Here is a 71,644-nt window from a genome sequence, read left to right as displayed (position 1 = left end):
GTGACTAGTCTGTGGCTACAAAATCTTGTCTGCTTTGGGTTGTGTGTTAAGGATCTGTGTGACTTTTTCTTCCCTTAAATGTCTGTAGGCCAGGACACAGGTATGCGAGTCTGAGAAGTCAGACCTGTCCCTCTCTGCTCTCTAAGCCAAAGAAAGTTCCAGGTAAGGCTGCGGGTACTTGAGCACTCTGAAAATCCCATTCTGTGCCCAAGTCAATCACACAGCATTCAGTCCATGGTGAGGCACCTACTCACTCATCCTTTTTGCCAGCAGACAAACACAGACATTTCAGTCTGGGCTGCAACTTCCCTGATGTCATGTTAGTCTGAGATGCAGATGAATAGGACTCTGTTTCAGACACCAAGTTACCTTCCAGCACCTGAAGATGTACGTCCATCTTCAGGAGTGGAGCTGCTCAGGGGTTAGGAGTAATGTGGGGTGTCCCCTTATGCATTTTTGCTGGCTATACTGGCAATAGTGGAGGATAAAGGTAAGCAAATAGAGTCCTGCCACCACAGTGACTGCTTTCCTGAGTTTGCAAGCCAGGTAAGTGATAGAGTTATCCTGCACCATAACTGATATGATAGTGGTGAATGGCAGATAGCTCCTGTGCTATCTTGTCATATATCACAGCTACCTTTGTTTAGTCTTCCCTCCTTTGGCACATGACAATAAACCCAGATTGCAGTAAACTGTAATTATGTACACAAGAAAGCAGCACAGAGCATTGCAGATGATTTGTGGTCATTAAGCAGCTGAACTTAGGTCTTCTCATAAGGCTAAAGAAAGAAACTGCACTTGCAATAGTGGTTTCAGACTCTCTGTCATCTATTCATCTACAGATACTTTCCCCCTACTGCGATATTCACAACTCTATCAACTCCTATAACATTTAAAATACTACCTAAAGAATGAGCCATGCAAGATACTGTCCTTCTAGAGTAAAGTATCTTCCAAGGTAGCATTAGGTTATCCAGGCATGATAAGAAATCGGTCTGCTTGCTGACATAGTGCAATTATGAATTTGCTTCCTTTGGATAATGGCTGTCTAATTCTCAAATCCCTTCAAACTGATTTTCATTTTCCCTACAAACCTCTTGTTTTCCATGTTCTCCCCCAGTCTTGGTGTCAACTGTTGAGATAATGAATGTTTTTTTCAACTTCTGCTTCCAGATAATTGCTGAAAATGTTAAACAAACCAGAGATCTGGCAGGCCCCTTCCAGACACTTCGTCCAAACACATCATCTTACAAGTCTGATAAAAGGATCTGTGGGCTTTTCTTTTGAATGAGATAGTGCTTTGGGCTCATTGCAACAAATGCTAATGTGAATAGAAAGTTCTGAGATCTAAATTGGGTGGATAAGTTATTACCATGAGGCTATTTTCAGGAAAGAGCAGTGTGACAAATGGAGAGCCATGGACAGCTTGCCTTGAGCACAGACTTTATTTCATGGTGGGTGGTGCTAGCACAGTGTTTGCAAGCTGTTGAGTAACAGGTGATAGGAAGACTCTTGTGTTACCCAATTTATTGGTAAAGGGCTGGAGAGAATTGCTCTGAGATGCTTCTTCCTGGGCTGCCTGGTGTTCACACAACAAGAGGTTCCAAGCCTGAAATTGTTGAAAGCCAGGTTGGATGGGGCCTCCAGCAATCTGGTCTAGCAGGAGGTGTCCCTGCCCATGGTAGGGTGATTGAAATGAGACGATTTTTAAGGCCCCTTCCAACCCAAACCATTCTATGATTAAGAAAAAAAGGCAATGAGAAGAGCAATACCCTTTTGCCCTCATGACATTTGGATACAGGCTTGGATTTGGGTTTCTTTTTGACTTTCCCAAACATCTTCAGCTCTTCAGTTGGCGTATTTTCTACTGCTATTTAAAAGTACATTAACCAGATACATTTAATGGATTCAAAGAGTGCCCACACACTGTCTGCACCTCGTAGCTCAAAGCTGCTGCCAAGATCCTCAGCCTTCTGCTGGAGTGGAAGACATGGAGAGCACAGATTACTTGGCAGGGCATCCACAACACAGGGGCTTGTCCCCTCAAGGACTCCAAGCCTGGCTTCGGATGCTGCCTTCTCCTTGTAGGTCTCCCTGTGTTTTGCCTGCTGGCAGCAAGCTGCTTTTCCTTAGTGCCTCCATTCCCAGGTAATTGTGTCCCTTGCTTTGGGACTGATCCAAGACCAATGGGGAGATTTTTGCTGGCTCCAGCCAGCATTTGGAGAAGGTTCTTTGAAGGGGAAGGCTGGTGAAAAGGCAGTGCCGAGAGCTAGTAAGGGCTTAGTACACACTTGCTTTGAGCTTAATGGTTCTCTGAGCTCTGAAGTGTTCATATATGAGTAGAGGGTGAAAAAGGAAAGCAAAAAAAAAACGGCAGCAGAAAGTGCTAAGCCAGGAGAAAGAGGGCAGGGAACCTGATCCTGCCTGAGCTGGAGTGCAGCTGCATAGCCTTGAGCGTTACTGTGTGTAGTAGCAGAAGTGAGGCCCAAAAGGGGAATGCTTAACGAAGTTCTGCAGCAGCTCTGTGCCGTGCTTGCACTCCTGTCTCCTCAGACATGCCTGCTGCGAGGCTGGGGAGAGCAGCAAGGGACATGGAGATTTAGTACTTTACAGTGAAAAGGACCCAAACAAACCTCTAACTTGCACCTGCACTTGAGTCCCTGCTGGGACTGGCATGATGAGATCCTTAGGATGCGTGGTGCTGCATGGCCATGGCTTTTTGTGAACCAATGGATGTTTTCTAGGCCAGGAAAGTTCATTTGCCTTGAGTACTGGGGGGGGGCAAACAACCTGAGGTGACGTGAAATGAAAAATGCATTCCAAAGGCGAAAAAAACCCGGATAACATGCTAGGAAAACACTTCTGTACCATCAGCAGTGATGGACAGAATCAAGAGCTGAATGTGGCTGGACATTAAATATTACAGAGTCAGTATTGGTTAACTGGGACTGTAGAGAGCCAAAAGGTTTCAGTAAGGTGACAAGCAGGAATATTTTTTTCCTTAAGCACAGCTGAGGAATGGGAATTCAGGAATCTTCAGGGATACTGTCTAACATTTTGCTTCTTTTCAAAGCAGGAGGTGCAGTTATGTGCATATACAGAAGGAGAGGTGAAACACTCAGCAGGTAGGATCCCTATAACGCATCCACAAGTAGAATATGTCAGACTTACTTTTGGTGTCTTCTGGTGTTCCTGGGCTGAGCATAGGGAACATCTCTATTTATTGTGGCCTTTCAGTAAAAAGCACCTCTCTGCAAATATTAACCAGGGCCTCAGCAATGGACCCAGGACAGAAATTTTAAATATTGTGGCATATCTGAGAGATGAAAGAAATTTGCCCATGGGCTGAACCTAAACTGGAGTTTCCTCATTCTGGGTTCTGTCTGGGATGCTTGAAGGCAGCTGTCATGGGTGGCAGCAAGAGTGAACTTCCTTTGCCCAGACCTGAAGATCACATGGTCTTTAGCCCAAGGGTGTAATGAAAGCTGGAGGAACCACACTGACAAATGTGATGTGGAAGGTTTCCCCAAGAAAGAAAGGCTTGACTGTGAGTAAGCTCTGTGGGGAACCCACTCAGAGTCAACTCCACTGAAAAATGAGACTAAAGTCAAGCAAATGGGGAAAGGAGAGCTAAATAAATAGCTAAAGCTAGTATCTAAACAAGGGAGGCAGAAGTACAAGGATAAAGTCAAGGGGAAGGAAAATGAAGGAAGACCTGGAAAGAACCCGGAATTAATAGTCACACTCGGGTGCTGTCATTTGATTTAATTCTCATTCATTTTCAGTCAATTTACTGCTGAACTGACTGTCTGGTGAAAATGTACAGCTTTGGTGGTTGTTTAATATTAGCCTGTTTGAAACTGATGTTAAGAGACTGTCAAGTTTTGTTGGCTATTATTTGGATGCTCATATTGATGCATTCCTTCAGGCATTGTTTTGTCAGTGGTCATTAGGGTAATGTTTTCATGGTGTGTGTGTGAGAGCCAGGGAGGAGGAAGAGGAGAAAGTGCAGCTTTTCCCAAATGGGGGTCATGACCCACAAGCTCAGTAGGTCAGAGCTGAGGATTTCAAGAAGAAAAAAAAAATTAATTTCCTTTCTTCCATGGGATGGGGACTCGAGCACAAGCCCTATGAGGAGAGGCTGAGGAAGCTGGGATTGTTTAGCCTGGAGAAGAGGAGGCTCAGGGGAGACCTTATTGCTGTCTACAGCTACCTGAAGGGTGGTTGTAGCTAGGAGGGGGTTGGTCTCTTCTCCCAGGCAACCAGCACCAGAACAGGAGGACACAGTCTCAAGCTGCACCAGGGGAAGTTTAGGCTGGAGGTGAGGAGAAAGTTCTTCACTGAGAGAGTTGTTAGCCATTGGAATGTGCTGCCCAGGGAGATGGTGGAGTCACCATCCCTGGAGGTGTTCAAGAGGGGATTGGATGTGGCACTTGGTGCCAAGGTTTAATCATGAAGTCTGTGGTGACAGGTTGCACTTGATGATCTTTGAGGTCTCTTCCAACCTTGGTGATTCAGTGATTCTGTAAATGTGAGTATGACAGTCTGGCTGCCCTCAAGAGTCCTATATTCAGGAGTGTTATTTGTCATCTACACTGAAATGAAAAATACAAATGCTGGTAGCTCCTTAGAGCTCAAGAAATGAGATGAGGCCATTTTTTTCCCAATGCCAAGAGACTTGTAGGACAAGCAGGTTGCTCCTTGACGTGCCTCTAGGCTGACGTTGCCATCAGTAGCTCAGTGCTGGCAACTTTACCACGTCTTTGCTGTGCAGCACTGGTGCCTTGGTGATTAACCTCATTGTGCTAAAGTGAGGACACAACTGCCTTGGGCTTCTGCTTTAAAACAAAGCTGGAGCAGGGGCTGTGGGGGCTTCCTAAAACCAGGGAGACACACACACATACACATTCACAGGTACTGGCCCATCTAGCAGCCAAAGAGGAATTGCCACTGCCTTCCCCTTGCCACTTGCTCCAGGAAGTTCTGGTGATCTTAAAGGCAGATCTCCTAGTGTTTGAAGTAAGGATTGAATCAAAGATCTGGGGGTGGGGGTGTGGGGGTGTGGAGGTTAAAAATATTGTTGTTTAGATTGCCTAAATAAGTGTTCAGCTGCTTATTTCTAGCACAATACTGTGCCTGCTGGAGAAAGCCAGCACAACTTCTGAAACTGGGAGTAGTGATGTGGTGGCTGGTTGGTTGCTCAGAAGTACGTGTGCAGCTTCCAAGAAAGGCAGCAGAGCTGCACATGTGTGTGTGAGGGGAGGAATTCCCATCTCCTGTGTAAGAGAGCCTTGTGATCCCTTCGCTGGAGAGGAAATCCACCCTTTGCTATCCACCAAAATATTTTGTGCTGAGCAGTGTGGGGACAGTCTGATGGATGGCAGGTGATGTGAAACTTCTTTGGTGTCAGCTGAAAACTGGGGACTGTTCCAACCAAGTCTGCATCAGACACTGATGCAAGAAATTAATATCTGATCCCTCCAACAAACACAAAGACAGTGTGAGGGATGTGGTGTGTAGACCAGCAGTGCCTGCAGCTTGTGGGTCACACTTCCCACCAGCCAGGCACTGGGTCCCACCATAAAGCAAGGTGTGCAGCCCTTTTCTGGACTAACCATTGGACAATGAGGAAAAATGGTGCAGTGGGACCAGTTTAGTGCTTCTTTCTGTTGAGGAAATTCACTTTGTGCAGATAGATAACCTACCCTAGACATACTTGATAGTGTTTAGGAGGGAGGGAGGAGGGAACTGCCTCAACCTTTTTTTTCCCCTCTCACTTTTGATTTAAGCGAACAAAACCCCAGTGACGCCTTGAGTGAGGTGTGGAATGTTTTTTCATCTGCTCTTCAGTTCTTTTACAGTGGGTAGAATGTTCTTCTTTCCCTCCAAGTAGATGATTTAAAATGATCTGCTCATTTAAACTCATTTGCGGTAGCCCTGTTTCTACCCAAAGTAACACGTAACAACTTCGTCAGGGATTTAATGAAAACTCTTCCCCAAATCAGTCTGTTAGTTAAATTAAAAGCCCTGTCAGCAAGTATGTACCAGCCTATCAATATACACTGTGCAAACAGCACTTTGTTGCCTTTCATAATGCAATAAAAACATAGTGGTGTTTAAACAACGAAATTGAAGGCTCCGGGATACGGTGGGTTGGAAAACAACACATGATGCCTCTGAGAGGAAATACTTTTATTTCTTTTGCATGAAAAGCAGGGTGAAAAAATGCCACAGAGCCTTGAAATTCTGAATGGAAATTGCAGAAAATGGTGGTGTGAATGCATGTGTTTGGTGTTGAGTCAGAGAGGGCTTTTGGCTCACTGGTGGCTCACAGCTGGAAAATGTTTTGAGATAGGAAACCTTGTTAGCCTGTTATTAGCTTCTCCTATCATGTCTCATGGGGAAGGTTGAAAATACAATATGGCTTTGTTCACTTTATTCCCCTGTACTAAGGGAGGTTTAGGTTGGATATCAGAAGAAACTTCTTCACTGAAGGGGTTCTCAAGTGCTGGAACAGGCTCCCCTGGGAGGTGGTTGAATTCCCATCCCTAGAGGTGTTTAAAAGATGTGGAGACGTGGTGCAGAAGGACATGGTCTAGCACCAGCCTTGGCAGTTAGATAATGGCTGGACTCAATGATCTTGCAGGTCTTTTCTAACTGAAGCAATTCTATGATTCTCCTTTGTCACTCCATTAGAGTTTCATTTTAAACTTCCATCCCACCACAAGCTTTAAAACAGAGCCTTGATTTGCATATTTTCCTGTTTCACAGCAAAAGCTGTAAGAAACATCACAGAAACAGAAACAGGGCCTTGAGTTATGACCCTTTTCAGATGATTCGATTAGCTGCTAATAGGAATTCGCAATGGTATGCTGTAATGGGAAGTCAGGTTGTAGTTAATGGTTACCAGAAGGTAGAAGGGTGTTAAAACCAGGCGTCCTGTTTGCCTTAGCCACACAATTGGAGCTCTGTCTTCAGAAACTAGCATGGCACACTGAGTGGGCAGGGAGCTGGCCTTCTGCTGCTGGGATTTTATGGCTTTCCCTCTAGTGCTTAGTCAATATGAGCAGGAATGGCTTGGTGGAACTGCAATGAAGAGCCCTATTAACCCCTGACCATCCCGTGGAGGAATTTTTGCATCCCTGTAGGGTGCTTGTTACTGCAATTAAGTTTTCCATTATGGATTTTCTCTGGAATGTGCAGCTCCACGTACAAAAATCAGATAGCTGAGAGTGTGACCTTGTTCATCATGGGCATGAAGAATGAGCCTGTTGATGGTTTGGAGCGCTAAACCACAGGCAGCCACAGCAGAAGGTTGGAGGAATGGAAAAGAGGCTCATCATTGCATCTTTCCATCTGGGTTATACTGCAAAGATAATTTCATTATTCTGTCCAAACACGTGCTCCCACGTTACAGAATGTTCTGTCTTAGGATATGAAGTGACATCTGATTATGAAAGGAAAGGATGTTACATGGCACACATACAACGTGTAGGCAAGCCAAACACACCTTGGTGTTAACCATCGTGGGCACATTCACATGTCAGCATCTGCAAATACAGCGGGGGAGTGTCTGCAACCCGTCTGGTATGTGGATCTGCTGAGCCTACCAATTAATGTTTATTTTCTACATTACAACAGCATCTAGAGAGCTTAATTAAGGCCCCACTGAGCTTATTGCTCTACATGTCTAACAGAAGGCGGGCACTGCCTCAAAGAGCCTCCAGTCTAGCCAGGTGGCATTGATGAAGAGGGATGAAGAGAGGAGCAAAAGTTGAGCCTTAGCTAAAGGTTTGCTGAGCTGAATGCGTGCTCCTTGGCTCTGAGTTGGATACCTTAGCTTCCCAAGTGATGCTTGGGAAGAACAAAACCTTACAGACAAGGAATGGCAGCAGCTAACATATCAAACACCGTGCCAGCTAGAATGTGGGGAAGGTTTATTCCTCACTGTTCTCTTACCCTAGGCAGGATTCAGAGTCCAGAGGCAGTTTCTGGAGCCAAATATGGAACCATGTCCCCAGATGCCAGCCCAGTCTGAGGGACAGCTGGGTGCAGGACCTGCTGCCTGAGGATCTCTGAACTTGCATCACTCAAATCAGCAACCAGCACTGAGAGGGCATCTTCAGGAGATGAGAAGTGGTGATGTTCCTCAGCACTCAGCTCAGCTAGTGCACTTCACTCAGGATAGCATCATAGGTGAAGGTTTGGAGAGCAAACAAGAAGGAGGCTTCAACTTGGCATCCCAGCCATGCACACCCTCCATCACTCCAGGCATCCTTCCTCCCCCAAGTCTTACTACAGGAGCAGAGTCTGTGGGGCAGCCCAGTGAAAATGGGTGGAGGGGATGGCCTTGCAAACTGGAAAATGTGAATATTGAAATAAAAAGGTAGTGAGTGAATCTGCCAGAGGCAGGACAAGGAAGGCTGAGCAATGTGCCTGAGAGGCAATTTATCGGGGAGGGGCTAGGCCTAATTAATCTCTAGGATGAGGAGGTGGGTCAAGGGACAAGGGTACTTTTCAGCATGCCTCAGGCTGAGCTGCTCTTTCAACACTTCTCTGATTAACACTCTGAGAGCAGTGGCACTGTGTATGGGGAAAGAGTGGGTTTGGGGTGTGGTGGGGCTGCTCTCCTCTTCCTTCCTTAAGCAAAGATGTTCCATGAGGCAGTCTACAGTAGCTCTTATGCAACCATGTCAGGGGTTTTGATTGCACCGTTGTGGGCTGTGAAGCTGCTTGTGGAGATTGGCTGAGTTAGGTGAGAGTGCTGCTGTAACACAGAAGGATTTAATCTGGGGGCAGGTGTGGGGAAATAGAAAAGCTCTTCAGCTCTGGACCACAATCATGACACTGAAGGCAGAAGGAAAGGTTACATTGCTGGATTTCAGTCAATGAGGCTTTGCCACAAAATAAGCTGTGACAGGATTGTCTGCTTCCACTGTTTGATATGCATGCTGCCATAAAGGTGCTGGCCTTTCTCTCATGTGCCTTTACAGGGCTGTTAGAGCTGCAAATACAGCTGCTACTTCTGCTGACTGCCTGGCTGGGCCAGGGTTTGGGCATGAAGCAGCTATGGGTACCCAGACTTGCTTGATTTTTTTGGTTGAAAAGGAAAGCTGGTATAGAACATACATTTCCTCAGGTTCCTCAAGTGGCAGATAGAAAGAAATGGGGTGAAAGCCTGGAAAAGAGAAAAGCCACAGCGAGCTGGAAGCCAGCTCGGATGAGCAGTTAGCCATTGTGGGGGCCCTTGACCCCAGGAGAAAATGGAAGTAGCTTATAGATTGTTCTACTCACTTGCTGATCCCACTTTCTTCAAGGGCTTGTTGCCTCATCTTAATGTCACTTAATATGACTTTGGGCTTAAAGATTTAGAAATGCTGTTGTAACTTTTAGGGCTGGTCAAAACACAAGGTGGCCTGGAAAAACCTCATGAATGCATGTAGAAATTTCTTGAGCAAAGTCTAAGGAGGTAGTTTAGTTCCATGGTTATTGAGAGAACAGCTTATGGTTCAGCAAGCTTGACAGCTGGTTTGATGGAGAATAGTAACACATTTGAGAAGGTTCAGAGGGAGGTTACAAAGGCAACCAAAAAGTGAGAAGAAAGGAAAGAAACTGAAACTTCAGGACAGCAAAAGATGTGAAAGGGACTTCTGCTTGTTTAGCTTGCAAACAGGTTGCTTATTGCAGGATGAAGATCTCAGTCACTTCAGTGATGCAATAGGAAGGGCTCAGCAGTGTGGGAGACATAGGTGTGACAAGAAGACGGTGTTGGCGGGGAGCTGAAGCTAAGCACCTCCAGACTCAAAGCCAGGTGCACATTTTTAACAGGGAGAGTAATTAACCATTGGAACAACTTGCTAAGTGCTGTGGTAGATTTTCCATGATTGTAAGTTTATCGTGGTGGTTGTTCAACCACAGCTATTGAACTTCAGGCATGAATTGCTCAGCATAATCTTATGGTCCATGTTGTTATAGATGTCAGGCAAAATGACCTCAGCAAGTCACTCTGGCTTGAACATCCAAGCATTTGTTTTGGACAAGGAAGTTTATTTCTACATCCCAGCACAACAACCACAGGTGCTGAGGTGGCAGCAGCTGGTATTATGAAGAGGGAAGGCTGGTATGAGTGTGAGACTGCAGGTACACCAGCTCAAATCTGAGTAGGCTCACTGGGTCTGAGAGGAGACCAAACTCAGTGTGAAGTTGAAATGTAGGCAGGCTGCATTTAATCAGCTTATTCCTGGGTGGGTGTGTTACCTGCAAACTGGAGCTGGATAACCAGAGCTGAGAAGAGATGCTTTGGTCATTGGAAAATGGGTTTAGTCTGGAAAATAGTGTAAAGAAGGGAGGGAAGTCCTCAGAAGTGAAGCTGGCTTCACACTGTCTGTGCTGTTGAAATGAAGCCATGAAGCACTGATAGACAGAATGTAACACTGAGGACTTTGACCAAAACACAGTTCCACATTTGTATTCCACCCTTTTGGACTCGGTCAGAAATACTCCTGAAGAGACCTAGGCACCAAATTTCTTCACAGCTTGTCTTTCTGAGCCAGAATCTCACTTACTATTTTCTAAGGAGAACATTTTGAGCTTCTGACAACCTTTGAGAGCACTGAAGGGTGACTTGGGACAGTGGCCCTCATGTTACCATCTCATTTTACCTATGCACACATCCTCAGAGGGGTATTATTTGAAAGGAAAAATGGTGTGAAGTCTTTGAAAGCAAAGCTGTAGAAAAAAATACTGTACCTTACAGCTCAAATCTGCCCTTGAAGCCACAAACTCTAGCTTGCTATTTCATCGTGCAAATATAATCTGTTGTTTTCCTTCAGCTGACCACAGTGTGAAATGGGCATCACATGGAAAATGGCACCTGTGCCAGCCTGCCTAAAGCTGTGACGATGAATGGAGGTTCCTATGGAAGCATTTAACTGCCCATCTCCCCTTAAAAATGCCTTTTTAGAGACTGTGTACATTGTGGAGGAGCATAGGGAAGTGATCTAAAGCCAAGAAGACCCCACACGTCCATGTTCAGCCAATTTCCTGCCAGGACTTGAGGTGGAGATCAGCTGACAGTCAATCTATTGATGGTTCCTTCCTTTATTCCACTGTTACATGGAACCAGGATCCAAGTGATGAGAGGGCTAAGCAGCTTGTCTCCTCACTGCAGGTGAATTCTGAAGGATTCTGTATCCTGGGATTTATACCAGGACAGCTGGAAAAGGAATTTGAGCAAAAATATTCTAATCAAAATAGCTGTGTTCCTGAGGATGTGAAATCTCCTCATAATCATTTCTGAAATCAAAGACTGATTTCCTCTCTCAGTGGAAAGTCGCTTCCAGCAGATGGGGGTGGGAAACAGGGGACCAAACCTGATTAAAAAAAGATCACCACTAGATGTTGTTCTCCAGGAGAGAGACCTGCTGAAACAAGAGAGATTTATGTGTGAGATTTAAAGTGTCCCTGGTGTGGGAAGACTGCACCAGAAGAAGAGTGTGTTTGACAATTACACTGGGAATATGGGAAGGAAAGTCTCATTCCTGTGCTGTAAGGGAGGCATGGGCTGACAAGAAGTACTGAATCCATGTACCTTCTAGGTGTGCATGGCTCTGTGCAGCTCAAGGCAGCAGAAACGTGGGGATGTGGAGCAGAAATTCCTCATGCCTGCAGGGAGGTAGAGAGGAAAGACTGATCATGTGCAATTAGACACCAGGCTCTGGCTCTCAGGAAACAGGGGGGTCAGTTGCTGCCTTGGCTGCAGACTTCCTAGGGCTAGATGTTTAATATATATGGGCCTGGTTTCCCACATATAAAATGGGAATAATGTTTCTTTTTGGCCCTATTTTTAGGTTGTAAGATCAAGAAGACAAGTCTCTCTTCCACTGTACATGCAGTACCCAGCATGATGGGGATGCAGCCCTCCTTCCATCTCCTAGATGCTGTGTTGATACCAGTGTGAAAAGAAAGGAGAGACACCATGAAGAAAGCTGAACTATTAGGAGAGACATTGCCACCAGCAAGGTAGAGAGCTATATTCCTGACAATAAGTATGGAAGAGGATGGAAGTTGAAGATAGAATCATAGAATCAATTGGCTAGGAAGGGAGCCTTGAAAGGTCATCTTGTCCAACACCACCACCACCACCCCATAGTCAGCAGGGACATCAACTAGATCAGATTGCTCAGGGCCCCATCAAGTTTGACCTTGAATGTCAAACTTGAAGATAAAAGGTTGGGATGAGGAAGTGGCTGAAACTGAAGGCTGGATCTTCCAAGCTTGTGGAGCATCTGTTTGGATGAGAATCTGAAGCCAGCACTTTCAGAGGAACCTTAGTACTAGCCGTGCTGGCACAATTGTCATGCAGCCCTTGCCGCTTAACATTAGCAATAACAAGGATGGGATCACACACTGTGGGAAGCAAGGAGAGTGCAGGCAGTGCTCTCAATTAGTAAGAGTCTTGAGACTAGCTTCAACTTGGGTGTCCTGCCATGACTCTTCCCCTGCTGTGAACTTTATTGTCATGGCAGTAGTGCTTCATGTACCAGGACAGTGAAGCACAGAATGAGAGACTTTTCCCATTCACAGATAGACCAGAGAGGACTTGTCCTCGTCAGGCACATTGTACTGTTTCCAGATGAGGCTTGATCTATGTTGTTGTGGAGTTGGCAGCTTTGAAAGGAGTTACGTGATACTCTGGTGTGGAAAGATTGGTGAGGGAGGGATGGAAAGGAAGACAGTTAACAATAAAGCTTTTCCTGGCATGTCTGAACCATGGTTCTCAAGAACGTGGGCTACTTGTGATACTTGTGGATGGACAGGGATGTCTGAGGGTCTCCAAAGTGCTCTCCAAAGTGAGCAACCTGCTTCAAACTACGCTTTAAACTGGAATCCTGCAAATGGCTTGCCTGGCAGGGCTCTGGCAATGCCCATGGGCTTATCTGACCCCAGGTTTGAACCCCTTTCTCTCAAGGGAATGTTGGTGGTTGTTGTTTCTCATTTGTCTAAAAATATTTGTGTTGACAGCTCATCCAGATCTCAGTGCAGAAATGAAATGCACCTTTCACTTGGAGAGTGGAAAAAAAACTTAAATAGAGAAAAAAAAAAAAAAGAGAGCAAGGGAAAAAAAATTATTGCTTGGACATTCCAGGAGTTGCTGTTTAACCTTCTTTTTTCCCCCTCTTTCCCTCTCGCTCTCTGACAGACCTGCCTAGTTATGAGTTTGAGAGTCGCAGGGCTTGTCTACACAGGGAAATTTATCGGCCTAATTATGCCAGTATAATTAGGCTGATAAATTTGCCTGTGTACACAGGCCTTAATTGTCAAAGCTCCATTGTCTCCAAGCACAAGCCCAGTGAGAGGCTGTACTTTGGGCCCCTGAACTCTGCTTGCCAGCTGTGGGCTGGCTGCTGGAGTCTTTGAGCGCATTTCCTCATTTTAGAGCAGTGGGGTTCTTTGGATGCTAAAACCTGAGTTAACTTAAAGAGGAAGGTAGCATTTCTTTATGAAATGTCTTGACAAGGGTGTGTAGATGACCACTGCCTTCTGCTGGGTGGAATGTCTGGTGTCTTCCTGTACTGTATCTAGTCAGTGGCTTATCCCTGAAACCAGCACCTTAAGCAGAGGTTGCCCTTTAGGCCAGGGATGGGCAATGTGTGGGTTTGAAGGGGAGCACCCAGAGATTTATTCCTCTTATAACACAGGTGCATGGTAGAAGTGGTATTTACAGTCATGGAGACCTGTGCAGCACAGAAATTTAGATTTGCTCCATGTACTTGTCCTTCTGTGCACTAAAAGAACCATTGGCCTGGAGGTGGGTGACCTCGGGGCAGTTTTGGGGAAGACCAACATGTACAGAATTGTGTAGCCCATCAGCTCTTTCTCACCGTGGCTGGACAAAACCATCTTGGTCTGCATAGCCAGAGAGCTGTAAAGCTGGTTACTCACAAAATAAACACAGCGTGGTCTTTCGGCTCATGCCTGATTGCTTCTCCACAGCTCCTTAACAAAGAGAAACCCCAGATGGATTAGACTCCATTACAAAGTGAACTGGCTGAAATAACAGCTATCCTCTTCCCAAAACAGGCACTGTCCAAAATAAAGGGCTGAGCTGCCTTCAGGTCTGCTAGTTGATGCTTTCTGAAGATCTGTGTTTCTCTGGCTGAGAAACAGGAGAGAGGTCCTCAGGAGCAGGGACATAGATTCTAGAAATTGATGGGTGTTTAAAATAGTCCTGAGAAGAGGGGGGAGGGAGAATCTATGAGCAAAGGTCTGACCAGAATTTGTGAGTGATGATCCATGTCCCTGTGTGTAATGCCCAGCGAGAGAGACTCCTGGGTGTGCATATGAAGTTACAGGGTGTCCCTAAGAGATTTGTACTCAAATTCCCTGGCCTCTGTGATGCTTGCACAGAAATGAGGTTCTTTCTTTCTGAGAAGTTTGTTGGGTACTCTTTCTTCCTGCTGGAGATGTCTCCTGAACTTCTGGTGGTAGATCTGGATTTAACAGATATTCATAGAAACATTTTGTATTCCTAGGCCAATTTAAGATGGGTTTTCTTTCTGCTAGGATGAAATAGCCTAAACTTGGAACTGGGCAGTAGTGTAAGTTTGGTAACATGCAAGTGGGAGGAGGAGGGTCTGAATGTCTTGGTTTCACCTTGAGGCTCCTCCAGATCACTCCAACAGGTGTCTGTTGAGTCTTCTGAAGGAGTAGATGTTTTCACACTTTTCAGTGCTGAATACTGTAGGGTATCTCTGGAACAGGAAAACATGAGCCTGACTGTGCTGTTCCTGCACCCATGAGATGGAAAGCATGGTGCAGATCCTCCACCATTCACACATGGACATGTTTTATCACTGAATCAAGTACCTCCATGAATTGCAGACCCAGTGAAACCTGGTTTCTCATAGATTCGTGTCTGTTGGCTGTACTGCAGTCTGGTGAGAGTGGAGCTGATCCTGCTGCCTTTCCAACTGCCATTGCAAATTCCCTCTATCTGGATATCTGTTTACAGGGAGCTTGTGGGAACTTTGTGCCACTCTGCTCTATCAAACTTGGCTGAGGTTGGAAAACAGGTTGAAGAATTCCTCAGGAAACCCAGGCGCCCATGCCTTCAACACACAGCCTGTGTATGATTTCATGCAATTAGTTTTTATAGCTGGTGCAGAAAGATCTCATTGAGGTGCAGTGCCAAGTAGTTCAGAAATACCCCAGTGAGTGCAACAGGACAAGTGGAAGATGAGAAACAACACGTTGCTGTAGCAGACTTGTAGGTGGGACACGGAGTGGCAGTGGGAGAATGGGGATGGCCATCAACATGTTTCCTTCAATAGGAAGTGTGTCCTCCGTGCCTAGGAATTTGAGAGCTGTGGGATGCTGGCTCTCAGAAAAAGAAATGCTTTGGTACTGACAGGAGAAGACATGTGCTTTTTAGAGTCCCATTCATCTTCCAAAGATGTAATCATCTTTACAGAGGTGATGAAGGGGACTGAGCATCTCTGAGGAGGAAGGGCTGAGAGACCTGGGGCTGTTTAGCCTGGAGAAGAGCAGACTGAGAGACCTTCTCAAAGAAGACTGAGAGGGACCTTCTCAATGCTGATCAATATCTAAAGGGCAAGGGGCAAGAGGATGGGACCAGACTCTTTTCAGTGGTGTCCAGCAACAGGACAAGGGACAATAAGTACAAGCTGGAACCCAGAAGGTTCCACCTGAATATAAGGAAAAACTTCTTTGCTATGAGGGTGCCGGAGTCCTGGAGCAGACTGCCCAGAGAATGGAGTCTAGTTCTCTGGAGAAATTCCAAATCTACCTAGACACTGGAATCCTGGACAACTTGTTGTGGGTGACCCTGTTTTGTCAGGGAGTTTAGATTAGATCTCCAGAGGTCCCTTCCAACCCCCACCATGCTGGCATTCTGGGATTCCATAAATGTATGGCATTTAATAGTGCTTTGGTGTTGCCCTCTGTCCACTTATCTTCCCTTTCATGGTTACTGATGGATAGGTGAAACCTTCCACCTGTGGTGGAATGTGCACAGGTTGGTATGAGGAGCTGACACAACATGAGCTCTCTTTGCTTGGATGACATTAATGTGTGTTAATGACAGCAGGGTCCAGCAGCAAGGTGCACACAGCTTTTCTTGTGTGTGAATGGCTAGAATGGAAGTTTTAAGGTTTTTTTTCCCACTGAATTTAGAAGATTTTTTCCTTCTCATCTGTTGTATACCAGTACTTAAACTAGATCCGCTTAATGGCCTTTGCTTAAACCATTTCCCCTGGTTGTTACAGTTATCTTTGTCTTCTCTTTGCTTTTTTATTGCTATTAAAACTCTGTGTGTGGCTGTCATCTGTGCAAAGTTCTATGAGTGAAGAATCCCGTTAAGAATGAAGGTTATCTTATTTGTCAGCTTCTTACATACCTAATGGAAATAATTTAGGTTTCCCTTTTTTCTCTCCTCTCCCCACTTTCCCCCTTTCTCTCTTTCTATCCCGCTCCCCCCCCCCCCCCCCCCCCCCCCCCGCTTCTTTTCCCCCTTTCTCTCTCATCCACCACCACCCCACCTCCCACTTTTCCTTATCTATTATTTCTTTGGTTTACTCTGTTTTGACATCTGCAGCATTTCCCCTTCACCCACACAGCTTTTCCCCGCAGCCAGTGTGTCACATAACTTCTCTTACGGTCTCCCAGAGTCCTGGGGGTCAGGCTGCAGAGTGAAAAATGCCGAGATCTAGCAATGGCTCAGCCAGCTGAAAGTTACGGGAAAGGAAAGGCTCCAGTTTCACTGAAAGAAATAAAAGAAGAAGAAGAAGAAGAATGGCTCCTTTCAATGCAGACAGAGGCAGCCTGGCCGAGAGTCAGAGAGGTTTAAAAATCCAAGAGGTCCAATAACTGAGAACCTGTGTAGATTCAAAGCACAATATTTTAAATACTGCACAAGTGCAGATTTAAAAAAAAAAAAAAAGAGGAGAAGTGTGTGATGGTTTTTCCATCCTCCTGGTGCACACAGCCAACCACGTTCCAAACCCAGGCAGTATTTCTTTCCACCAAAGCCTAAGCACATGCAGCTAGGACCAGTCCATGTTGTCAGAGGATGTGGGTGAAGACCTTCTCTTGAAGGAACTCATTCAGTTGCTTGTCATGGGGATGATGTGAAAACCCCCAAGATGTTACCCATGTTATTCTAGGTCAAAATATGTGTGTTGCTGTTATGAAATGGGTGATAAGATCAGGATACTGCAGGGATGGAGCCACCAGCATCCCCTGGGGAATGACTTTGGCTTTGGTTTGTGATTTTGTGACACCTAAAATGACATGAAAAAACAGAACCACGGGATCTGAAGCATCTGGTTGTGGGTTTGTGCAGGAAGCTGCCTCTCCTCCTCTTTTGTCATCCTTCTCCTACTCTTTGAGTCTCTTTCTCCATTTGTTTGCCTGCCTTTCTCTTTTTTCCATGCTTTTATGCACTATTGCAGATCTTTCACATCAGCCCAGGCAGGCTGCAAAGCCTTGTACGAAAACGTTGGGAGAGGGCAAAAGATCAGTGAATAAAGCACTGAGTACTTACCTCTTAGAGCCTGTTATACTGTCAGCTCAAAGCTGAAGTGCAATAAATCTGGTGGTCTCACACCAGTCCCCCGTGAGCTGCAGTCCACCTCATAAAACTACTACATAATTAAGTACAGTGCAGCACAACTGGCAGCCTCTGCACAGCCCGGGTGTAGCAGTGAGCACATAAACCTGCTCCCAGTCCCTGAAGGTGGAGGCTGGAGGTGATGGGGAGGTGAGGAATGGCTCTGGCTGCTAGTGCAGCCCTCCCCTGAGGATGTAGGAGCTTGGTTTTCCCTGTGCTGATACGTCCCAGGAGCACAAATACTTAAAAGATGAGACTTGGCAGTGAAGGGAAGATATTGCCCCATCCCTGGAGACATTCCAGGGCAAGCTAGCTGGAGCTTCAAGCACCCTAATCCAGTTGAAGATGTCCCTGCTTACTCCAGGATGATTTGACTAGATGATCTTTAAAGGTCCCTTGCAACCCAAACCTTTCCATGACTGAAGAAAATTTGGCTGGGAATGACCAACAGAAGTTTCTTGTTGGTTGTTGAGGTGACCCCCAGGCTGAAGCCACAGAGATGAGCAGATGCTTTGTGTAGGTGACGGCAGCTTGGGAGGTCCCTGCAGAGACCTGAGAGGTGACAAAACAGGAATTTCTGGGGTGGTCAGTCCTGTTGCCTATGTGCAGGCATGGAGGAATATCCATAAGTGTGGCCCTGGGTCCTGAGGGTGAGAGGGCAGCACACACAGAAGCATTCTCTAGGAGCAGAGTAGGGAACACAGGAAGACGGCTAACAGAGCTCCATCTTCCATCTGCTTTTGTTTCCTTGGCTGCCTTTCCTGATACCAAGTTCTGAATATTACAAACTCCACATTTTTTTTTTGCCAAATTAGCACTTTTCAGCAGTTTTCCTTCCTGGAGGGAAGCTGTGCTGCCCAGATTGTCTGAAGTCCTCTTGTGCTCTGTGCCTCATCTTGCACTGCAGAGAGAGTGGCAAAATCTCTGTATCACTGGCTCAGCACCCAGATGTTCTCTTTAACAGGAGGACTCTTGCGACTGTGCAAGACCGAGGCATGTGTTATTTTGCTCTTTTTTCCCCCTCTTTTTTCCCTCCCCCCCCCCCCTTTTTTTAAAAAAAAAAAAAAAAAAAAAAAGGGAAAAAAAGAGTGAAAAGAGCAGAGCCCTTTCCTCCCCAGCTAACGGGACGCATCCTGCTGGTGCCCCCTAGTGCTCTGCTCCCTGGCTGCACCCAGCCTTCGCCCGGCTTTTTTGAGCTGTATCCGCAGGCTTTGGAGCAGCAGAGGTGACAGGGGGCAGAAATGCCCAAGTACAAACCAGCCCTCAGTTTCCAGTCCTCTCTGTGGTGCTGATGTTTTTCCTCGCCATGTTTTTGCATCCCGAGGTGTGCGAGTGGGTGTCCGTGCAGCAATTGAGCTGGGCTGAGGAAGAACTCATTTTATGTCGCGCAGGATGAAAGAGCCCAGCGGGCAGGCAGAGGAGGGGAGGTAGCCTTCATTTTGCCATGCTTGCCAATGGAGTTTTAATACCCAGCACTGAATGTCCTACCTCTCTGGACTGGGTTGGCTTTTTTGGAGAAGCTCTCTTGTGACATTAACATTCTCACAATGTGTTTTTTCTTGTCGTGTGAATGCTATCGGCTTGGCTCTGATATGCCATAAATCTGGTGGTCTCAGGCCTATCCCCCATGTGCTGCAGCCCACCCTGTAAAATGGCTATTTAAGGAAACACTGCACAGAACTGCTGTCAACTTCTGCTCAAGGTGATGGCCAAGGACATCAGCACACATCTACCCAGGCTTGTGCCAAGAGCTACAGCCAGGGGCTTTCTGCTGCTGAGGTAGGGAGATGTTGCTAAGTAAAGGCAACTGAAAAATCTCTTCAAAACTGTAGGAAAATGTTTTATGAATTGTTAATGAGCTACCTCTCTAATCAAGGGCTTACATTGCTGGGTCTGATGGGGAGAGGATACCTTTCTTTGAATAAAAGTTTCAGAATTAATTATGACAGAGTTGGGAAATGAAAATGAAAGAATGTCAATAAACGGTTAGCGTGCCACGAAAGCAATACCTTCAGGTGGCCCAGAGGCCTTGCTTCCATCCACCTCACTCACAACAAGTAAGAGACCATTAAAATTTATGTTTTCATTTGCTGTACAGCCAATATCTGAAGGACCTTTACAAGCATTAGTGTGTTGTTTCTCCTACTGCTCCAAATTCTTTCTTAAGAACATGAGCTGAGTGATGGAGAAGTTAAACGTTTGTAGGTTATGCAGCAAATTGTGGGCAGAGCTTCACTTTCTTGACTCCTGCTGATGCTCTAAGTAGTAAAATGCCTTTATTATTAGCCCATGAATTGTATTTTAATTACAACTTTCCTTCTCAGCTCCTCTCAGTGAATCTTGCCTCCCACCTCAGCAGCATGGCTATTGTACTTTCTATTACATCCCCTTGTAATGAATCTCTGCAGTCTCTTCTCCACAAATAGGAAGCTAGGCTTGCTTCCCTGATGCTCTCTCCATGATTCAGTCTGGATCACTCAGCAGAGGCAGGTGGTGTTTGTGCAGGCTTAGGGCAGCTTGGCATGAATCTGGCAATACAGAGCTGGAGAGGGTGCAGGTCTCTTTAAGAGGCACTCATAACTGAAAGCTGTGAACTAGAAAGCACAGGCATCCAGAATTGTTTTGGATATTTGGAAACCCTGGGTTTGAAGGGCAAACTTAGAGTTGTGTTTTTTGTCTGATCATAACCATTATCTCACTAAAAATGCCACTGGTGAAGGGTCTAGAGCACAAGCCTTGTGAGGAGCAGCTGAGAGAACTGGAGTTGTTCAGCCTGGAGAAAAGGAGGCTTGGGGGAGACCTTGTAACTTTCTATGACTACCTGAAATGAGGTTGGAGGGGATTGGTCTCTTGACCCAAGGAGCAAGTGATAGGACAAGAGTAACAGCCTAAAGTTGCATCAGGAGAGGTTTAGATTGGATATTAGGAAAAATTTCTTCTCCCAAAGGATTGTCAATGCCTGGAACAGGCTGCCCAGGGCAGTGGTGGAGTCCTCATCCCTGGAGGAATTTTAAAGCCGTGTAAATGTGGTGTTGAGGGATGTGGTTTAGTGGTGGCCTGGCAGTGGTGGGTTAGTGGCTGGACTCACTGAACTTAAAGGTCTCCTCCAACCAAAATGGTCCTGTGATTCTATGAAAATAATAAGAGCTGAATAGTTGCAAAATGGACTTCTTTGCTTTTCAGTGATAACTGAATAACTGCTGATGCTCATGAAGAGCTTCTCTCCAGATTCTGGGGTTCTGCATCCATTCACTTACACCTTTTGACTGTGTCCATCTACACAGGCTCTGAGCTGCAGCCACTTGTGAAAGTCAAGGACAAATGGTGAGGAAATCCCAGAGTGGCCAAGCTGGAGAAAGCATCAGTTGAACCATCAGGCCCCCTGGATCTATGCAAGGGAAGCAATGTAGGAATTGTGTCCTGCTGTCATATCAGCTTGTGTTCCATACCTTTTTCCATTCACAGAATCACCTTCACGTGAAAGCCTTTTGGCATCAGCAGAGATTTTTGCCGTAGCAATAACATAGTTTGTTAAGATTAATCTGGGCTTTGGGAGAAGTTTGTGGAAAAAAAAAAAAAAAGGGCAAATCTTCTTTCTCTTGCAGAGGGACCTCGACAGGCTGGACAGATGGGCAGAATCCAACAGCATGAGATTTAACACATCCAAGTGCCAGGTTCTGCACATTGGCCACAACAACCCCATGCAGAGCTACAGGCTGGGGTCAGAGTGGCTGGAGAGTGGCCAGGCAGAAAGGGACCTGGGGGTACTGGTCGATGGTAGGCTGAACATGAGCCAGCAGTGTGCCCAGGTGGCCAAGAGGGCAAACGGCATCCTGGCCTGTATCAGGAACAGTGTGGCCAGCAGGAGCAGGGAGGTCATTCTGCCCCTGTACACTGCACTGGTTAGGCCACACCTTGAGTCCTGTGTCCAGTTCTGGGCCCCTCAGTTCAGGAAAGATGTTGAGTTGCTGGAAGATGTCCAGAGAAGGGCAACAAAGTTGGTGAGGGGTTTGAAGCACAAGCCCTATAAGGAGAGGCTGAGAGAGCTGGAGTTGCTTAGTCTGCAGAAGAGGAGGCTCAGGGGAGACCTTATTGCTCTCTACAGCTACTTGAAGGGAGGTTGTAGACAGACGGATGTTGATCTCTTCTCCCAGGCAACCAGCACCAGAACAAGAGGACACAGTCTCAAGCTGCACCAGGGGAGGTTCAGACTGGCTGTTAGGAGGAAATTCTACACACAGAGAGTGATTGCCCATTGGAATGGGCTACTCGTGGAGGTGGTGGAATCACCATCATTGGAGGTGTTTAGGAGGAGACTTGATAGGGTGCTTGGTGCCATGGTTTAGTTGATTAGGTGGTGTTGGATACAATGATCTTGAAGGTCTCTTCCAATCTGGTTTATTCTGTTCTATTCTATTCTAGTCTATTCTAACAAATTATTGAACCGGAGGAGCTGGATCTTCTGCTGCTAGAAGTCCACATGAGTCCCTTGTCCTAATTTATTGTTGTGGTCTGAATAGATCTGAGAATGTGGAAATTTAATTTCTTTTTCTTTTAGTATTACATGGGAAATGTTGCAGTTGGTGGCAGAACCTTGTTAAAAGAATAATACTAGTCATAATAAAAAGACACAACAAACCCCCTCCAAAACACATGTTCCAATTTACAGGTCAGTTGATATCCTCCCCTGAGGCCACCTTGTTTTCTAGCTCAGGCACATCAATAAATCAATGCCACAAGCCATCAGTGAGGCAGGATCCAGCAAAGCAGCTTCCATCTGAGCGCTGTGCTTGGAGTCCAGAGAATGTGCAGCCAAAAATCTCTCAGTACACTTTCTTTTTTTTCCCTTTTCATTAGTTTCTGCCCTACGTGAAAATAGCTGTCATTTTTGCAGTGGATAATCATGTCTGCCTCAAGATAGGTATGTCTGCATGAGAAGTGTCATAAATAAAGAGGAATTTCTGAATTGTGGGTGTGGGGTTTTTTTCCCCCTCTTAATATATGTTTTGTTCTTGAAGCACAGAGTTTTGTGTTTGTCCTACACAGCTGCAGAGTGCTGAGATAAAGCAGCATCATTATGAAAAAGGGGGAAAATAGAGATGATTTTGTGTGTACATCACAACAGAATATTCTTCTTGTGATTCACAGAGGGTTGTGACACCAGCCTCTCTGAAGAGCAGACCTTCTGCCTTGTGCTGCATGCATTTTTCATGGCCATGCAGGGTGGCCCTAAAATGCTCTTCTTGGAATCTGAAGATTTGATTTGCCTTCAATGTATGGTGGATGCACTTGAGCAGCTGAATAAAAGCTGCTTCCAGGGCTCCTTCCATGTCCTCCACTGAACCTGCAGGCCATGAGAGTGGAGCTGGGTTTGTTCTGGTGGACGGGGACCTGGGGAAAGGAGCTCCCCAGGGCACCCCAAAGCCTTCTTGTCCCAAGGTATAGCCATCACAAGATAAGGAGATGGTTGACAGAGAAGCATCAGAATGTCAGCTTTGAAAGACTAACCCAGTACCCTTCCAAATCTCTAAAAAAGGTCTAAAAAGATCTGAGAAACTGCAATGTCCAGCTTCACAAAGGCATCTTGGGGCAGCGTCTGTGTGGTCTCCGCTATGCTGGGTGCTTCCTGTGGAGGTTAAAGTAGACAAGTACTTCTTGAAGCAGAGGAACTAACACAACCTGGTTTCCTGCTAACCTGCCTCACAAGGTCCCTTCCCCTCTGGATTCTCTGTCTCATACAGAAAAAGCTTTTCTCTGAGAGGAGACATAAAGAACAACAAAGGCTTTTCTTCTCTTGGTCACTGAGGTGCAAACAAAGCTCAATGTCCTGGAGACCATGACCCCCACTGTCAAATCTGGTCAGGGTGACTAATAGGATTTAGGAGTGGGGAACAGAGACAGACAGACACAGCATGACAGCAATGGGCCTTGTTTCCTTAGGAAACTGGGCTCAAAACAAAGCACACCAGTCTGGTGTATTTATAGTGAAAGACAGGGGGCTTTCCTTTTCTTCCCAGAGGAAATGCACTGCTTTCCTAGGGCTAAGCCTCATTCAGATCCTGTCCTGCTTTTCCCAACTTGGATCCTGTACAAGCTCTGGAAGAAGTTAGCAGTACCTGCAGAAATATCAGCAGACACCTCAAGCCCTGCAAGGGAACATTTATTCCTGTATCAATGTTAGTTATAAGGTAGGTTTAAGGCATTCATGAAGTACAAAAGTCAGTGAACTGAGATGAAAATCAGTCCAAGAGGAAGGACCATACTGAGGAGAAGCTGTCCAAGCTCCATCCCACAATACCACTCAGCAGACACCACACATTAAGAAGCAAAAATTTGTCCCTTTTGAGCAGTGTGATGGTAGGTGACTGCAAGAGTGTGATGCTTTCCTGTATAGATGGGAGATGAAACAAGCAGAGAGCAAAGCTGAGGCAAAGCGAACCCAAAGCCCAGGAAACTTGTTTTTGCTTTCAGATCCCTCCCAAGGGAGCAAAGAGCTGTGTGACCTAGAAGAGACAGTAGTGTTCAGAGAGCACTTCAAAATCTGTAATTTTCCTGCTCCACAATGAACTTGAAAGTCTTTGTGTGCCTCAGACACAGCTCAACCTCTCAGGAAGCTGAGAGACATGAACATGTCTTGAATGTGTTCAGAGAAGGGCAATGAGACTGGGGAGAGGTCTGGAGCACAGCCCTGTGAGGAGAGGCTGAGGGAGCTGGGGGTGTTTAGCCTGGAGAAGAGGAGCTCAGGGGAGACTTTATTGCTCTCTACAGCTACCTGAAGGGTGGTTGTAGCTAGGAGGGGGTTGGTCTCTTCTCCCAGGCAACCGGCACCAGAACAGGAGGACACAGTCTCAAGCTGCACCAGAAGAAGTTTAGGCTGGAGGTGAGGAGAAAGTTCTTCACAGGAAGAGTCATTGGCCATTGGAATGTGCTGCCCAGGGAGGTGGTGGAGTCATCGTCCCTGGAGGTGTTCAAAAAAGCATTGGATGTGGCACTTGAAGCCATGGTTTAGTTGTCAGGAGGTGTTAGGTATTAGGCAATAGGTTGGACTTGATGATCTCTGAGGTCTTTTCCAACCTGGTTGATTCTATGATTCTATGCTATAAGGATAGTGGATGATGAAGACATCTATTAAATCTGGTCCCTGACAACAGAGCACTGCTCTCCACTTGAAATTTGTTTCAGTTCTTTTGTATTTTAGGTTCTTGTGTCTGGAGTCAGCTGTGGGAAGGTTTTTCTGCAGTGCACTCAAAAGACAAAGCCAAGGCTTAGGCTACTATTTAAACATCATGATGTGTTTTTTAAAGATCTGTAAAATACAGTGTTACTTGCTGTATAGCTAAGCTTTCATTTGTTGGTCTTTCATCCAGAGCTATTTGAAAAGCCAGGAATAAAATGCCTTTGCTCCTGGATACACCAATGTTTGCTGATCACAAAGGCAGATTAAAGCAGAACTCCTCCCCCTGGATGGTACTGTGTGTTTCTGGACAGCCACCTATAACCCATCCTATAGACCTTGCTATAGGTTTTCTTCTCAGGGGCTGATTTCCAAGGGCAAACCAAAATAAAGCACTCAGAGGCATTTCTAGTCTGTCACTCTACCTCCTCTGTGACCTCCCTGTGATTCTCACAATCATATCTCTCTGTGCAGCTGAGTGTGAGATAACCTTATTCATTATTTCAGTTAATTCCAAGATGATTCTGAAACAAACTTCACCATAAAACAAAGCAGAAGAATTGTTTCAATGTCTCACAGCTTGCCTTTGCAGCAGCACTTGAAGACTTGTTTCCATGTTTTAAGGCAGTGGTCATTTTCCAGTCACTGGTTTATGCCCATGATCAATAAACATCCTTAACCTTAATTTAGAAGGGATTTCACCATGTGTCTTGTCCACTGACTTGGACTGTCAACAGTGCCAATGTATTGTGGTGTTTGATGAATTTCTGAGGAGTTACCCTATTTGCTGTGACTAGCAGCAGATTACTCCACTCTATTCTCTATACTGTGATCTGGTGAGACCTCCCTGCAATCCTGTGTCCAGTTCTGGAGCTCCCAACACAAGGAGGACATGGAACTGTATGAGCAGGTCCAGAGGAGGATATGAAGATGATCAGAGGGCTGGAGTACCTCTTCTATGAAGACAGGCTAAGGGAATTTGGATTGTGCAGTCTGGAGAGGGAGGGCCCCAGGGAAACCTTAAGGCAGCTGTCCATTATTTGAAGGAGAGCCAGAGAGGAAGTTTTAACAAAGTGCCAGGACTAGGGGTAATGGCTTCAAATTGGAAGAAAGTCCATTTAGATTAGACATTGGGAAGAAATTCTTCCCCATGTGGGTGGGAAGGCACTGAAACAAATTACCCAGAGAAGATGCAGCGGCTCCAAGGCAGGAAATGTTGAAAGGCAGATTGGATAGGGCATTAAGCAACCTGTTACAGTAGGAGGTGTCCCTGTCCATGGCAGGAGGCTGAAGCTAGATGATCTTTAAGGTCCTTTCCAGCAAAAACATTCTGTGATTCTCTGATTACAACACAGGAACTCTCCGTGGCAGTGAGAAGGTGTATCTTCCTTTGGTAGCTATTCCTGTTCATGACACTGCCTTTTTGTTGCCTTTCACTGAGATCTGATGAAGAATTACCAGCCTGATTGCCTGTCTTTATATAATGTGATACTCTTTCTGGCTCCCCACATTGACGTTCAGCAATGGAGATGCCACCATGTCCAGGCTGTGGTGTCATAGAGATAACTGAACAGCACACTTTGTGTCACACTGGAGTTTGTAAAGTCAGGTCAACACATCTCTGCAGGGAAAATTAAAAGCAGAGGTGCCATGGTTTAGTCATGAGGTCTATGGTGACAGGTTGGACTTGATGATCTTTGAGGGCTCTTCCACCCTTGGTGATTCTGTGATTCTGTCTGATCCTTCTTACTTCTTGCAGACTAAGTGGAAAGATGATTGTTGGAGTCAAAGTAGTTCTACAAGTGCAAGCAAGTTATAGACTCAGTGTTTTGAATTTTTCATGGAAGGTGCTTTGAATCACCTGCAGTTCTCTTGGCATAAACTGCATCCATGACTCAGGACACACAAGGCGGGCTGAAGTTATGCTGCCTGTAGGTTTTACCTAGGCAGGGTTTAATGATTGTTCACATGTGTCCACCAGTCTCTGATGTGTGTCTGCTGCTGGACAGGACGTGGGTATCTTTGAGCTGAGGTGCTATCTAAGGCTGGTTGGCAAGGCCACTGATGCAACACACCACTGGAAACACACAGGCCGCACAACACAGCCTCTCCTGCTCAACACACAGTTGAGCGAGGATGTGATTCATCATCCACTGCCCAAGTTAATGCCTCTATCTGCACTTGGGGTGAGAACAATACCACACAGGCACTAATGCTGGACTTTCACTCCCAGACAATAGATTTGGAGCTCTCCAATGAGACAGAGCACTGCGGATAAAAGGGGCATTAAGGAAGTCTCTGTGTATATGATATTGGTGCTTTTGTTGCTGACTTACTTCCAATAAGACAAATAACAAGGAAATTACAGCATTTTTATAACCAGCACAGTGAAATAGTATTCAAAACCCCTTTTATTTCAACATCAAAGAGCACATAAAAGAATAATTTGTTCCCAGTGGAATAACAAGACAAGACAGGACGCTCTGCTGTCTTTTAAAGCAAGGAGGCTTTTTTCTTGCCAACAAAATGGATCTACTCAAAATACTAAGCTGGTGCTTTTTGCCCTGTTAGCAGAGTAATGCCCTCTGTATGAGGAAGAGCCAAACAAGTACTTTATTTGAGAGAGAATAAAGACAAATGAGGTAAATTACATGGAAAAGACCTAGGAATATTCACTATCAAATGCAGAGGGTGTTTATATTTGTTCCTTTGAAAGCTTGAAAGAATACCAACATCCAATCAAAGAGGAAACCGCAGCAATTTAAGAGCCAGGAATAATTTCCCTCATTAAATCAGCTCCAAATCCCACTGCAATCAGGGCAGAGCCTTTCTTCCACTCCTCCTTTCTCCTCCTTCTCTATCACCTTTGTTGTATTTAAAGAGTAGCATTGGGAGGTCTGCATGAGCAGCATATCCCATGTCTTGCCCATGCCTTGTGTGTTGGTAGGAGCACATTTGTGCAAGGTCCTGTTCCACACACTTGAGGAAGCTTTGGAGTAGGTTTGGCTGTAGGGCACTCAAAGGAGCCTGGTCCAAAGGTCTGTCCTTAAGAGGCAGTGTGGACCTGAGCTGGAGGAGGAAGATGTGTCTTGCAACTGGGCCACACACCCCAAGGACCTTTCCTGTAGCAGGCAACACGTGCAGAATGTCAGCTATGATGCTTCTGTGTGCACGTGAGGGCATCCACCGCTACCCCAGCCCTTTGAACAGGCACTTTGTAAATGAGCAGGGAAGAGGTAAACTGAGTGCGTGGAGCGGGGGGAAGGAGGGTGGGGAAGGAAGGAAAAGGAATGTGAGAAAGCTTTAGATGTATTCCAAGTGTCCATCTGGTGGGTCCTTCTGATGTTCCCTCACTGAAGCTCTCCCACTGAGCACGTCTCAGAAGGATCCCTCCTTTCCCCAGCTCGTGCCAAAAATTGAGCCAGACGCTGGTTTTGTTAGAAAGGGGTCATGAAAACTTTGTTCAGCCTGTCCCTGTAGGGTATTCATTTCTTCAGGAGGATATTTAGGCTGTCAGAGAGTCGGTTGTTCTTGTTCCCATAAAACTGATCAGCCCCAACCGAGGGAAACAGCACCTATTGAACTCAGCTGGAAGGTGCTGTGTTTGAAAAAGCCTGGGGTTGCATTAGCTTCTGATCCTACCATTGAATCCAGGAGTGCTTTTGGTGGCTGATTAGTGTTCCTAATCACATCTCGGGTTGTTCATTTATCCCAGATTAGCAAGGGAGAAGGAGTAAGGGGAAACATCTGCTGTAGGTACAACAGTGAAGCTTTTCAACCAACTGCTGCTCCAGGGAAAGAAAAGTCCTTGCATCATGCCTGGTATATCCTCAGCAGAGCTGGGGAGGGATGGGAATTCAGGCTTCTTCCTGCTTTTCCAGGGCTCCCTGAAGCCTACATCTATGCTATGCTGCTTCTGGTCATGGAGGTGCCTTCTGCAAGGGTTTGAGAGATGATATTTTCTTCCCAACCCAGTGGTGCTCCCAGTCATAGCGGGGGCTTCAGGAGCTGGTGGTGATGTTACTGAGTTCCTTTTAAGCCACTAACTTGGAAAACAAGCTTAGCTGTTCACTAGGCTGGATTTTTACTTGAAAATCCAGACTATTTTTTTTTTTGCCTGAGGAATGGGCATTACATTGTACAAATGCTTACTGGACAAGGAGGATTCATGTGATATGTACTGGAAAAAGAATACATGGTGTAACAGAGCCCTAAGGAGCCATTCAGGTGAACATTCAGATCAAAGTACCTGATTTCAGGAAGAATTCCACAAAAGTCTTGGGGGATTTAATAGTTATGTAAAGAAACTAGAAATAGAATTTTGCTATTCTGTTTGATTTAAAAACCACCAAAACATTGATTTTTTTTTCTCTATATATTTTTTTTTGGTGTGCTTTGAAACCTTTAGGTTCATATTAAATTGAAGCAGGTGTGCACCAGTGATTTAGTTTCAGACTCCTGAAGAAAGAGTGTGTCTGCGTTTCTGCTGGTGTGAAGTGACAAGCAGCCACTCTAACATTAAATCCCCTGCACTGTGGAGCTATTTGTCATGCTCATCTGGGACAGAGACACATTTTGAAGGGAAATGTAAACAAGGCCACTAAATCAAACTGTAGGAGAATGCTGGAAAGGTTCCTTCTGAAAACACAGGCTTGACATCAGAGAGGAGAAAATGGAAACTGAAGCACTGTGGCTGTCGGGACCTCATCTCTGGCTGGGAAGGGAAACACAAAGTGGGGATGGAGGGAGATGCAGCAGGATTTGAAGAGTTTCTCATGCAGCAGTTATTTTAAAGATCAAAATAAGAAAATCTATGGCATTTTATATTATTGAGTTGCAAGTGGGAGGTTTCTTTAGTTAACACAGCACTCAGTTTGCTTCTCAGTGAGGATCTGGGCTCAATTCATTTGCATAAAAGAAACACACAGACTCTTTCCTGCAAGCAGTGGGAACACAGAGATAACTTCTTAGCTTCTCAAGGCATCTCCAGCCATGTCTGGGGAGCAACACCAGTTTATGCAAGTGGAAGACATGGTCTAGAATTTCCAAACAACAGAGCACCTGTGTTAGGATCCATTTTGGTTTGCTTTGCTTGTTTGTTTGTGTGGTTTTGGTTGGTTTTGTTTTGGCATTTTGTTGTTGTTTGTTTTTTCAGTGCTTAGCAACATGCTGGGTAACCTTCTTGGGCATCCAGGACACACAGCCTCTGCCATTGCTCAGCTTCCAACCACCATGTACAGGAAGAGGAGTGGGAAGGGGATGCACATGTGTGTACCTTCTCATGCCCACACAGCTAAGAGCATGGACTGCATCTCTAGCAAAGATGAGACAAGAATCCTGTAAGCCTTCTCCATCCAGAGCTTATTCCTGCTGCTCAAAAGGTCTTTCTCTTTTTCCCTTTTTCCACATTGTTGTAGTTTGAGTTGGGTGCCCCCCTGGTGCATTCACTTCCTGTGTCCAGAAGTCCAGCCCAGAGGGATGGACACAGGAAATTGTGTATTTCCTACCATAATTCTTTGCACCACTATAAGATCCAGTGCGGAGTCTGGCACTTCCTCTTTCCTTCCCTCTCCGAGACTTGGTAACTGGGGGAGAGATCTCCCGGCCATGGCCTGATTGGGCCCAAGGCCACAGGGGGATGGGCAGTCTCAGGCCTGGCCAGCTGAGACTAGCCCAGCAGAGGGAGGGGGAAGAAGGAGCCCTGGGGGTTTTGCATGCACCCTCAGGTGGGGATGGGATCTTTCTTTGTGTCACTGCGCTTTGGGTTTTCTGTAACATTCACTGCTTTCTATTTAAACTTTCATCACTTTTGCAATCCGTTTGCCTGAGTCGTTATTTCTGCCTGTGGTGGGGAGGGGACCTGCCCCAACCCATTACACACATATATGTGTGTCTATACCCCCTTCTGCACTTCATTTGGGCTCTTCTAATCTTGAATGCTTTCTTTGTCTCTCTTTTTACCCTGACATTCCTGATTCTTTATTTTCCCCTCCCTTTAAAGGGAGCAGGAACGTTCCAAATGGCTAAGTGATGTTATTCAGTGGAAGCTTTCTCTTTCCACCTCCTCCTAGACTGCTCTAAATTGTGTTGGCTTTCCCTCTCTGATGCTCAAACAGGAATAGTCTCCTACTATTCCCTCTATCAACACCTGAAGCCTTTCTCTGGTCATTTCTTGCTCAGATTATCACATCTCAGGCTCTGGGCTAAGGCCATTTTGCTCCCAGTCCCTTGATTTGTTCAAAATCCCTCTGGCAAGCTCACCACCTTATGCCATTCATTCCCTGTCTTCATCTCTTCCCTCCAGAGGTGACTGAACTCCTTCAGCCCTTTGCATTTCATGCCTTGCCCAAAATAGTGCTTTTATTTCTGCTGTGTTCTTTCCTGCCCTTGGTGATCTGCTGTGACTGTTCCTTTTGTCTGCTCCCCCAACTCCTGCCTCAGGGCCCCTTCCCATGCCGCCTTCTGATTAATGTGTGTCAGTGCCCTCCATTTCCTTCTCCAAATCACTTCTTGAAAGCCCACCTATTCTACAAAATGCAACCATTTGAGCGTTGCTCTTTCGGGCTGGCAAGGAGCAACTGCACCTTGTTTGATGGCATGGAGCCAGTACAAAACCAGCACAACCATGGCTTTCACACTTCATATAGCTACCATTACCCCTTTTGCTGTAACACCAAGCTCTGTGGTACTGATTTTCAGCCGTGCCATAGACATCCCTTAATACACTGAGGCACAAGGGAGGAAAAATGGCTTGATGGCTTCTGTGTGTCTCTTATTTCCTGGGTTTGGAAGGGGCAGAGTGGCTGTGTCTGGGTTAGTGAGGTTTTGCACCACATGGACCTTCACCCCAGATACCATAATCTTCTTCCTGCCTCCCTACTTCCCTTCCAGGCAGGCTAGCTGCATTCCATGGTGTGCATTCTTCCCACCACAGAGGCCCTGCAGCAAGGAGATGTTTCCCTCCTGTGGAGGAAGCCCCAGATGGTCCAAGCTCTGGGCCAAGGCATGCCTTTAGATTTTTCACTTAGAACCGTGTTTCTCTAAGGGCAGCAGGCAGTGTTTCAGTGCTTTATAACTATGATTAGCTCTAATAACTCAGTAATTTCTGAATTACATTCTTTTTTACGAGTGCAATTATCTTGCTTGTATGTAATAATTCTAATTTAAAGCTACCTTTTTGCAAAACTCCTCACATTAAATTGCCATTAGCCCTTCTCCTACGCAATGGATTATGAGCCTGTATTGGACCTGTTATTACTTCTTTCCCCCCCCTTCTTCTTTTTCATCTTTTTAAATGTTATATATTTTTCCTCTCTCTAACCCAGCCAAACCCTTACAAGCAGTATTTGACTTACTGTCTCATTGATGTTACGGGCACTTCAATGTGACTGCGTCTGGGGGTGTTTATTTTGGCTGTTGCATCATCACGTATTTAGAAGGGAGGAAATAGCTATGTGCCTTCTAAATTGCTAACACTAAGGGGAGCACTTAATCTTTAGAATATTTTAACTGTAAGTCTAACATCAACATGTGTGTCAGAAAACACATGATTTCTTTGTGCCTAAATGTTCAAGGATCACGATTAATGCTTAACATAAAGCACATGCAAGATGTGTGGAAAGGGGATGCCAGCTGCATTAGGTCTCTTTCAAGAACTTCAAGATCTGCATTTCATGATGGTCCTGAAAAATCTTTTGTAAACCACCTGAGCTGTTTATGTTTCATTGCTGCTTGCTTGCTGTGAGTCTTCCAATATCAAGCACTGTGCCTTTTTGCTCTGTCAAGTCGAAGCCACCCTTGGGATGAAGGCAGTGGGAGCATGAAGAAGAGCCTGTGGCTTGCTGACAGCATTTACAGCAGTGGCAGGACAAAGCAGCCCATTTCCCTGCTGTGGACAAGTCAAGACAAAGACCCATGGATCCTAATTGTTCAGGATCTTCTTCTTGCTGCTCCCAAGGCAATACTTGGAGCAAGTGATGCATCCTTTGTGATCAGTGCTGAGACTCCAGAAGCTTTTCTCAAGCAGATTCAGCCCCAGACACATACCAGTATGCAGCAAATCCTCCCTTGGGAAGGCGAGTCCCACTTGATCCTCACCATTGTAAATGAAGCTGCTGAGAAATCTGGGAAGACTGAACTGAACAACCCTTGGTTGTTCAGTGTGTGGGCATGGTCCCTGCCCTTCAGAGCGACCTGGTGATGTTGCTTTTCCCTGGGAAAAGGCTTTTATGTAAATGTAGCTCCAGCAGCTGTTCAGGTGGTGCCTTCTCACATTCATGGGCATGATGGAGATTGCCCCTGGAACATGGGCACAATCCTTGGATTTACTTGTGATTTTCACCCTTAGCATTTTCTTCAGGTATGATGCACACATGTGAACCAGAGGAACAGGATTAATCTCATTCTACAGTTATGTTTTAATGAAGAAAACTCTCTACTGCACTTTCCCTATAACCCTTATTTATGCAGTAGAACAGAAGTTGTATCTTCCCTGTAATAGCAAACATTTGTGTTTGGAGTGTTGTTAAACATCTCCTTTTAAAATGGATCTTTCCTATATTATTTATGTACTCCCTTTGAACATTGCAAGACAAAACTCAGCATCACCAGTGAAATGCCCAGAAGGTTCAATGTTTTGTGAGCTTAAGTGCCTTTGAAATCACAAGCAGCACTCAAACACTGCTCTGAGTAAAGCAGCATCTGTCAGGTGCAGGGATGTTTATTCTGTATGAAAACATCTCACCTTGTTTTGGTTTCTTTTTGCTTGTTTGTTTCTGGGTTTGTTTTGGTTTGGGTTTTCCCTTTTTTTTTTTTTGTGGGGGGGGGTGGGGTGGGGTGGTGGGGTGGGGGAGGGTGGTGGTTTGGTTGTTTTTGTTCCTGAGATTACTTCACTGGAATGTCCTATGTGAAACAGTTGATCAGTTTTACTGCAGAGGATAAATCTGCCATGACAACATCATTCTGGTAGTGAGAACATGAGAGGCAGCAGCCCAAAGTGGACAGTGTAAGCAGAGGAGAGGTAGAGGAAACCTGTGGGGCAGGAATTGGTTTTCTTTGGCATTCCTGAAAGAATAATTTTCTTGCACATTCTCTGACACCGAGGCTGGCAGAGAGGGGTAAATAAAGTATAAATAAAGTGTTCCTGTGCAATCTAATCTGTGAGTACCTGTGTCAGCAGTGACGCTGGACTAGATGATCTCCAGAGGTCTCTTCCAACCCCTACTGTTCAGGGATTCTATAATGTTTTGAGGCTAGCCAGGCTCAGTGTCACTGGGATTGCTTTTTCCTGCTCTGTGGGAAATCAAACAGTGCTGCCATTCTATGCTAGAACAGGGATATCGTGTGCCACATGCACTATCAATTGCATCACTAACAGAACTACATGCAAATGCAGTGTGCATCTTCCAGGACACAGTCTGGCGCGTATTCTAGTCTGATTTCATCACTCCATCCAATCCTGAGGCCTCAGCATGTTCATAGCCTGTCTTTTGGTGAAGGAAGGAGTTGATATTCTAGCCTCACACAAACAGAGTTGCTCTCAGTGACCCACAACATACCCGCCACCATCTGGAGCACATTTCTGGGAGAGCAATCAGTGCTGCTGTCCATCACTTCTCTCTGCCAGCAGCTGTTTCCTCATCTCCAGATATGTGCTGGTGTCTGCAGCAGGCTGTTGGGTCTTCCTAGGTTGTGTGGATTAGGAGCAACCAGTCTGTAACACCTACAGACCATTCACTAGACAGAGTTTAGCAGCGGACCTGTTTCTGACTTGCCATGGTCCCCCAGGATGTTGATTCCAAGCATTAGTGAAAATACTGCATTAACAATGTGTGCCTTAATTTTCCTGAGGGAATTCTGTGGGAAAATAAAGCACAGTGGTGAAAAATCAGTGATGTTTTTCTGGCACAATGGATGGATAGATATTGACCATAGAGCTTCTGTCTTCTTCTTAGGAGGCGCAGCACAGGTGTTGAAGAGCACAGGAAGGAATTGTATGTCACCAATAATTTATTCTACCCCTTACCTCAAAAACAAACAAACAAAAGGATTCAGAAGCAGCATCCTGTACAAAATGTTAAAAGTTTGGAGGGGAAAAAAAAAGCCCACCCTACCTGTTTCAGATCAAACAATGCACTGTGCCTTAGCTGCTATACAGAAGCCTCCACTGAAAGTCAGGGTGAAATAAACACTGCAAAGCTTGACACACTCTGTGACCATAAGATGGAGATATTGGGCTGCAAAAGGAGTTCTGTACTTCGTTCCTTCCACACTTAGGTTAGCGTGGGCTTAGTTAAAGGTACATGATGATGGTTAGCTGAAATCCATGTTGTGGTGGGGATTAGAGATCAGCCAAATCAGCCTGGCAGAGTGCTAGAAATACCAAGTGCTGAGTTTAAGGCACACCACTAAAAGTGAAAATGTGAAGAGCTGCCACTGTCATGATTTCAGTGATGGATTGTGTCACAAGAATACATTGAAACATCACGCTTCCAAATAATAGAGGTTCCCTCCTTTCTGATGAGTGCAAAACTACATACAGCTCACCAGGCAGCTCAAATGGCTTGTGGACTGCGTTCTCTCTGTGGCTATTTTCTGATCTTTAAGTACATCAATAGAACACAGGGTTTGGCTGGCATTTCACTCACTGTAAGAGGCTCCAGGTCTGCAATAACTGGGTGGAGGAAATTTTTAGTGGCATTAAAGGAAAGGAAGTGTTTGCAGAGGAAACTGGGAGGGAGAGATTTCAGCTAGCCAGCCTTGATGTTCTTTTCAGGGCTACCTGCCCCCTTATCTACCTCTTTTACCCTTGCTTTTAAAGTTTGTGTTTAGACAGAAGCTTCTTGTTCATCCATGCAGGACTTCTGCTGCTGGTCCTAACCGTTTGGTATGGATCAGCTCTTCTGGATGCCTCCTTTCTCTTGCCATCTCCTGTGGGCTTCTTCAAAGCCAGGTTGGATGGGGCCTTGAGCAACTTGGTCCAGTAGGAGGTGCCCCTGCTCATGACAGGGGTTTTGGAACTCTATGATTTTTAAGGTCCCTTCCAACCCCAATCATTCTATGATTCTTCCAAACAGATTTGTGAGAAGCCAAAGTCTGAATGGAAGGATGCTTGACTTAATAAGGCCAGAGAGTGTGTTCAAAGTTTAATAAATGCATAAAAATGTCTTGCAAGAAAACTAAAAGGTGTCATATTTTCACATTGTTCCTTCTAGAAGTGTAATCACACAGATTGAATCAGGGGTTACCTGAAAGAATTTAGGGGTTGAGTTTTGTATGGAAGTCATGGAAAAGCAGGTCAAAGAGATTAGTAGAACATAGCACATACTTTGGGGTAAGGAAAACACTGTTCTGTTTGGTGTGCCCTTCAGAATGCAGGTGAGATACATGAAGACAATAGACATTTGCACTGTCTGAGTTGGGTAGGTGCCTAAAATGGAAGCCTAGTATGCATTATCTGTATATGGAGTCAGTGTGGGGAGATAGGCTCTCCCTTGGACAAGCCAGGTTTGGGTCTGGTCTGGAGAACCCACTAGTGCCATCCAGATTCCTGCACATGTCTGTGATCACCCAGCTCCAACAAAAGATGAAAACACCCCCTTCCTTCTCAACACTCTCTTATTGTGGTCTCCTTTCCAGAAGAAAGCAGCTTGGGCAAAGAAGATTAGGAGCCCTTTATAGCAGGTGATCAGCTTGGGTATTAGAACACAGGAGGCTCTGTATCAACACGAGGATACGTTTCTCTATGGAAAGGGTGGTGGAACACTGGAATAGGCTGCCCAGATAGGTTGTGGAGTCTGCTTCTCTGGATACTTTCAAAACCTTCCTGGATGTGTTCCTGTGTGGCCTGCCTGTGCTTTGGCAGGAAGGTTGGACTTGATAATCTCTAGAGGTCCCTCCCAACCCCTTACATTCTTTGATTCTGTGATTCCGTGATGCCTGGGGCACTGGGAACATGGAGTCCTCTGAGAACCTAAGTGTGCTGCTGCTGTGAAACTCCTTCAAGGATGCTCTTTGCTCACACTGAACCTCTCAAGCCATGCATATTAGGCAGCACAAATACACAAACAGGTTCAGCTCCATGCCCTCACCCCATGGGAACTCAGTCCTGCAAACAACAGTGCTCATTTCTACCTGTTAGTCTGTACCTAGGTGCCGAGTTGCAGTTCCTCTCTTGTAGCATGTGAAGATAAACAGTGCTCTTGACGTTGGAAATTACTCTTGCCAAAGAGATTTTTGAACTTCAGGCAGCCAAGTTAGGGAGCACTGGTGTAAGGAACCCATCCAGAGTCCTATGATGAATGGGCAGCATGGTCAGGAAAGCACCTGGGTGCCCTGCTGCCAGGTCCATGCTGCCTCTCCTCCTCAGCCACCCTGTTCCTGAAGGTATTTTATTGCTTATGTCTTTCAGGACATGTGAAAAAGGCTTAAAATGCACAAGACAAATTATCCAACATGATTGTCTGGAAAATGTTGTGTATCTTAAATGCAGCCAAAGTGGGGAGCGTATGCCAGTTTTAACAGTAATCACTCACTTTCTGTTTTGACCTAGATGAGAAATTACAGACTTGGGAAGGAGTAATTTCAGTGTACAGATCTTTGCTATTTCAAAGGTTTTCTTTCTTTTTCTCTCCTTCTGGGAGCAGCATGTGCTGTGTGAGTTGTTCAGAACACGTCCTACTTCATCCGTAGGATCTCTGCTGGAAGATACATAATCACATTCTGCCACTCAGGCTCTGCCTCAAACATTCACCCAGAAGACAGGAACTGTTCAACTAAGGGTTAAATGTTGGAAGACCAGTGAATTGCAGAAGAATTTCTCACTGTTTCCAGGTCAAGTATTCATAGGTTGTTTTGTTTTGAGCTGTTGCTTCTAGACTTGGATCATGTCAACACACAGAGCAGGGCTGACACTGAGACATCCATTTAATAAATATTTACTTTTGCATGTGTGTGTGTGCTGCATGTGTGTGCTCACTGTGCTCACATCTCATGTCCACGCTTAGCAGATGGACTTATCCCACTCTTTTGCTTACCATAAGACAAGCCCAGGGTATATATTGACTAGAAACAATGCCATGAAATGTATTTGTTGTTGTGGAGGCCACTTCAGGGCATCCTGCTTTAAACCTGTGTTAGCACAACTACAAACAGCAGGGTAGCTGCATCACAACTGTGGGCACAATGAACTGAAAGAGAAAAAAATTGCTCTTTATGCTTCTGTCTCCACTGATACAGTAAGTCACACTAAAAAAACTTCCTCGCATTTATTGTCTCCTTAGAAAATAAATTAAAACACTTGAAAAGTTTTCAGCCTTCCCCTGGTTTGTTTTGAGAAGCTTGTCCTTATTGCAGCTTAAAAAGGAAGCTGAGATTTTGTGTGTGTGTGTGTGACAGGTGCAAAATTTTGGACGTGGCACTTGGTGCCATGGTTTAGTCATGAGGTCTGTGGTGACAAGTTGGACTTGATGATCTTTGAGGTCTCTTCCAGCCCTGGTGATTCTGTGATTCTGTGTGACTCTGTGATATGTTGGTATGGAATGATTAAAATGACACAAAAATAGGCAACAAATACAGTTATTTTCATGTACATGTGAGGAAATCATAGCTAAGATGGGACTGAAATACACATGGTGAGAGAGTGCATGGGAAGTGATGGCAGTGTACAGCAGTACTGGTAATTTCTGCTTCTTGGAAATAATCTTGTTTCTGAAATTCCAAACAAGTCACTTCAAAAATTCCCTGATAATTTGTCATGGTCAAGGTGTTCTCATGGTAACAGATTCATTGGATCAGGTGATAATTTCCTCTTCTTTATTGCAAATTTAACCTATATTCCTAAAATGTAATCTATATGCTTAGAAGGTGTGTTCTAAATTTGAACTCTGAGGGCCAGATGTGGTTAGTGAAGCCCACAAGTGCCCTTCCAAGCTTTTCAGTAGCACAGCCCTTTCAACATGAGTCCTGATGCTCCTGTGCAGCTCTTTTAATACTCTCTGTAGACCTCAGCTTACCTGCAGATGAAGCCAGAAAAAAACATGGGTGGCATGTGACTGAGCTTCTGTAGCTTATGAAAATGGTTTAGTGGTCATGGGCTGATAATAGAATAGAATAGAATAGAATAGAATAGAATAGAATAGAATAGAATAGAATAGAATAGAATAGAATAGAATAGACCAGGTTGGAAGAAACCTTCAAGATCATCACATCCAACCTATCATCCCACACCACCTAATCAACTAAACCATGGCACCAAGCACCCTATCACGTCTCCTAAACACCTCCAATGATGGTGACTCCACCACCTCCCCGGTGATTCCTCCATGGAGTCCATGATGGTTGGACTTGATGATCTTAGAAGTCTTTTTCAACCTTAATAATCCTGTGATTCTATGAAAATCCTCCAGATATGATGTATTGATCGGTGGTATAACCTATCATTCTCCTGTGCCCATTGGCAGCCATGGCATGTCCTTTCCTTCCACCTCCTCCTCATGGCCATGGTAAGCAGACCACAAGGTGTTCACCTACAGAAGGCTGAGAGCAGCTGGTAACACGATTTTAACTTCATGGAAGGAAATGAGGAAGGTTTCTTTTTTTGTGTGTTAGGGTATCTTGGGCAAGAGCTTTGTACCACCCCCACAGTTAAACTAGTTGATCCTCAGATTCATTGTCTGATTCATCCAACAGCCATTCACCACTTTATATATGACACAGCAATAACATTTTCACCTTATGATACCCTAATCTAAACCAACCAACCACCACCCATAACTGCCAGCAGCATTTAAACCACAAAAAGATTACTCTTCACACCATCACCACCTGGAAGGTTCTGAGTTAGCTTCAGTGACATGAAGCTGGTAAACTGTTCAGGAAAACACAAGCTTCACCTCAATCACTGGACTTAAAACTTTTTCCTCCAGGAAAATATGAAATGTGACCTAGAGGAGTGTTTCACATTATCCCAAGAGAAAGAGCTGTGCTGAAATGCTAGAACTAATCCCATGCACACATACACATAGATGCTTACATGGACACACACTCTCCCACCCTGAGCACTCCTGGGGGTAGCAGAGGGAGCAGAGCATTTCCACAGCCTTGGCCTCAAAGGAAACGCAGCAGACATTTAAATATTTCCAAATCAAACAAGACATCCTGAAGGATTCTCCTCCTGTGGCCTCACTATCTGCTTACATCCGTGTTTTTAAAAATCCAAAGGAAGGCTGAAACCCTACGCAGGAGCCAAAAGGGGAAGTGGACAAGAAAGGAGACAAAGGTTGATATTACAACTGGGGCTGTCCTCCCTTTCTGAGGAGACAGGTTTTAAAATGTGATGGTCAGAGCATGTTTCCTTTCTAAGGTATCAGCCTAAGCGTATAGCTTTGAAATGCATAGTAAAGCAACCAGTGGCCAGACCCTGTCTGTAAGCACCTGAGCACTCTGGGATTTCCTGACCAAGTTCTCCCTAAAGCTGCATCTCTCTCTTTGCTTCCCAACAGGAAGACCTGGGACACAACTCTTATGCCTCTATGATCCCAGGGCCCTGAGGCTGAAGTAATGAGCAAGCTGTTGACATGAGTAATAAGCTGATTCATGAGACCTTTTTTCAGTGAACGCCAAGTGTCATCTGAGCCTCATCCAAGCCCAAAGACAACCATCCAAAGGGTATTCCCTACACCATCTACCTACAGAGTGTCTTCTCTTGTCCCTAACCCTCCCTCAGCCTGTGCTTTAGCTTTGGACATCTTCACACCAAACAAAACCACAACTTGCCCCATGCTCCCTGATTGTCTTGTACATCTATTAGCATGAAAGGACACCTTGCCGACAAATTCCCAGCCATTTTCAGCGTGGGAGGAAGGAGCTGCCATAGTGGCCAAGCACTATGGACTTACTGCCTGTAAACACTCAGCTTTTTTTTGAGGGGGAAGGGGAGAGGAGAAAGAGTAATCTGCAAAGAATTTGGCTTCAAAGCCAATGGCATGATACTATGTGGTCAGGTTGTAATACTACATGGTCAGGTTGCATTCTACAATGTGGGTAGCCCAACCTCCCCTCCCTTCCCCCCTCCCCCATGACAAACAACTCTCAGGTATAAATCTTCTGACTCAAGAGGTGGTTTATCCTGCTGAAGTGGCATGGATTTTGCCATGCCAAGTGCACCTTGGGGGTCCTAAGGGAAAGCTGAGGTTCACCATGATGAACAACACACAGCATCCCATCTGTCCGTGCCACTGTGCCACTGTGCCACTGTACCACTGTGCCACCGTGCCACTGCTCAGGCTGCCAATAGTTCTTGCTGTGCACAAAATCCTCATGGGAATATGCCACAGTTGAGTCTCTTTCTATGGCTGGGAAGCACTTTCCATCCACATAGGCTACAGATGTGCATTTTTACAGCCTCAAACTAAACACACTCTCTGTTCTCCTAGAAGAGTTGCTATCACTGGAAGCCCAGAACATCCAAATGGCTGCTGGCATTTACATGAGAATTTATGGCTTCAGATTTTTCTTATTTAGAAGAATTTTGGGGTATCTTTTTCCCCCATTTTTTTTACAGCAACTTAATAGAGAGCATTTTAAAGGACTGGGAAGGTATTGCTGTTACCTTCACTGCTTAAAGAGCTGAAACACAAAGCTTTCCAAGAAAAGAGTTTTGAGACAATGCATTGTTATTTATTTACTTAAGCCACTTTATAATGCTCTGGCAGTCTGGCCTAATGGTCAGCTCCCAGGGAACTTTGGGTTTTTCTTTTAATTTCTTTTATTTTTTTAGTGTCTGTGCACAGGATGTGCTTGTTTCGCTGATAAGAAAAAAACAAGGCTTTTATGACGGAGTGGTATAGGTTAAGGTTAAGGACTAAATGTCCTGTCATAAAGAAAGTCCTCCAGGAGTACCACAGAGTACAAGGGGCCGGACAGTCCCCAGGGGGTGGGCACAGGATATTGCAATTTTGGTTAGCCCATCCCACCACAGAATCACAGAATCACCAAGGTTGGAAGAGACCTCAAAGATCATCAAGTCCAAGCCGTCACCACAGACCTCATGGCTAAACCATGGCACCAAGTGCCACGTCCAACCCCCTCTTGAACACCTCCAGGGATGGTCACTCCACCTCCCTGGGCAACCCATTCCAATGGTGAACAACTCTCTGTGAAGAACTTTCTCCTCACCTCAAGCCTAAACTTCCCCTGGCACAGCTTGAGACTGTGTCCTCTTGTTCTGGTGCTGGTTGCTTGGGAGAAGAGACCAACCTCTGCCTGTCTACAACCTCCCTTCAGGTAGTTACAGAGAGCAATAAGGGCTCCCCTGAGCCTCCTCTTCTTCAGGCTAAAAAACCCCAGCTCCTTCAGCCTCTCCTTGTAGGACTTGTGCTTGAGGCCTCTCCCCAGCCTCCTTGCCCTTCTCTGGACACGTTCAAGTGTCTCAATGTCCTTCTTAAACTGAGGGGCCCAGAACTGGACACCATCCTGCAATCTCTATATAACCAGACATCACAGCCAATTCCTCACCATAAGGGTGGCGAGGCACTGGAACAGGTTGCCCAGGGAGGTGGTGGAAGCTCCATCCCTACATGTTTTTAAGGCCAGACTGGATGTGGCTCTGGGCAACCTGATCTAGTGGAGGGTGTCCCTGCCTGTGGCAGTGGGGGTTGGAGCTAGGTGATCCTTGAGGTCCCTTCCAATCCTGATAATTCTGTGATTCTTTGAAATTTTGGGCTAGTTCCACATGGTGTTGGCACCTCAGTGCTTTAACTGGGAGAGGGAGGACATGGCTCACTCTGTCAGAAATAGTGTCAGAAGCATTTGTCACTTTCAGATCCAGATAGTGCTGGTGACACACCAGTTTGCTCAACAAACAGGGTGGTGTTAGCAGGGTCATCTGCTTCCTGGTCCCCTGGGCTTTGCTTACCTATCTAGGGTCATCTTATCACCATCCTCATTTCATTCCCTGCATGTTTCCTTCTGCCATCCTCCTTTGTTTTGCTTTGGACAGAGACTAACATCAAGGGAAGGTACAGTGACAGATCCCACCGCAAGCAAGCAGGAGACACTAGACTACTTAGAGCTGTGTTAAGCCCACAAACTTTCTGTTCCTCTCAAACACAGGATCCTGGACAACACAGGCTTTGAGGCTAGACTGATGAGGACCCTCTTACATTTCCTCAATGACCTGAGTTCACCTGTCATAGATGAGCATGGGGCAGGTGGGTTTTTTTCTAGGCTTCTAACCAGTGCCAGTGTCTGTAAGGGTGTGAACAAGATGTGTCAGGTCCTTTCTCTGGTGGAAGGAACTGACTTTTTGAATGGCAGCTGTGCAGGTAGGAGAGGAATTCATCACCATCTCCATAGAGCAGGCTGTGCAGAACATCTGCTGTAAGCTGGCTTTCCCAGCTCTGGGGGGTCTCTCTCAGGTCTCTCTGTGCTTAAGACCTGCCTGAAGTGCTGAGTTTGGGGCTTCTGTTAGCTTCATGTTTCTTCTTCTGTTTTTGTTTTACTCTGCATTCAGAGGACTGAACAGTGAGGAAAGGCTCTGGCTGTTTCAGGCACTGTACAGGAAATGAACAAGCTGAACAGTGTCTTCACCAGCACACGGATCTTTCTGGCATGTCTAAAGCCTATCTGGACTAGGGATTTGCCTTGTTTTCAGCCATTACTAGCCAACCATCAAAGGCTTTTCCATATAGAAGAAGAGACATGAATTGCTGTGGTGCCTGCTCCTGATTAATATGTCCTGAGATGCCCCTGGATGGGATGGTCTGCTTCATGTGAACATCTGTTTTCTGTTTTTCACCCTTGGAGTGTGGTTCCTGCCTGAGGACACTGAAGGTACTTAGATCCAACTATAGGCAGGTGGAAGTTCAGATGACTTATGCCCTTCTGTACTGCTCTTAGAGCCATTATCCCTGGAGAGACAGCCAGCCCCAAAGTGATGGGTAGTGGTGGCTGACAGGGAAGACAGGGCACTTCTGGAAGTGATAAATGTCATCTGCTTACTGCAAATACTTTTCTGCCCCATAAGAACATGGCCTTTTGCTCATATTTCCCTCTGAGACTGCAGGAAGAGGCCAAGAAGCAGCTAATTAAATACACTACTGGATGGTAGAAAAACTTTCCCATCTCTGCTGGGCTAAATACCAGGTTTGTCCTTCTTTTGCTCTTTCTTGTGCCTCCTGTGGGTCAGATCTGCTGAGTCTGCCTTCATCTATTCCAGCCATCTTCTCATTTGACCCCTTCCCTTAGAAACTGTGTTAGAGAGTTCCTGGTATTTCCTTTAGGGAGTGAGAACTTAGGAGAAGAGGATCAGCAGACTGAAGTGAAAAGGCAAAAAAAAGAAAGGGAAAAAAGTTTGAGGAATCCAAGTCTCTCTGGATTTGGGAAACAAGCACATGTGTATATCCTTTCTTTTACTGAGGGATATCTTCAAACCCTGGTCCTACAGCAGGGCTGCAGTGCAGGGGAATTAATCTGTAACAATAAGGAAGAAATCAGTGGAAAAACATAGAGGAAATGTCAAGGGCTTGCAGAGATCTGTGTATCTGCTGTTAGAATGTTAGAACAGAAACAACAATGTATGAATCATCCACGGCCATTCCTTAGTCTTGTGGTTCTGGTAACAAAGGCCATTGTCTGAAGTAGTAGGGGAGTAAGGCTTGTATTCCAGGACTGAGAAAAAAATCACTTGGCAGAGGGAAAAATCTTCTGGGGGTAGTCAAGAGGCATGGAAAGGTGACACAAAAGGAGAGAGACAGCAAAAGAAAGCCAAAAGTATCAGGGGTCTAAGGCTGAAGCATACTAGGGAAACACCACTCTGGGGGCCAGATTAGGCTCTTGCTGTTGTCACCACCTTCCTGGCTATTCACCACTGTTGCATTGTATTCTGACACCAAGCATCATCTGCTCCAGATGAGCTCCACCTTTGTCCTCATCGTGGTCTTGTTAAGGGCAGGCACAGAGCTGAGGTCCTTTTCCTTCCTTGTGTGGAAGACCAAGCTTTGCTGGCTGGAGTCTGCAGTGACAACAGTGACCACTGCTGTGCCCAAGCTTGGGCACTGGCCATCCTCAGAGGAACCTGCAACTGTGAAGTCCAGAGATAAATCAATTTTCTGAAACCCAATCTGCTGGTTACTTTTCATGGAAGACATAATGCTTTTGAAAAGCTCCCAGCTCTGCACATCTCTCCATACTCCTGGGAGCCTGAGTAAGGCTGGGATGCTTCACACATGCCTGTGTCTCAGATAGGTTTCCCTAAACAGCTCCTGCTGCTCTCTTGACAGAGCCTCTGAGCCTGCTGAGTAACTTGGCAGAGTCCTACGTCCCGGTTGTGCTTGTTCAAACTACTTTGGACACTTCCAAAAGGGAGCCAAGCCAGATTCCTCCTACCCCCTGCTCCTCTGCGGTCCTGGGACAAGCCTCTGTTTGTTTGCTGGAGGTCACTTCTCTTGAGCTATTGCTTTTTTCCTCACCTCTTCTCCTTTCTGTCTTGCACTGAGCAAAACCAATATATTAATGTATTCCAGTGTCCCAGTTTCCAACTCAGCATGGGAGCTTCTGAATCACTGCAGCACAGCTCTGCTTCTGCCTCAGGAGGGAAGAGGGATGTGCTGCAGTGAGAGTCACTACTCACTTCTGAAAGCATGATATGTGAAGCAGAACTTGATGTCTGTTTCTAAGGGACCCTATTCTGCTTTTCATAGTAACATAGTGGAGCATTCCGTGATGGCTGCAGAAATTATCCCTGTTCTTGGATTTCCTTTGTCAATCATTACCTCAACCTGAAGTCATTCATGTTGCTCCTCAGTATCTGAACTCTCCTTATCACAGCTCTATGTCACCTGGGACAAAAGTACTCTTCTTTCAGTGCTTTTTTGGTGCTCCTTGTCCTCTCTAGTGAACAGCTCTGCTTTCCCTCCATTAACAGCCAAGCAACCATCTAGCACTACCAGCAGTGAAAGGCCATGTGCCATAGGAGACATGGTAGAGGCTGGAGACATCACTGTGTTTAGCAGGTTTAATACTGGAAGCATTATATTCTTTCTTTTTAAAAAGGAATGACTCATGCTGATGACTCTTCACTGCATCTTCCTCCTTCCAAATGTTGATTGTCTTTCCACCACCAAAGATGAGAAGCCCCTGTCCTGCAACCAGCTGTTTCCAAGCCATCAGCAAATGATCTGCAAGCCACCAGTGGTCATGGGGGAAGCCTCAAGATGGAAAAAACCACACATCAGTGCGAGAAAGTCCAGGTCCTGATTTTAAAGCCTTTATTCCACAAGCAGAATTGTCCAGGACCTTCCAGTCTGATCATGCTTTAGGTCCAGGTTCTAACACTCAGCCATCTCAGAGGGAAAAGCTGCAGCTAGCTTTTTAACGCGAGGATTGTCTGGTCCGAGACATTGCCCTGTTTATTTTCAGTCAGCTTTGGGGAGCTGATTCCACTTTAAAGCTGGTTGTACTGGCATAGCTTACAGCTGTACGTGTATAAACGAGGGATTACAGTGATGGAGTGTCCATAAACATCAGTGATGCAGCTTGAACTTAATCACACCTTTCATCGTATCGGAAAACTGCCGTGCATGAGACCCAGCCCCAGAGAGTAACTTTAAACCAGTTTGAACCGATGCAAAACGAAAACCCAGCGATTTTTCATCAAGTAAAATGCATTTGGTGTGTGTTCATCAGGACAGGTATAAACCAACCCAAAGAGGATCCCTGAAAATGAGATAAGATTGTGTACATAAAGGATTTCGGTAGCTCAGCTAAACCAGTTATAAAACTTCTAATTTAAACTAATGCTCCCTATATTTGGACAGTGGGAATTAATGGGTTGCAACCCCACTGCAGGGAAAATGTTAGCAGTGGGGGATCGAGTCCAAGGACTCTGTGTTCTTTATCAGTTCCTTCAAAGCAGCCCAGTCTCTTTGAATCACCCCCAAAACCTCAAACTACCTGGTGATGCTTTGCCATGGTTGAAATAACTGACAATGTAGTTAACGTTTCCCCATAATCTCAGAAATAAATCCAAAGCCACTGTTAAAATACCTCTAATTCCAGCTGCAGTTTGGTAGTGGAGTCCCAACAAATGTTCAAACCTCCTCCCAGCACATTTCTTTATAAGAATGACCAATGGAGAAGCCAACAGGCTTCTATAAATCACTGCTGGATGAAAACAAGCATAAAAAAGGAGTCTTGAAGTTGTTTAATATTACAGATGCTTTGCAGCTCTATTCAGTAGTTGGCAAGTCACATGAAGCTGCTCTGAATTCTTTATAATCTAGACACAAAGATCACTGAACTCTGAGAGAACCTCTGGGCTTTTAGTCAAAAATATGTTGGCTTCTATTTACCTCTTTCTTCATTTGTATCTATCAAATGGCTCAATATATAAATAAAGCCCGGGTGTTCTTATTAGCTGAAGCAGTATTTCATGCAGATTAATGCCAGCAGGTTCTGTAAAATCCATCTCTGTGCAGAGCTGGAGTATGTTTTGAATTAATTTCCATCCTGTATATGAGTCAGGTATATTCTACTCTGGTCCTTACACAGGGATCAGTTGCAGCACAGAGGAGGAGCCTGCCTTATTTATTTCTAGTCACACTACCCTTCTGCAGTGAAGTGCTTTTAACCCTCAGCTTCTGCAGACCCCCACTGGTTTTAATGGGAGTGCTCACACACTCAGGTATGTTTAAATCATAATAGGAACATCACCTTTCTCCCTCAGGACCTAAATGAGTGTCTATGCTTAGCCCATATCCAAAGCTAAACTAGAACCGATTTTCTGTCACCAGTGACCCCTCCCCAGCAGAAAAGGGAATCAAGAAAAGGAGATTCACCTGTGGGGTGAAATTGTAAAATCATAGAATGATTTGGGTTGGAAGAGACCTTAAAGATCATCTAGCTCCAACACAATGCCATGGGCAGGGACACCTCCTACTACAACAGGTTGATCGAGGCCCCATCCAACCTGGCTTAGAACAGTTCCAGGCCTGGAGCTTTCACAACTCAGGGCAACCTGTTCCAGTGCATCTCAACCTCCATGGGAAAGAATTTCTTCCTAATGTCTAATCTAAACTAAGCGTCTTCCAGTTTGAAGCTGTTGCCCCTCGTCCTGTTACGACATGCCCTTGTAAAAAGTCCCTATCCAGCTGTCCTGCAGACCCCCTTTGAATACTGGAAGGCTGCTTTAAAGTATCCCTAGACCCTTCTCTTCTTCAGTCTGAATAACCCCAACTCTCTCAGCCTGTCTTCATAGGAGAGCTGCTCCAGCCCTTGGATCATCTTCGTGGTCCTCCTCTGGACCCACTCATACAGGTCTATGATTTTCTTGTGTTGGGGCCTCCAAAGCTGGACCCATTGCTGCAGGTGGGGTCTCAGCAGAGTGGAACAGGGGAACAGAATCCCCTCCATCCACCTGCTGCCTATGCTGCTAGGAATGCAAGAGACAGCTGGCTTCTGGGCTGTGAGCGCACATTGCTGGCTCATATTGAGCTTCTCATCCCCCAACCACCCCCAAGTTCTTCTTCTCAGAACTGCTCTCTATCCATTCTCTACCTAGCCTGCTTTTGTGCTTGAGATTGCCACAACCCAGGTGCAGGAAATGAAAATGGATTTAATGAAACAGCCAAAATAACATCAATGCAAATATAAAGTATATAAATTTATACTCACCCCAGTGAACATAGAGTGGTCATGATAAAAGAGAAAGCATCACTGTGAGCAGGAGAAGGAAGGGGAACAGGGTCAGGAGGAGACCAAGGAAGAAAAGCCCAAGTAGGAGACCCTCCATCCTCAGCAAACTTTCCCCTTCACACTGAGAGTGGTGTTTCTTGATTGGGATGCAGCTTGGGTCACTATCCTGGCTGATTCCAAACTGCTAACAGCCTGAAGGCCATGGCTGGCTGTAGGATTCCATCCCAGCTAAACCAGGAGAATCCCATACCTGGCATGTCATTGAGAAGCTTATTCAAATATTACCTCACACGTGTCCTATGAGCAAGTCTTTCCAGTTCAGTAAAATCAGCCTTATTGTTACTGAGTAAAAAAATTTCTTTTCTTTTTGTTTGTTTGGTTTTTTGGTTGTCTGGTTGGTTGGTTGAGTTTTAGTTACTTCTCTCTGACCCTGAAACAGGCAAACCAAAAGCGCTCACATTGAAGTGCAAGTAGTGTGTGGGCTAAAAGTACTCTCCCAGCTGAGCCAAAAAGCAGCCAGATATTAACCTGAGGTGTGTGTGGAATAATGGGGAAGAGGATTTAATGGGATTAATAAACTGCCTGGTTGAAAGAATGCTTTGGTCACCTACCAGCTAGAAACCCAACATCCCGTGCAGCATATCTCCTCATTTGGCTAATTTCACCAATGTTAAATTGGTTGTCCCAAGGATCCCAGCTTTGGAGTGGTTGGGTGGGTTTCTCTTCCCTGTAACATAAACACCCTCACAAGAAAAATCCCTCCACTGAGGCAATGAGACTGTGATGAAACCAGAGAATGGGGGGGAGGGGAAAAATATATATGTACACACACATATGTGATTGCAGCAGATCACAGACAAACTGTTTGAGGAGCTCCAGCCTGATTTCACTCTCTTCCTCTGGAAACTCCAGCTTGGGTGCTCTAATAATGGAAATGTTTGGATTAGTCTTGGCTCAGCCAGTTTGCCTCACCAAATGTGAGCTGCATCATTAGGCTAGATGATCAGCTAGTTGTGATTTAGTTGTAGCTTGCTTGTATTTATGGCCAGTTAAAGATATCAGCAAGGCAAGGTCTGGGTTACTGTTGAGGTAGACCAACTGATGTGGTTGGGAAAAACTAAAGTGGATTTTGGGTACACACACTCTTCATGGGGACAGACCAGAATTGTACCTAGAATCTAACTGCTCCCATCCTCCATTGTCCTCACCTCTGAGAACAGAGAAATGGTATGGGCTGAAGCCCAAGGATGAAAGTGGGTGATGACCATGTTTTCAGACTCAGTGTGGCTGGCCTTGGGTGCTCCTTGCACTATAGCACTACTAAAGGCAACAGGAAAAAACAAACAAACAAACATTGTTTGGGCATTGCATGACCCACATAGAGAGGACAGAGCAGTCATGGACATATGGTGCTGGAGCAGGTCCAGAGAAGAGCAATGAAGCTAGTGAAGGGTCTGGAGAAGAGGTCTTATGAGGAGTGACTGAGAGAACTGGAGTAAAGGAGGCTGAAGGGAGACCTTGTCTCTCTCTATAAGCCCCTGAAAGGAGCTTGCTGGTGGGTTGGTGTAGGTCTTTTCTTTCTACTAATAAGTGGTAAGATGAGAGGAATTGGCCTCAAGTTACACCAGAGGAAATTTAGGTTGGGTGTTTAGAAGAAAGTTCTTCACTGAGAGAATTCTCAGATGCTGGAACAGGCTCACTCAAGGAAGTGGTAAAATCCCCATCCCTAGAGGCATTTAAAATATGCCAAGATGTGGTTCTGAGAGGCATGGTTAAACACCAGATTTGGTAGAGTTACTAATTTCAGCGTAGTAACTACAGCTTTCCCTACAGGGTAACCAGCAAACACATACTCCAATTTGGATATGCCCTTCTGGGCTCTTTCATAATTCTCAGACTAAATGCCCACATCCAAATCCCTGGTTTTAACACCAAGAATTTCACCTTTCCCTGATGCTGTAGGTCTTCGGGACTCTTGGCAATGAGTTCTGCATCCCTGCTGCCATGATTAGGAGTCTCAGTGTGCTGCATGTCTGACAAATAATTTCTTTTTCCAAAACAGTAAGCATGTCCAATGACTGCTAAAGGATGTAAAAAGATCCAAAGAGTATTTAACATCTAAAACACCTTGTCTTCATGGTGGCAGAGCTCTTGGTCTGGACTCTCACTGGCTCTGTGGCCCTTGGAGGCCTTTAGACTAAACAAGAGCTGAATTCCAGGGGTGGTAGGTACTGTAGGAAAATGAAACATCAAAACAAAATCAGGTCGAATTAATGTTAAAATCTGGCTGCATTTCCCTCTCCACACCCCCACCCTAACCCCCTCCTTTCACCCCTTTTCTCTATCATTTATTGCTCACCCTTAAATTCAGAAGAAAAAAGCTGGGTTCATTGTGCTTGACAGTACCCAGAAAGACAGGGATGTCTGAAGAGCTCTGCTTCCAAAACCTCATTTGTTTGGAGACTTTTAAGGAGAAATGAAAAAGAGAAAAGAGGGGGGTGGGGAAGAAAGGACTCTTAGTCTCTTAAATAAGAATATCCTGAAATCATTATGGGGAAACACAGAAGTCCCAAGCTGAAGCATGCTGGAGCAAATCCTTCCCCTGTCTTAGGAGAGCATCCAGTGTGAGCACTGCTCTCATTTTCTGGTATATAATGGAATTCAGAAGGCAGGGGAAAAGAATTGTGGTGCACTGGTTCTGGGACCGCTGGAGGGCACCGGAGCCCCGCTCGGAGGAGGCGGAGGCCACGGGTAGGTTTTTCCTCCTTGAGGTCCTGTCATTCCTGTGTAAACAAGTTACGTTGGAGTGTTTAGGATATAAATTACGACCATGCAGGCTTGCCTCGGAAGGAATGTAAACACAGCACTGTGGTCGGAGCAAACTCCGGGGCTGACTATATAATTTATCACAGGCCCTGAGAAGCTCAGGGAAGTAAAGGGCATGTTTGGGGAGAAATACGTGCTGGAAAAGATGAAGGATTTTATCTCGATATATAATTACATAGATATCATTTGAGGTGGATGTACGTATTTATAGATACAATTTTGTATGTCCATGTGCATACATGCAGCTGTATATAAATTTTTGAAGTGCCTATGTGCATGTATGAGTGCATGCATTTAATTTGATGTGTGTGTGTGCGTGTATACATGTCTTTATATATACAATGTGATGTGTCTGTGTGCATGCAAGCATTTACATATACACATGCACACACGGGTTTGTTGAATCTCTGTCGGGTTTCAACTCTGGAACACGGGGCCGGAATTGGCAGGCGTGGGGAGTTACCCCGGCTCCCCGGGGTACAGGGGTGCTTCTGCCCGCTCCCTGGGATGGGACGGGATAGGCTGCGCGAGGGGCGGCGGGGAGCTGACCCCGACGTCCAACTCCGATCCGTGACCGCGCATCCTCCGCAGGGCATGGTGGCATCGTGGGGACGGGGATGTGTTGCCTGCGAGAGTTTGGGGGCTCTTTTACAATTTCCTTTCCTTTTATTTCTGTAGTTGTTGTGCTTTTCTTTTCTTTTCTTTTCTTTTTTTTCTTTTTCTTTTTCATTTCTTTCTCCTCCCCTCCCTCCCCGTTCACCGTCAGTGCCGTCCTCTCTACCTCCCCTCAGCCCTTACCAAGCCGCGGTTCTATCTGGGATCCCTCTCTCTGTTTATTCACAATATGCCTTTCAAGGGGTGGGGTAGGGGTGACACGACACACGAACCCCTCCTTGCACAAGAACCCCTCCCCCCCACCCCCTTTCCCCCCAGCCCCGTCTGGGCACAGAGGGACGCGGTGGGGCTGGGTGATGGGGATACAGGGACTTGGGGATACTGGGACACGGGGACAACGAGGACTATGCTGCTCGCGTTACTTCAAGCCTATCCAGCAGTGATGGGAAGCAGCAGGAGCGGCCATGGTGCTGACCCCCTTGGGTCAGCCACTCCAGCGGCTGGAGGGTTTGAAGTTGCACCTCTGACGATCTGGGATGCCGAGGTGGAAGAGTTTTCTCAGAAGGAGCCTAAGGAAAAGAAGCTCCCGTCCAGTGCATCGTTGTTTATGTACATTTTATTGGAAAAAAAAATAATTTGTACATCAAAATATTTTGGCAAACCGTTAAAAGTATACATAAGTGCAAATATATTCTCCTTGTAAAGCAATAGTGTGTGAGTATACACGAGGTTTATTTAAAATAACTCCTTTAAAAATACTGTGGTAGAAAAACGATTTTGGTAAAAACACTCCCCCACCCCTTCCCTTCCCACCCCCTCCCCCCCCAGAAGCTGAATTGTGGCATCACTGGGGAAAAACCCTGGAGTTTTCCATGGAGTCTTTACAGGACAGGGCTAAACAATACTGGTTTAATAAGATCGATCGGCCGGTGTTGAGGTCCACACACAGCGTCCTTGGGGAAAGAAAACAAAATTCCCGCCGAGGCAGCAGCGAAAGAAGGGTCCTCGCAGATGCTGAGGTGGGAGATGTTTCCTATTTAAAGACGTTTTCTCGTATAAAATTACCTCGAATCGTCCCCTTTCCTAAAGCTCGTTTCTTTAGATGACAGAAAGGTGATTTGCGATTAAGGTGGTCAGATTTGGCGTGAGGACACTGAGATTCCACCTAACCCAACACATCACATAAGGCGTATTGCTCTCAGCAGGAGCTTTGGAGCGTTCTATCAGCTCCTTGGTGTCCTTCAGGGGGTGGAAAAGGATCGCAAACTCGGCTTCCTCGGGTGACTTTGCTAAGTGACTGGTGTACTACCAACGCTACCAGAGTGCACATCCTATTTAACCTGCGTGAGTCCGTCTATAGCTCGGCTCTGCTCGATGCCATCTGAGTGTCTCTGCTGGAACGCTTGCCTTCACATCACGCAGGGCTTGATGTCCTGACAGACGCTTTGGTGGTGGTGATGGTGGTAGTAAGATCCACCAGCGGACGGGTGAAACGAGGAAATGCCGTTAAAATTGAGGACAAAATCTTTCCTGTCACACACCGGGGATGGGTGATGCTGGTAGCGAGGCAATCCCACTGCAAGAGAAGCAGACAAGAGCTGCTCAGAAGCCGGGTAGCTCTGTTCGGGGACGGGGGGGAGCAGCCCTTTCTCCCTCACCCGTGGAAAGTGGAGGCTGCCTACAACAGGGCTGGCATGCTGCTCTGTTCCCTCCCACCGGATTCGGGTCCCCCCTGAAAGGTTGGGGAGATGCTGTCTGGGTTTCCTAACAATGGAACGAGGGCTTCCTGGGGTTGAAACCTGGCTGGGCTCCCCTGCAAAACCTACCCTGGGGTCCCATCATCCTGGGTCCCATCATCCCAGATCCCGTTGTTTTTGAGGAGGGGACATGAATCCCCCGAAGTGGGCTCGGGCATCTCCCGCGGGTGGGCTCGGGGGTGCCACTCGTGCTATTACAAGCCCCCGTGTCCGTTTGGTGGGAGGGTTATGAGCTACGCACCCCTGAGGAGGGGCAGGCCGCCGGCGGTTTTTGGCCACCGACACACGCGTGGCTGCATCTTGGGTGAGACGACATCTCTGGGCATCCCTGCCGTGTGGGCACACAGGCAGGGATGACCGCTTGCCTCTCTTCCTTCCCCTCTCCCTGAGAATTTATTATCGCGTAGGGCTCGGGCAGCCCTCCCTGTGGGCTAGAGGAAGGGGTTTGTGTCTACGACGGGACGATGACACTTGTGTGTTTTTATGGATGGCCCTTTGAACCCGATTCCTATCTTTCCTCCCTCTTCCCCCTCCCCATCCCGCTCCTGAGTGGATTTTGCTTTTAACTTGCATGGCTGTAGGTTGAGTTCCACCCACGAACAGTTTGTGTGTGGGTATTGTACACGTGCATTTGCATGTCCATTTGAGCCTACTTGCGTTCTAAGACACAGACTGAGCACATCCTATGGTCCATCATCACCAACAAGCAAAGAACACCGTGGCAGCGACATTAAAATGACGGTATGAATTCTCGTTTTCGTTTCCCACATCGTAATTCCCCTCATTTTCCACAGCCGGGAGATTGCTCTGCCCCAGCCCTCTCCATAAGAGATCAATGCTGGGATCTTTTATTCTGTCAGGATTTCGACTGGATCGGTCTGGGAGAGAATTGCCTGAGCAGGGGTCGTTGGGTAGAGCTGCAGAGGGATTTGGGCTGGTGTGGGGATGTCAAACTGGACTAGCAGGATCATGTCAAAGCTGACCGAGGACCGGGAAGGGGAAACAGGAAAAAGAAAAAGGGAAAAAAAAAGGAAAATTGTAAAGGAAAAAAATAAATAAAAGTAATAAAAGAAAAATAAACACCGGGGGGATGCAAAAAAAAAAAAAATAAAGGGGGGGGTAAAATGAAGGAAAAAATAGAGGGTGGAATGTGTGGAGGGAGGAAGAAAAGCAGCAAAAGAAAGACCAGGAGAATGTAACTAAAAATAAATAAATAAATGATAAAAATAAAGGGGAAAAAAAGGATTCTTCCCCAATTTCCCGCGGCGGCACAGCCTGCTCCCCCGACACTGTCCCCTCCTTCACCCCGCAGAGCTCTCTCTTTATAAAAGTGATTATTTCGCTGGATTTCCTCGGCTCTCTAATAACCCCGCTGGTATGCTCACCATAAACCGGGGCATTTTATTACAATCCTGATTCAATCATTTAACAGGATTTAACAGCGTGCGAAAAAAATCCACACCACCCCCCACCCTCCCCACACACGTCCCCGAGCTTCAAAATCCTTTTAGTAGAACTCGGCCTCCTGTTTCCAATTTTTCCCCTCCTCTCTTATTCCCGAGTTTGATGCAAATCGAAGGATTTAAATCTGCCCTGTAGCTGTCACGAGTGGAGGATTATTGACTGAACAATAGCGACTGGGAATTAATTTCATTTGCGTTTGACTAAGAGAAAAGCAACATTAACTTGCTGCTGCTTTTCTGGGACAGAAAAAGAGAGATTATTGCTGGAATAATTTCTAATGAAGGAGCTGGGATCCGTTTTCCCCATATTCTTTCACCCTACGTGTGCACCGAGGAGGTTTTACGTAGCACACGAATGAAGGTAAGATCCGAACAAAAATAATTAAAGGTCTTAGATTTGATTTATGTAAAGAGGGGATGGATTCCACTAAAATCCGGGCCCCAGATCCTGAAACTGCATAAAATCAGCGGAGAAACGCCTGTTTGCAAAGCGGAGGCATTAAACCTGAGCTGCTGGAAAGGGAGCTCATCCTTGGCATGAAGAAAGCATCCATCGGTCTCTGGGTGTCGGTTCGTATCTGAACAAGAGCAATTCGTATTTAAACAGCCCCAGCCTCGGGAATCGTAATGGAGGCTTCGGGGGAATAAGGACCCTTCCTCTCTTTCTCTTCCTCCGCTTTTTGTTTTTGAAGAGTTGTTCTCGGGCTGCTCTGAAATGAACATCTATCTTCCAGGAGTGCTCTTTCCCAGCTCGGGGTCTGGCAGGAGGAGGGGGGCAACCGCCGCCCAGCTCCACTCTCTGGTCAGCCCCATTCTCGCCCCACGCGTGGGCTCTGCGAGGTCGCAAGGAGAGAAACTAACAGAGTTTAAAAAAAAAAAAAAAAGGAAAAAAGAAAAGAAAATAAAAGAAATAAAGAAACAAACAAACAATCCCAGTAACAACAGAAATAAACCCAAAGAACTTCCTAACGGTAAAGGTACGTATTTCAGCGGCGGGTGCCCCTGTCAGCCTGCCGTCTTCTTGCTCCAAATAAATGTGGGTACGGGGAAGCCTCCTGAACCGAAAAACACTCCGACCCTGCTCCCCGGGCATCATCGAGAGCTGGGAGTGCTTTTTTCTTTACGGGAGGAAAACTTGCAGCCACTTGCTCTCTTCTGATACTCCATATCCCTTTTGGGGTGATTGCAAAGCGGCTTCCCTCACCGCTCGCCCTGCCTGGGGAAGGCCAGGGCAGGCTGAGGGGCTCGCAGAAGGAAGGGGGAGTGATTGACAGGCTCCCAAAGAGGGGGCGGGAGGGGGGACACTCAGGGCTGAGGGTCGCCTGTATTTGTAACTTGTTGAAATGCCCATAAAATTGAACAAGACCCCGCTCTCACAGGGGTTAAGTCAGGCTAAAATCCTCTTCGGTGTGGTCCAGCCCAGACTGTCTTTGTTTGCTTAACCTCCGGGACCCACGTTTAAAAGGGCTATTTGGAAAATTTCCCCGTAAGAGCCCAACATCTTTTACCCATTTTTGTGCTGGGATTTTCTGAGCAGACATTGTCTGTAACCACCGGGCAGGGTAGAGAGGGGGGGTGGAGGGGCGTCAGGCAGAGACCAGAAAGCTCTTTGCCCCCGCTTGCAGAGTTACGCTGGATCCGCTTTAATCTCTTGCCGTATTTTTCGAGATAAGCGGCTAGGGGGCTGGTATATTTCGTGGTGGTGGGGTTTTTGGGGGTTTTGGTTTAGGTTGTGTTTTTTTTTTCCCTCGCAGTGCTTAGAGGATATTTTTTAACGCCGTTGTGGTTTTTTTGTTGTTGTTGTTTTTGTTTTGGTTTGGTTTTTTGTTTTGTTTTTTAAATTACTCCCCGCGGGTCGTGGTTTACTGGGGCCGCTGCTATAAGCGAAACCACAGCCCGGGGCGACGGAGTTCGCCCCGCACATATCGTCGGCACCGGGGTTGGGGGGATGTGCGAGGTGGGATGGAGCCGGGACAGAGCCGAGATGAAGACCGGATAAAGCCGGGACAGAGACGGGTTTTCTTGAAGCTCTCTTTGGGGCTGAGCAAGAAGGAGGGATGCTCGCAGCCGTACATTCCCCCCCCCCCCCCTTCCCGAAACCAAACATCTCCAACCCACGCGTGTTTTCCTCCCTCTCGCAGACAATGCCTCTCTTTTTCCTACGCTGTGGAGGTCGGGGCGCCCCCAGACCAAACCTTTACCGCCGGATGAAGAACACTGAGGCTCCACTCTCCCCTCCGCCCCAGGGCTCCTACCTGAGAGGTCATCGCGGGGGCTCTGGTGCAGATATCCCTGCTCCAGGGAGTAGGAGGGCACGCTGGAGTGGATGCCCGAGGATGCAGCGTTGGCGGCGGGAAGACCCTGCTGCTTTATGTAGGGAGAGGCCCCCGAGGCTGTCCAGTGAGCCGAAGGGCTCGTGTAGGGCGAGTGGCACTCGATAGCGCTAGCCATGGCAGGCGAGGAGGGCACGGGGCTGCTGCTGCTGTCGGGGCCGTAGTCCCCATTGGCAGTCACCGGGCAGCTGGCCATGTAGGTCGAGCCGGGGTTGGGCGACATGTGGGGGACATGGTGGCCGCCGCTGAGTCCCTCGTAGCCGCTGGCCATGGCGTTGGGCATCATGTCGAGGTTGTAGCCATTAGAGTGGCAGGCGAGGGAGGCGGGGGGGGCCTGGAAGTCGAAGCCCTGCGGGAGGATGGAAGCTCCGAAGCCCAGCCCGTTCATCATACGGTACATGGGCTTCAGTGCCTGGCATTTCCTCCTGAAGCCACGGGGCCGCCGTCGGAAGGAGCCTTCCTCGAACATGAACTCGCTGGCCGGGTCGATGGTCCAGTAGTGGCCCTTGCCCGGACGGCCCAAGCCCTTGGGCAGCTTTATGAAGCACTCGTTGAGGGAGAGGTTATGGCGCACCGAGTTCTTCCAGCCTTGGTAGGAGCCACGGAAGAAGGGGAAGCGGGCCTGCAGGAACTGGTAGATCTCGCTGAGGGTCAGGCGCTTGGAAGGCGAGCTCTGGATGGCCATGACGATGAGGGCGATGTAGGAGTAAGGGGGCTTCTCCGGCCGCCGCAGCCCCGAGCTGGCCTTCTTGCTCTTTGAGGATGCCGCCGCCGCCGAGGAAGAGGAGGAGGAGGTGGAGGTGGAGGAAGAGGAGGTGGAGGTCTCCAGGGCGGAGGAAGGCGGCCGGCTCATCTGGAGAGCTCCGGGAGCCGGGCTGCAGGAGCGGAGAGGGACGGGGGGCTCCAGCCGCTGCTGGCCGCTCTCGGTGGTCATCTGGAGAAGGGAGGGGAATGGGGCAGGGTGGGGTGAGGCTGTGAGGGAAGGGGAAGGGGAGGGGGACAGCCGGGCGTGGTGGGTACCGGAGCGGGGGGGGTGCCCTGCAGGGTTAAAGCTGGTGGTGGTTGGGAGATGGGGTGGGGGGGGAGGCTGTGGAAGCTGCTGCTGTCCTCCGGGCACCTTCTCAGCGTGGCGGGGCGGGCGGCAGCGCCCTGCGCATCCCTCCCCGCGGTCCCTTGCGCAATGGCTCCTCTGCTTTCCGCCGCAGCCAGGCACTGGGAAGGGATGGACCGGCCCCAGCCCCGGCTCCCGCCCTCCCCGCTCAGCGCCGCTCTGCTTCCTCCTCTGCCGCCCACCTGGGGACCATCCTGCTGCCTAATCCGGCAAGGGGAGGAAGCGCAAGAGCCTTCCCCCACTTCCAATCTCTTCCGCACTGTTACTCTTTCATATATACTTTTTTTCTTACGTAAAAGGCACAGCGCGACCTTCTATCAGTTTCTCCGATCTTGCTTTTTCTTCAACGCTCCCCCGCTTCTTTCCCCTCAGACCCCCCTGAATCCAGCCCAGAAATCAGCAAAGATAGAGGGAGAGGGGAGTGAGGGGGAGGAAGAGAGAGACCAGCCTCCTTCCAGCCGGCCTCTGCCCACCCATCATTTGGACAGGGGCCGCTGCAGCACCATCCCCAGCTCGCTCCCCGCCGCTGGTCCCTCAGCGACATTGGTTACCGCTTCCCCGGGACTCCTCCCCACCCCTAAGGCACCAGTTTGCCGTTACTCCCCGGCACGGCCCCGGGGGCAGATGGCAGCGGCTTCCAGCCCTAATCTCCTCTGCTGCTCTTGGAAGCACACGGGCACGGATACTGCTGGATGCAGTGCTCACTCACCCGAGGAAGCCCAGGGCATCAGTACCTGCTGCTCCTCACGCCTCCTTGCTACCTCTTTCCATGGCCTCACTCTACTATTAAATACAACTAATTTTATGAGGCAACAGGGGTCGAGTCCCAGGACCAGGGATGCGCCCTCCCTTCATCCTTCTGCCGCTCGGGCAGCGTTGGTGGGGAGTGGTCACCCGTGTTGGCCAAGAGAGGAAAGGGACACGCAGAGGCACAGGCCTGCTTCCAGATGATGATGGAGGAGGCTCTAGGATCAACCCGGAGCCGGGAGAACAGCGGCAGGACGAGAGACAGGGATGCAGGATCAGAGGCAGGGGATGGGATGGAGGCGAGAGTGGGGATGGATGCCGTGTCAGCGTGCCTGTAGCGCTCTGTGTGTGTGTCTGTGTGTCCGTCTGTTTCCAGCGTAGCTTCGTGCTGGGAGCTCGCTGGTGGGTAGGGGCAGGGAGGGGGTGGAGGGTGAGGGGTGGTCCCAGACAGTGACCTGCAGTTGAGTGGAAGCAGGCTTTTTCCATCAAACTCTGCCTGGATACCACACACAGAGCCCAAGTGTCAGTTTACTGCCCTGAGCCCGGCTCCTTTTCCCTAAGCTCCACAGTAATTAGACAAAGAAAACCTAAATTAACTGAACAGGCGTCGACAGCTTCCTCCAGATCACCACTGCTACATACATGGGAATGTGTCCGAAAAGGGCTCGATTGTATCTGAGGATCAGCTAAGGAAAACACTGCCGAGCCCCCGGTGTTTACTACACAGTTTTAATAGAAAAAAAATAATGAAATAATTGCCCGTCGATGGAGCACGTTTACCTCTCCCGAGGCATCGGTTAGGTTTATTCCCATCGCAAGCAAAATTTAAACAACAATAATAAAAATCTATCTATCTACCTACCTACCTACTTACCTATCTGTCTATCTACCTCTCTATCTTCTTTATTTTTTCCTGCTGGGAGGCCGATGTACGATTCCAGATCTCCCTGTAACGACCCAATCCAAACAGCTTGGTTAAAATATCCGTGTTTTCATCTGTTAATATCCTTCCTTGCCCTAGATCGGCAAGGAAGATCTTCCAAGGATCTCCTTCCGCGTCGGGACCTCTCTCTAAGTGTCACCTTTGGGCGACATGTCCGAGTGATTTCTGCCAGCTAAACGCTCTAAAGAGAGGCGAGGACAGGAAGAATAAATTACTTCAAAATCTCCCTCTCAGACAATTCGTTTTGATAATCGGTCGAGGGCGGGGGAGGCATTTACTCCCCCCACGGATGTCACGATATACGGAGATATCGTTGCTTTCTCTGCCGTGCAAGACAGGGGCGGTCAGAGAAGCGAAGCCAGGCAGGGCAGCTGAATGCTGTTCCGATCGCGATTTGACACAACCCGGTTACGACAATCGTGGGTAGCACACTGCGTGGGACGCCTTCTACCTGTCAGCGACATGGTTTTGTGCATCACGGGCTGGTTTGAAACAGAACATCATGACGTCCCGAAGACATGGTCCTGAGGAGATTTGGGGATACCCTGGTTCAGCCGAAGCACATTTGCTGTTTGGTAGCGATGTTTATTTTGGTCTGTGTATCTATTTCTGAGCCGATCTCAACTCTGGAGCACAACTGGTTTGTTTTACCAGAGTACACGGAAATTAAACTTTTTGGCAGATTTGGTTACTCAGATGTTGCTCTGTAATCATCGTTCTTATTCTAGGAAATCTCTTCATTATTGCGGTTTCAGTTTCGTGTTCAGAACACGGTCCCCTCTGCTCTGTTAAACGGAACAACTCAGACTAAACCAGTTAAGAAAATGGAAGACAGATATGAAAGATAAATGTTTACTGTTATCTTGAAGTTCTTTTTATTTTTCCCCTCCCCCCCCCCCTTTACTTTTTGTTCTTTTCCTGCCTTTTTTTTTTTTTTTAACTACGCGCTCCAGGCTCTTTCCTCCCCTCTGAGGTCCTGCAGATGAGAAGCGTTTTTTCAATTAAACTCGAGACTGAAACTTAAACAAATCTCTCCAGTATTGTAAAAGTGCCTTTCCTTAAGCCCCGAAGGATTTTCCTCCCGCTGTCAGTTACAGATCCCCATCTGCAGCGGCTGACATCGAGCGCTTTTCCGCATGAGGGGAACGAGATGGAGGAGCCGAGGAGAAGCAGCGGCAGCACCAGAGAGACTGGCACCGGCCCTGGTGGCCCAGGGATAGGTGACAGCCCCGCAGCGGCGGGGTTGGGGGGAGCAGAACAGACGGCCCGGGATGAGATGTGATGGGATGGGAAGGGAATTTGACTCGCAGTCGTCTTGCCCCGTCCTTTGTGCTGCTCCCGGGACCTCTTGACTTCTCAGGACCTCTGGCAGTAGCCGTGCGATCCCGATGTTTGGAGAGGTTTTTCCGCTTTTCTTTTTAGCGCCTCTCCCTTTTTAATTCTTCTTGACTCTTTTTATAGACGTCTCCTTGAAGGCTACCATCGGGAACTTTCTTCCCAGCTTCTGTTAAAAGCTTGGTCTCTCCCGAGGCAAAGGGCAGATGATCACGGCATCCCAGGGGCTGAGACACCTCCTGTCTCAAGGACAGACAAGGACATTCAGCCTAAATGCAGGGGCCTGCCTCTGTTTGAGAAAAGCACAGCCCTACCCCCAGACACTCTCGCAGCAGAGAGCGGGGATCTCTCGTAGCGTTTTGCGGGGGGTTGCCTGGGTTATCACTGTTTGGATTTAGCTGGCTTCCCACCAGGATACTTCGGGAAATCCTTCAGCCGTGCCTAGGTGTCGGGGGGCGGGGGGGGTTGGAACTCAGCCTGGGTTAGGACACCTACATGAAGGTGGTGATGGGGAATCAGCAGGGCACCACCTCTTCTTTTCTCCCCGCTACACAACTGTCCTGTCCGGCTTTGTTCAGAGACCAAGAAAGGAGAGAAAGATCAGAAGAGAAACAAAGCTCGGGAGAGAAGTCAGCCGAGGAGCAGAACCTATTAGCCTTTGATAAAGTGTTTTCCCACGGGGAATCGGCTCCAGCAGGTGGGAGAAGAAGCACCACCTTCTCCTCCCACGCTGTTCATGCAGAACTCTGGCTTTTGGCAGCATCCCGTAGGGAGCCGGGACCCGGTGAAGGGTAAAGTGCGAGCGCTGAGAATCCCCTCTCCCCGCACAGGTTCTGCTTTTTCAGGTCGCTCGGACTTTTCAAGGGTCTGAAAAGAGTTTATCAACTTTTAGACTTTCCGGGATGGTATCTAAAGCCTAAGATTTTGTGTCTGTGCTGACTCTCCAATCCCCTGAGCCCTCCAAGAGTGCCTTCATCTTCCTCATCCCACCTTGTCCTCATTACTCCATGGAAACCGTGGGAGCAAGACACCCTGCCAGCCAGCCAGCCTGAAGTGCCCACTCTCCATTTGAGCTCGCACAGCCCAATTCCATCCTGCCGCGGGACTCTTCTGGGGGTGCTCTGCTGGGACCCACCGTGCTGCCCGTCCTTGCTGTACCTGGCTTGTGGAACACAGGAAGAAGGAAGTCCCCAGATTTGGGGTTCCTCAGAAGCTCCCATTGATGGAAGACACCTGTCTGCTCTGCCGATATCACGACAGCCCGTAGGAGCAGCAAGGACATAGCAAAGATGAGACCTGCACAAAGACACACGCTGCCGACAAAAATAGGCCGGCTTTATAGAAGTCACACACACAGAGAGACACACACAGACAGACACCCGACTACTTCCACCGAATGTTTTTGTGGGTAGGCTTCGCTTTTCCTAAGCCAGTCGTCAGCGTTCAAGATGTTATCCCCTCCCAGCTCCGCACAGCTCCAACTGAACTTCCCGGAGCATCAAAATAAACCCCCTACAGCGGTCAGGATATAGGTCACCTCTCAAAGAGGAAACACAACCCTTCCAAAAATATAAAACAGCTTTGACGTAAAATAAATAAATAAATAAAATAACTAAAACACTCTTTTGTCTTCCAGTATCCTCTGTGGGTGTAAATAAAACGAGACGGGCGTGGGGTAAAATAAGAAGTGGTATGTTTCGAGATCAGAACGGAGGCGAGAACTACGGGCATTGCAGGAAGCTCTGGAGAGCAGGAGGTGGTTCTGCCCGATGAGGTGGCCTCCGAGGGGTTCTGCTTGGTAAAGAGGCAAGCTGCTGGTTTGGGTAGCTGTGGCAGAATGGGGATAGGGTCCATTTACACCCACCTCCTCAACACACCGCGGCAGAGTCTCAATGGTAAAAGTTATTGAAGAGCCAGCAAAAATATTGGCGGCAGCCTGTGGCGGGGATAAGGGGGTACCCAAGGCTGTAGGAAGAGTGGGGTTAGGGAATCCTGCTCTACATACCCCACTGACAGCCAGGGAGAAGGGCGAGCACGTCTTGGCCCAAGATCTGAACACACTTTTTTTTGGCTGGATTCTCCCTCGCCCATGTTCACATTCCGATCAAATGAGATTTTGCACTTTACACCTTGTCAATAATTCCCCTCCATGCTCCGGCCTTTAATGACTTTCCACGCCTAGTATTTTAAGCGGGGTAAAGAAGCCAGCCGTGCCCCCGGCTCTGGAGGAGGGCTGCGCTTTACACCTTGCTCCCCACTGTCCCCCGGGACCTCCACCCAGAGTCTTTCCTCCCCAAACTCCATCCTCGTCTCGCAGGATCACGCATTAAAATCTCTGCGGGACCGGCCAGTGTGTCCCTGCCGGATAGGCAGCTACTGGGGAGCCGGGACTTGGGTGGTGTCTGTAGCATCGGAGGAGGTCTGGGTGTAATTTAGGACGAACACTGGATTCAGTTTTGGGGGCCTCACAAGAAAGACATTGAGGTGCTGGAGTGGGTCCACAGAGGGGTAGCGAAGCTGGGTCTGGAGAACAGGTCTTGCGAGGAGCGGCTGAGGGAACTGGGATTGTTCAGCCTGGAGAAAAGGAGGCTGATGGGAGACCTTCTCCCTGAAAGGAAGTTGGAGCAAGGTGGGGGGCGGGCTTTTCTTCCAAGGAACAAGTGATAGGAGAGGAAACGGCCTCAAGTTGCACCAGGGGACGTTATTACAGTTTGAAGGGGGAACTTTAGCCTAGTCTTCACTGAAAGGTTTCTAAAACGCTGGAATACGCTGCCAAGGGAGGCAGTTGGATCCCCGTCCCTGAAGGTGTTTAAAAGACGCAGAGATGTGGTGCTGAGGGATATGGTTTAGCAGCAGACTTGTCAGAGGTAGATATTGTTGGATTCAATGATCTTAGGGGTGTTTTCCAGCTGAAACGATTCTGTGATTCCCTGATGTGCGCAGCCTGCAGCCCGGGCAGGCGGTGCCCGTGGAGGGGGCTGGTTGCCGGGGAAGGCTCTAATCAGGAGCAGGTTCCCCCGCTCTCTCCTTTCCTTCCCCCGCCTCCCTTTCTCCTTTCGTGAGAGGTTTTCATTAATTTCTAAGTCGAGCCCATAAAACATAACGACCCACTCAAAGGTAGGGCCGGCCACCGAGACCCAGATTATTGCCTGATTTACGAACATAGTTTGGAAAAAAGTAATAATCCGCGCTCGCACCTCGGGAGTGAGCCTGGCAGGGCCGGGCACGGGCGGACCCGCCACCTCCCACCTCCGCCACACTCCCAGGGATAGGGAGGAAGGGAGCCCTAAACGCGATTTTCCTTTATTTATAATATTTGTATGTCCATGTGCTTTTACCGGCGGTATCTCCGCACTGCACACTCTCTACAAACACCTTCTCACACTGATACCTCCCAAACCCTGCGTCTGCAACAATCCTCCATGAGATCAAAGAGGTGGGTCGTTTGGAGGGGGCGATGGTGCCTCCGGGATCCTCCCTCTCCCTTCCTATCACCTTTTCTCTCTTTCCCTCCTCCATCCGGAAAGTTTTTATTGATGAGCTGCCTCCGAGCCCCCGCACCAAGAGTCCCTGAAGGGTTTGGACAACTCGTCAGCCATCACTTTCGGTATCTGCTTCCTCCCTTTCAAATACAATCCTCGCACACCACATCGGGAAGGGATGGAGTGAAGGGGGAGCACGCTCGAGACCACAACAGCTATATCAGCAACATCAAAATGATACCAGTGACCTTTCAGAAACATGGAGTCCAGGCCAAAAAACCCTCCACATGATTTACTTTTCCTTTTTAATTCCCCCCCCCCCCCCACACACTTTCACTGCCACACCACACGTACCATTACTCCTTCCTTTCCTATTACTCCTTCCTTCCCCATAATTCCTTCCTTTCGCAAATACATCAGGGCTTTGAGGCATGCCAGCTCCAATCCTTCCACCATCGTGAAATTGTGTGTGTGTGTGTAAACAGCAACAAAACAATTAAAAATGTGACGTCTCAAATGACGCCCCCCACACGCTTCCCGCCCTGCCATGGGCGCAGGGGTGGCTCTCGGAGATGCAGTGTCCCCGGGTGGGTGGGGGGACAACGGGAACGTATACATCCCCACATTGGGGAATGCTGAGGTACCCGCCCCGGGGGTGACCCCGGCCCCACAGCACGGTCCCGATCTTTCCCTGTCTGGCACTGGGTGGCGCTGGGACGCTGGAAATGGGGCTCCTCACCCCCCCACCCGCGGGGCTCGGAGACCCTCTGCGCACCCCATCTCCCTCCCCAGTTTCAACTTTCTCCCACAGTTCCGGAGTTGGTCTTAATCAGATGAATAATAAACTCCTGTAAATGATGCAAACCCCACAAACTATTCTTGTTGATAGCTGCTTCTATCCTCAAAATCAGAAAAGAACTTGTCTCCTGCTCCCAGACCTCCCAGTTAGAGGGTTTGCAGACCAGCAGGTGTGAACTGCTACTAGATTCATGAATGTTGTTATCACAGAATCATAGAATTGTTGAGGTTGGAAAAGACCTCCAGGATCATCAAGTCCAACCATTAACCCAGCATTGCCAAGTCACCACTAAACTGTATCATTCAGCACCAAATCTACATGGCTTTTCAACCCCTCCAGGGACACAGACTCTACCACTGATCCAGGGCTTGGCAACCCGTCTGGGGAAAATGTTCCTAATGTCCAACCTGTGCCTCCCCTGGTGCAACTTGAAGCCCAGTTTAGAGTCCCTGGTTCCTGTTTACGATCTGATCCAGCCAGTGGGGAAAGGGTGGTTAGCAAGACATGCTCATCCTTTAACAGTTCCATATGGCTAGTGTGAAAATCTGACAGGGAGTGGAGAATAACAGTGAACAATCATGGTCTGAATAAAGTTACATCAGTGATGAACGCTGCCATGTTGGACCTGCCAGAACTTCAGCAAAAGCTGGAGTCAAAGGCGGCTAAGTGGCACACCACAAGTGACATTGCTAATGAGTTTTTCTCTTTTCCTTTAGGTGAAACACCTTCAAACCTGATGATTTCAAAGTCCCCATCATTTGGCTCTTGTGCTTTCCCTGCTGATAGTACCAGCCATGATTGCTTCCCTCTGTGAGAGTAAATTCCCAGGCTGACAGGAGGAGACAGGCAGAGACTGCAGGCTCTGGGAAGGCCCTGTTCCCTCACCCCAGTCCTGGCCTGGGTTTGAACACTGCCCATTGCTTCCAGAAGCGATTTGTTCCAGGTCAGAGTAATGTCCTCTGCTTACAAAGACCTGCAACACCTTTTAAACATGAAGCTGACATCACACCTACCTTTGTGTCCTCATTTTCATCAACATTTCTGAATGTTTTACTGTTTGGACCAAGGGGAGGGGAAGGGCAGTATGGTGGCACTGCATGTGGCCTAGGATTTTTGGCCACTAGACAAGAAAGGGGTCCTTGAAGGAGGAGTGGAGCCCTGCAGAGGCAGGACACAGCTTCTGGGGTGTGAGTGCCATGGTGAGTTCCCAGTGTGTGGTGGGCTCTGCAGATGCCACGCTTTATACCTTGTTGAGATTTGTTGATGGAGACAGTAGGGATTGAAGACAGAACTTCCCAGAAGAAAAGTAGGGTATGCATCAGAAGGGAGTTGCTGTGGAGTCAGGCTAGGGCAGCAAAATGGGCACTCATAGGCATGCCAACTGAAAGAAATAGTAAAGGATGAGTGACATGGGGAGGTGGCCAGAGGTGTGGGAAGAAGCTCTGTCCATCAGAGCTTGGGTTAGGTGGGGACTGATCTCACAGACAGAACCTGACTCCACCCTCAGCTGTCATCTTGGACTTGAGTCTCAGAGAACATAGAGCTCTTCACATCTTCCCAAGATGTGTTGAAGGACATCCACTCTATAATCTCTGTGTAGAAAGATTCCTCTCCTAGGCGTACATCCAGCCACTAGGCAGTAAGGTTGGCTGTGCCGCAGGGATCTGCAGATGCTCTTGCAGTCCAACAAATCGTACCCAGTGAGGGGCATTGCATAGAGCCTTTGCTCCAGTCTGCACATGAGAACAGATCTGTCTTGCCTTTACAGAAAGCTCTGCAAGAGACCCAGAGTGTGAACCTCCATAGGGCACAGGCTTAGTTCCTTGCATCCTGGTAAGACATTAGCTGAAGTGTCAGTCCGATCAACTTCTATGGCTAACCATGCATATGATTGACTCATTGCATCAGATATAGAGGCTTAGAGGCCCTGAAGACATCCAACAGAGAGCAGAAAAAGAAATGCAACAACAGCCATGGAGTGGGCGAGGGGCTGCCCTTAGGGAAGGCAGTGTAGCTCTGCTGCCCCCCACAGATACACAAAAGATAGAATGTTCCACTCCTGCTGTTATTTCAATTAGATTTTTTCCTCTTCTAATCGTCCTGCTCTCAGAAAAAAGTAAAACAACCTAAAGCCTGAGGGCCTTAAAGGACAGGGAATATATCTATTTAACAGAAAACATCACATCTTCTGCCCTCCAAACTGGATCTTACAACCAACTCTAGAAAGCACTGGTCCCAAGAGGACATGCCCTATTATCCAGACTAGAAAGAACGCAAGCAAAGCAACTGATTGGAAGATGAAGCTGTTGCCAAAGCAGTCCTGCCAGTAACTAATTTATTCTCTGAACAATAACTTCTTCCAACTTCTGCAATTTGCAACTTGGATCCAAGGGAAAGTTTGGCTCAGAGTAGGGAGCACGTTCCCATCTTTGAGCTTCTCACAGAAATATGAATCTGTTGCTAGGGATGGAGATGTGCCACTCCTTTTAGATGTTTGAGCACTTGTAGCATCCTAGCTCATCCACTTCACCGGGACGTCTGGGTGCAAAAATCACCATCAGTGACATCTGTGCATACCTGGATTATTATCTCAGGGGCTCTCTGTCTTTCCAACCTGCTTCTGGTTTTATTCTGAAGCAATTTCTCCTAGGAGGCTGGAGCCCTGCAAAGTGGCACATTCCCAGCTGGGAGTTAGGAGCTACAGCTTGTTATGAACTACTATAAAAATATTTATATATATTGGCATCCATATATGTGTTTATACACACATATGACCTTCACCTCTGTATCTTTATAGATTCATGCATGTGGAATCATAGAGTCATCAAGGTTGGGAAACATCTCTAAGTTCAACTTTCAATCCAACACCACCATGCCCACGAAACCATGTCCTGAAGTGCCATGTCTACATACACAAGACTTCTATATAAACTTACTAGTAAGTACAGCCCAGACTGGTTAGTTACATGCTAAAGAAACTAGTGCCATGTATAATTCTTGTCTTGCCCTGCTTTTTTCCTCTCCTGAAGCTTGCTCCAGTTTCAGGAGAGCTCGTCAACACTGTCCTTCCTGCAGTGTCAGTTGAGTTGCACTTGCTGTATCCTGTGGGCCAGAGTAATGTCAGGGTGACTGATAGAGGTGAAATCTCAGACCATGCATTTGAAAATGGTGTTTATGCACGAGGTGGTCTAATGTGGCTGCATTTGCATTGACAATCTGGTGGTGCTGGTGCTCTCTTCTACAGGTGAAAAGGATGTGGCAGGGTAAGTATTTTCTATACAGGTGAGTGGATGATGCCTTTGGTTTGCAGGCTGGCAGGACATGAGAGAACCTCCCCTGCTTTGTGTAGCTGTTCACCTTCCCCAAGCACCCTGCTGCCTTTTGGTATTTCCATAGTGTGTTGTGATGGCATAGAGAAATTCGCATTTTTGAAAGACTTTTGCTGCCATTTGTTATCAGTTGCCACCTGAGTGGATCACGGAACACCTGAAATTGCTGACAAGTTTTCTGCTACCCCTGGCTAGTCCTGGAAATGAAAGGCCAGCAGAAGGAAGGAAGAGAGAGGAAAAATTGAGAAAAGGGTGAACTCACCAAAACTGCTGTTCAGAACAATGGAAGATGTAAAATATTATGTGAGCAAGGAAATCAATGCTAAGACTAAACCTCAGCTCTGAATCCAGATCAATCCTGCTGAGCAAGGCAGTAAGATTGTAAGCAAGATAGGAACAGCGGGGCCTGTTGTGAGAGAATAAAGGGTGATGGCTTTAAACAAAAAGAGGGAGATTTAGACTAGATAGAAGGAAGAAATGTTTTACACTGAGGGTGGTGAAACCCTGGCTCAGGTTGCTTGAGGAGATAGTAGATGCCCCATCCCTGGAACCATTCCAGGTCAGGTTGTCTGGGGTTCTGAGCAACCTGATCTAGTTGAAGATGTCCCTGTTGACTGCAGAGAGAAGTGGACTAGCTGACCTTTAAAGGTTGACCCAAACTAGTCTATAATTCTATAATTCTTTCTTATCTCATTGGCTTTGATTTTTCTACCCACTCTCATTGGTATTAATGAGGAGTAATTCAGGTAAATTCATGAGATGGCATTAGTGCTGGTCTGGTGTACAGAGCTTAATGAAGCCAATGGAAATTTTAATGTGAACACAAGTAAAAGCAGGAAACCCCCCAGAAACTTCCAGCTTTCCCCCATGTTATGCATGTTATTTAACCAATAGCATTAATCAGCAACAATCTCTTGGTGCTGCTGGAACAATGCAGGCGCATTGAGAGCAGTGGAAGTGGTGCAGTTGTTTTTGGGTGGGTGCCATTGGGTGCAGTCCATTTCTGTGGCCGTGAGCTGGTTCCCCACGAAACCACAATGAGAGGGTTTTTGGTTGGCCAGGCTGTCAGGAGCTGGAGTGGAGTTTGAAGTAGCTGACAAGTGCATTAGAAAAAATAAATACAACTGGAATGCTTGGGAAGTTAGCTCAGCCAGAGCTAGAAAATCATTTGGACTTCTGCAAGAGGGAACGTTCAAAGAAGGGATTCAGCAGGAAAATGCTTGGGTTGGCTGTTAATCCCCAGGGCCAATCACATTTTTCTATATTTCTGTAATTATATTATTGCCAGCTACCGTGGGACCAGTGACAAACAACAGCTGGTCACAAAGCCCTTTGAGAGCAATGGAAAAATCACTGTAGCAGCAATTATAATGCTGAGAGCCAAAGAATAAAGAAGCATGCAGCAATCGAGAGAACCAGAGCACACTCTGCAGCCAACAGTTCCCCCCTCCGCCATCCCCAGTTTTAAATGCTGCAGTGCCAATCCTAGCAGTGTGACCCACAACAGCTGCTGTTGCAAGGGGTTGCTCCAGACTCTCCTGACACATCAAACTCAGCAGCACTTTGGCCTCAAATTTGGATTGAGCCTTGATCGAGCTTCCTGTGTTCACAATCTGTTCTGATAAAAAAGGGGGGGGAAAAGCATTTCAATTAATGCTTCAGTATTTTAGATAAAATAGCTTTAGACTTTCTTAGATCACCATGAGGGTGGTGAGGCACTGGAGCAGTTTACCCAGAGGAGTTGTGCAGGCTCCAAGCCTGAAAGTGTTCAAAGCCAGGTTGGATGGGGCTTTGAACAACCTGTCCTAGCAGGAGGTGTCCGTGGCAATGGTAGGGTGGTTGGAACTGAATGATGTTGAGAAGGGCAACAAGGCTGGTGAGAGGCCTTGAGCACAAGCCCTGTGAGGAGAGGCTGAGGGAGCTGGGTTTGTTTAGCCTGGAGAAGAGAAGGCTCAGGGGTGACCTGATTGCCCTCTACAGCTACCTGAAAGGTGGTTGTAGCCAGGAAGGGGTTGGTCTCTTCTCCCAGGCAACCAGCACCAGAACAAGGGGACACAGTCTCAAGCTGTGCCAGGGGAGGTTTAGACTCAAAGTGAGGAGAAAGTTCTTCACTGAGCGAGTCGTTCGTCATTGGAATGGGCTGCCCGGGGAGGTGGTGGAGTCACCATCCCTGGAGGTGTTCAAGAGGAGATTGGATGTGGCACTTGGTGCCATGGTCTAGTCATGTGGTCTGTGGAGACAGGTTGGACTCGATGATCTTTGGGGTCTCTTCCAACCTTAGTTATACTGTGACACTGTGATACTGTGATGTCTAAGGTCCCTTCCAAGACAAACTATTCTATGATTCTATGATTTAGAAACCTGCTCTATATCTGTTGGTTTCTATTGTTACTTCTTCATATTCAATATT

The 71,644-nt window shown here is 47.1% G+C and overlaps 1 protein-coding gene across 1 annotated transcript; it reads right to left on the bottom strand.

Annotated features, from left to right (window-relative positions):
- Positions 1-52,771: 52,771 nt before the first annotated feature.
- FOXF2 (forkhead box F2) lies at positions 52,772-58,645 on the bottom strand. The gene is given in 3 exon segments (XM_054164201.1): positions 52,772-53,511; positions 57,411-58,627; positions 58,629-58,645. Coding segments are annotated over 3 exon segments (1,401 nt in total). The 3' UTR covers positions 52,772-53,344.
- Positions 58,646-71,644: the final 12,999 nt, after the last annotated feature.

The sequence above is a fragment of the Dryobates pubescens genome, chromosome 9 (genome assembly GCF_014839835.1).
Source record: "Dryobates pubescens isolate bDryPub1 chromosome 9, bDryPub1.pri, whole genome shotgun sequence".
In the NCBI taxonomy this organism is placed as follows: Eukaryota; Metazoa; Chordata; class Aves; order Piciformes; family Picidae; genus Dryobates; species Dryobates pubescens.
The sequence above is the reverse complement of the archived record's forward strand: the minus strand, read 5'-3'. Positions and strand labels throughout refer to the sequence as shown.